At 40.7% G+C, this 66659-nt stretch overlaps 3 protein-coding genes across 11 annotated transcripts in view; 2 read left to right on the top strand and 1 right to left on the bottom strand.

Annotated features, from left to right (window-relative positions):
- The first annotated feature begins 6802 nt into the window (after positions 1 to 6802).
- Positions 6803 to 33517, top strand: LOC110164435 (NACHT, LRR and PYD domains-containing protein 12-like). 9 transcript variants are annotated; one of them, XM_055159990.1, is made up of 15 exons: positions 6803 to 6957; positions 11444 to 11523; positions 13712 to 13757; positions 15548 to 15643; positions 17039 to 17127; positions 17596 to 19336; positions 21150 to 21323; positions 23278 to 23454; positions 24710 to 24886; positions 25826 to 26005; positions 26673 to 26849; positions 30369 to 30524; positions 31619 to 32761; positions 32794 to 32815; positions 32850 to 33517. In XM_055159990.1, exons 2-13 carry the CDS (start codon positions 11463 to 11465, stop codon positions 31620 to 31622), a joined length of 3078 nt encoding a protein of 1025 aa, XP_055015965.1. In that variant the 5' UTR covers positions 6803 to 6957; positions 11444 to 11462; the 3' UTR covers positions 31623 to 32761; positions 32794 to 32815; positions 32850 to 33517. The 9 variants fall into 9 exon arrangements, with proteins under 9 accessions (XP_055015965.1, XP_055015960.1, XP_055015963.1 ...); XM_055159985.1 differs by having other exon boundaries at positions 31619 to 32727; positions 32805 to 33517; XM_055159988.1 differs by having other exon boundaries at positions 32794 to 33517.
- An 8556-nt stretch (positions 33518 to 42073) lies between these two features.
- Positions 42074 to 62557, bottom strand: LOC110164436 (uncharacterized). The gene is made up of 15 exons (XM_020929469.2): positions 62309 to 62557; positions 61738 to 61798; positions 59792 to 59946; positions 59649 to 59713; positions 56991 to 57084; positions 56644 to 56913; positions 55876 to 56244; positions 53965 to 54216; positions 51850 to 52179; positions 50258 to 50364; positions 46966 to 47188; positions 45822 to 45959; positions 44662 to 44852; positions 43141 to 43383; positions 42074 to 42246 (listed from the first exon to the last, which is right to left on the bottom strand). The coding sequence occupies exons 1-15, from the start codon at positions 62376 to 62378 to the stop codon at positions 42217 to 42219; spliced, it is 2598 nt and encodes an 865-aa protein (XP_020785128.2). The 5' UTR covers positions 62379 to 62557; the 3' UTR covers positions 42074 to 42216.
- Positions 62558 to 64500: 1943 nt separating this feature from the next.
- The window catches only part of LOC110164437 (crystal protein), a 17054-nt gene continuing 14895 nt past the window's right edge, over positions 64501 to 66659 (top strand). The window contains exon 1 of the mRNA XM_020929470.2: positions 64501 to 64950. Coding sequence (XP_020785129.2) covers positions 64501 to 64950 — 450 coding nt within the window. The remainder of the gene's footprint in view (positions 64951 to 66659) is intronic.

Genomic DNA, 66659 nt, shown 5'->3' with positions numbered 1-66659 from the left:
GAAAGTGCAATTTCAAAGACAGAGGTTTGATATTGAACATAAACCTTCCCACACACGCTGTGGACATTGTATTTTAAAACTGACCCTCTGTGATGAACGATCTACAAGATATTAAGAGTTAAAAATGGAAAAAAATTAAATTTGGTGCCATCTTCACCATGTTAAACCAAAAAAATGACAGCACCCACCAACATAAAATGGACCGTTTTAGAAAGACTAGATGTCGGGTTTGAACATATTAGTCCGGTTCCTTATTGTCATTTTTTGACCTTAGTGGGAAGTTTTTGGGGATTTGCTAACCTATATATTTTTGGAAAGGTTATAGTATATGGAGTCAGAAAATCAATGTTTGCATTTGCCCACATGTCTTTATGGCGGCCATATTGGATTTTTAAAAAATGGCCGCCAAAAAACCCTTTTTGGAATATCTCAGCCTATGAATAAGTTGAAATGTTGATTTTAACTGCTAAACCCACATTTTCAGGGTCAGGGAATCAAATGGTGCTAGTTACAAACCTGTAAGACCTACCCACATTAACCCTTAGATGAATAAGTGGGTCAAAAATGACCCGGTTTGGTTGTTTTCTTGCAATTTCACTGTAATATTCACATGTAATACTCCATGTTCCTCCAAAAACATGTTCTCTTTTTTTTTTTATTATTATCCTGCTGAAATACATAAACAATATGGGTAAAACAAATTATAAACATCACATGCAGCTGGTCAGATAACTCAAAGAGTTTAAAAGTAGCTAACATAAAATTTGGATATTGGATGTAAACACACACATTTAGACACAATATGATTGCACAACTTTTTTATGATACATTTTCTATACATCATCATCATCACTTTCATACAACCATAGACTGTAATATGTACATAGACTGTATATATGTATATAGACTGTATATATGTATATAGACTGTATATATGAGTGGACAGATCTAACACTGTAGCCGCCATGTGCCAAACAGGAAGTTCTCCAGGAGGCTCTTCCAGCTCCTTCTGACTCTGGCTCCAATGGACTTACATTAGGATCTTGTGGCTCCTCTCTCTATACCTGCTGCAGTGAGCCTCAACATTTTGGTCTTAAAATGTTTTTGACCCACTTATTCATCTAAGGGTTAATGTGGGTAGGTCTTACAGCTTTGTAACTAGCACCATTTGATTCCCTGACCCTGAAAATGTGGGTTTAGCAGTTAAAATCAACATTTCAACTTATTCAGAGGCTGAGATATTCCAAAAAGGGTTTTTTGGCGGCCATTTTTTTTTTTAAATCCAATATGGCCGCCATAAAGACATGTGGGCAAATGCAAACATTGATTTTCTGACTCCATATACTATAACCTTTCCAAAAATATATAGGTTAGCAAATCCCCAAAAAATTCCCACAAAAGTCTATAAGGAACCGGACTATATCCAAAATTTGTGAAGGTGTTCTGCCCTATTTGTGCAAAATGAATTTTGGTAAATGTGAATGACTCAATACATTTCATTGTTGTTACGGCTCGCGGTCTGGCTCCGCTTTGCCCGGCGCTCTCAGTTTGTATCCTCCTCTGTATTTTCATGTCCTGTCTGGTACCTGGCACATAATTGGTGGGGTGTGGCACTGTTATTGTTAGATTGGCTCTGATATTTGTCATGCTGTGTTTGGAGGATTAACATCCCTCTCCTCCTGTTCACTCCTGATCCGGCAACACCTCGTCCTGTGCTCCTCCTCGCGGCTGGATTTCAGTTTCAGCTCGCCGCACTCCTTGATAGACGAGTCTCTTGTTGCCTCCTGTTCCTAACTGTTTCAGACACTAGAAGTCGTTATTGACCTATCGTTTTGTTGTTTTTGTAACTGTCAGGTTGGCTCGGCCCTTGGGCATTTGTATTTTCTTTGATTTCTCTTCATCCCATTAGAGTTATTGTGTCGTTGTATTGGGAATTTTTGATTTATCAAATGTAAAACACCTTTTTTATGTCATTGTACTTACTTACATTTAGTCTATAAAAGCCACTTACTTTACATCACTTCTTGTTTGTGTTACTTTCCTTTGTCCCTGCACTGGTTTGTAACAGTTATTAAGTTAACTCGTCCTTGTCATGTGTTCTTTATCATTAAAACACCAAACTAACTAAAAGAGAGTGCTAATTTATAAAGATCTTATCACAAGCTATCAACAAAATTACTTAGAAATTGTGTACTGTGATACTTTCAGACTCTGGGAAAGGTATAAAGGAGGCTAGAGGGAAATTTACCCAGTATAAACTTATACATCGATGGTATTTTACCCCATCTAAACTCAAAAGAATGAGGCTCATGACGAATGACAATTGCTGGAAATGCCATTTGGCCTCTGGAACCTTTATGCTGCTATTTGGGAATGTGGGGAAGTTTATCCCTTTTGGGAGAGAGAACTAGAATGTATAGAAAGGTGGATTGGTAAAACCATGTTTACTTGGGGATAAATCAGTAATGCCAGGGGTAACAAAATGCAAGTATGTGGTTTTAAAGGTGGTGGTAATAACTGCAGCATGGGTAATTCTTGGTGTATGGAAGGATCCTTCTCCTCCAGACTTTAACAGATGGATGGACAATTTGATGAAAATAGTCTCATATGAGAAATTATTGGCTCAGTTGAATGATAACATGGACATTTTTGTAAAATCTTGGGCACCTGTTTTTGATTGAAATGCCTGTGACAGGTTTGATTGCTCAATTGACTAAAACACATTTCTTTGTTTTTTGCACTTTATAGATGTGGTATTGATTTGGCCTTTTTATTTAGAATTAAAACTAATTGTATTTGTAACAGGTTAAACTAAGTAGAAATTAGAGAGGAGTGGAGGCTTGTCACATGCACTTTGACATTTTTATTTTATTGTTTATTTTTGCTCTGGAGTGCACTTGCATTTGCATATGTACAGATAAATTTGTTGTTTTACTCCTTCAGCCCAAAGTAATGTGCTGCTGTCTGTTATGTTATATGTTAAAAATTGTAAAATAAAATAAAAACTTGAATAAAAAAATAAATTGTGTACTGTAATGGGGTGACAGTCATGTGAGATGTGTTTTTGGATCGCTCTGTGAGATTGTTAAATTTAAAACAAGGAACTTAATTTATCCATCTAATATGCTGTAGCTGGCATCGTTTACATAGTCACTTTAGTTTGACCAACCTGCGTTTTGGTTTTTGTACTTTTTTGCTATATCAGTGGTGACTACACGAGTAAGAATTGAAGCCGCTCAGGGAGGACGCACCAAAGCCTCAGCTTCTATAGGCGAGTTTCATTGTTGACAAAAGCGTGCGTTGCATGCTGGGAACTATTTTGTTCGGCGGCAATAAACACTAATTCAACATGACGGACGGAGCGAGAAAGCACGTAAAGGGTATTGATCCCGGTTATTTATCCACTCTAACGGCAGAGGACCCAAGACCATTTGACCAGAAATTGGTCATAAGCATCGATGGACGACAAATCACCCTTTTCAACCCCGACAAAAGGTGGAAACCAAAATTTCTGGTCTGAATCTCCAACTACCTGGACAAATATTCACTTGGGCGATATCCACAATGACTTGGTGGAAACTCCTGGGCCATTCACAGCAGAAAAGATGAAAACCTCCAAGAGTCTCGATGTGTTGTTGAACTTGTTGGAGTCCACGGTTTGTTAGGATCTTCTACGTTTGCTCTGCGAATGTTTGAAAGGCGTTTAATTCACCGTTAGTGGTTCTTTTCACTCAGAATACGAAAAACATTTTCCTTCTTCCGTGCTTCTATTTGTGCATCCGATAATGCAGCAGGAATTTACCATTATCGGGGAGAAATACACGAGGTTACGCACTGTGTTTGACGCTACTGTGTTTCTTCCCTCCGACCAAAATATTTCCCAGCAGCAACGCGGGCTTTTAATAACAATGACGTCAGCTGAAACTCGCCTATTGATGAACTTGTCTCAGATGCCGAGTGTTGAAGTGGATGCTGCACTGGAACTCGCACCACTGGAAGGTTTAACTGTGAAATCTGATTGGGAACAAATGGAGTCATTTCTCACTGTTATGCAGGGTGAGAATTGCAGGAAACTTGGCTGTATGGAGTTATTTTAGTGAAACAAGACATTCAGAAAGCCAAAGCACCGCTACAGGAATAAGTCGACTCTACTGAAGAGTTGTATCACTTAGGCTTAAGAACTGTATAGGTGTTACCTCGGAAAGTGATATTTGCCCTGGAGAGCTGGTCAGTACGGAAGCCGAGAGGGGTCACAACAAACGCAAACGCCGCAACAAATACAAATGCAACAACACAACAAAAAGCCACAACAAACCAAAAAAAGCCACAACGGAAATGACAGAGAGACTCTATTTTAATGCAAACGCCGCAACAAATACAAACGCCACAACACAAACACAAATACCACAACACATTAAAAAGCCACAACACATTAAAATGCCACAACACAACAAAAAGCCACGACACATTAAAATGCCACAACGGAAGTGACCGCGGGACTCTATTTTCCAAAGGACCGATCAAGCGGCAAGTAGAAGAACTACAACGTGAAACGAGTAATGATAAAACAATAAATTACTTTTACTTACGTTTCCAACTTCTCCGTTCCTTTACTTTTCACGTTGTAGAAAAAAAAGCCTTGTGAGTTAGGGCACTGAAAGCAGGTTTATTGTTTGTTGCGACATGAGTGGACATGGATATGGACTGCAGACAGTTTCACTATTTTGTTTGTTAAAGAAAATCCTATTCCTAATATAGAGCTGAACATTGGGTGACGTCACACTTCTTTATACAGTCTGGTTTGGCCTCAGGATTCACATGTGGAATTACAACTATTCAAGGTGTGGGCCATTTCAAGGGAGACAAACCTGAAACACTCTGCACAGTCTGACTGCATCTGTCTGTAAATAGTCTTGACACACATGAAGAGATGAACAAACGATATGAAACAACGTGGTGTTACATAAAACGCGGGCTCCTCCCACAGTTCTCTGGCCCTTAAGTTTCGTGTGTGTGGAAGTTTCATCCAGGAGAGATGGCGCAGAAAGAACTCAACCAAGAAGCCTTTTTCTGCTCCGTGTGTTTGGAACTACTGAAGGATCCTGTGACACAGCTACTGCAGCGACTGTGTCCAGCAGCACTGGGACCAAGAGGAACAGAAGAAGCTCTACAGCTGTCCTGAATATCACCAGAGCTTCAGCCCCAGGCCTGCCCTGGGTAAAACCATCATGTGAGCAGGTTTAGTAGAGCAGATGAAGGAGACAGTGCCCCCTGCTGCCTGCTGCTATGCCAGACCTCAGGATATGTCCTGTGATGTGTGCACTGAGAGGAAGCTGAGAGCTGTCCAGTCCTGTCTGCAGTGTGTGATGTCATTCTGTGAGTGCCACCTACAGCCTCATTATGAAGCTGCAGCATTACAGACACACCAGCTGGTGGCGCCCTCCCACAGGCTCCAGGAAAACATCTGCTCTCAACACAGCAAGCTGATGGATCTATTCTGCTGCAGTGACCAGCGCCTGCTCTGCTCCCTCCCTCCAGCACAAAGAGGCCGAGGACATCAGATGCTCTGCCCAGACAGCAGCGCAGCGTGGACAGCTTCTCCTGGAGATTTGATTTGGAGCAGCAGATCCGCTCCCAGGAGCAGACCCAACTGAGACGAGTCCAAGAGCTCCAGGACCAACTGCACCAGGACGTGACGGGGCTGAAGAGGAGCCTCTCTGAGCTGGACACACTGGCCCACACCCAGGATCATAACCAGTTTATACAGGTCTACGCTTCACTGTCCACAGACACACAGAGCAGAGCCAGACACCATTCACACAGAGGGCCAGGGATTCTGTGAAGAAGTGACCAAAGCTGTGTCCAAACTCAGGGACGCACTCCGGCTCACTCTGAGTCCAGAGCAGAGACCAGCCAGAGACCAGACCACAGACCAGACCACAGACCAGACCACAGACCAGACCACAGACCAGACCACAGACCAGCCCACAGACCAGACCACAGACCAGACCACAGACCAGACCACAGACCAGACCACAGACCAGACAGACCAGACCACAGACCAGACCACAGACCAGACCACAGACCAGCCACCAGACCAGACCACAGACCAGACCACAGACCACAGACCAGACCACAGACCACCACAGACCAGACCACAGACCAGACCACAGACCACCACGACCAGACCACAGACCAGACCAGACCACCCACATCCTTTTCTATCAATACATTTTTAATTTAGTAAAGTCTGGGCTTTTTATTTTCTTTTATCAGACAAAACGTCTTATGTTACGATTTCCTCGTCTTTGTTTCTCTACAGCAAATCAAGTAATCCAAAGTAATCAGATTACATTACTCACTTTAAATAATTTAATGGATTACGTTACAAACTACATTTTGTGGTATGTAATCTGTAATCTGTAGGGGATTACATTTTAAAAGTCACCTTCCCAACACTGTCTGTTACTCCCCAACACTGTCTGACACACAGGGAAAATGGAGGTTGGGGAGGGGGGCATCAGAGGCAGAAGAGGCACGGAGCTGCACACAAGACTCTTTTGGATCTTTTAATTTCAAAAATCCGTTCAAGACATTGGTTCTTTTATTCATTTATTTAAAGGTCCTATATCACACAAAACTAACTCTTGTGGGCTTTCAGTCATGTTAGGATGTGTGAATGGGCGCAGACACAACTCGAGGTCTGTTTGTGAGGAAATAACAGTGCAAAAAACCCACAAGAGTCAGTTTTGCGTAATATAGGACCTTTAAAACAAAACAGGGCTGAAGTTGCGACAGGACACCAGCAAAGGGCGCCCACACACCGGCTGCCAGGTCTGTGGTCTAGACTGGTCTGATGAGAGCACTAAGGGGGGAGCGGCTCTACTCGTCATCTGAAAACCGAAACTAGTTTTCTCATTTTGTTTTGCGTCTGAGCTGAGGAAAAGGTTTAGCGAGGTACGTATCCCGTCTTTGGCTTTTAAATAGGTAGATTACCTTGTTGAACAGTAATGTAGTCAGCACGTGTTCGGGATGTTTGTCGATGTTTTGCTTTATAAATAATAACGATACGCGTATTTCATTGTTTTTTGCCTCCATTGTCTGAGGAAGTTATCCTTCTAACATGTAGACAGAACCATGATGATACTGTTCTGTAAAACGTTTATGGAATCAGTTTTAATGTTTTCATTGGTCTCATGGTTTGGGAGCGTCTCTGCTAAAAACAAGAACTCCGTGAATCAGTCGGTTAAATGGATAATAAGTAAGGTGATTGTTTTGACATACCTCAGTAAGACCCAAAGATGCATTTTGGACTCTGTTATAAAAGATGTGCAACATCTACTAAACTCAGACTTTCAGCTGCTTCCCTCTGGTCTGAGGCTTTTAGTCCCAAGATCAAAAATGAATCGTTTTAAAAGGAGCTTCGTTCCAGCTGCTGTTGTACTAATGAATAAATTGCGATCTATTTATCGATTTTAGTACGTTTGTCTGATCGTGTCTTTATATGTATATATATTTATATATAAACACGACGAGACTGATAAGAAATAAATCTGCAAAACATACGGGTACAAATAAAGCAGCTAACCTTCTGTCCTTTGTAACATTTGTTTTGTCATGATGACAATTAGATGACAAAATATCATAAGACAAAATGTCATATGACACTTTGTCTTATGATATTTTGTCAAATGACCTTTTTTAATGTAATACTTTTATTACAGCTGACAGTCGTACAAAATCAACATGTATCATAAGTGTACAGAGTGAAAACATGTCAATCAGTATTATATAATAAGTATTGTTATGCAGGAAATAGAGAGAGAGAGAGAGAGATAAGAGAGTGGGAAAAAGGAGGAGGACAGGATAGATGGGAAGTAATAAACAGCATTCTGTTGTTGGGGTTATACAGATTATACATCAGTGGGTCACAGCTCATGTGAGGATATTTAATGCATTGCAAATCTTTATAGTTTTTGTGCATTTTTATTTTCAGACTCTCTAATTGAAAGAATTTACTGTTTTAAATGATTGTAAAAAGCAGTGAAGCGGTTTCTTGCCTGAAAATTTACTACTGTGAATGTGGAATTTAGACATCAAGATCAAAAGATTTATAACTGTGTTATAAATAAATGGACTGTAATAAATGGAATGACTGTTTTAGGAGAATCTGCACAAAAACTACAATCTCAGTATTTTTTGCTTTACTAAATCTATTTCTAATTACAATTTAATTCTTTAAAAAAAAATATATATATTTAACACTTCACTGGAGAGAATTTATGGATTATTTTAAACTTCTTTCACCTTATTAGTTATTAGATAATATCTCTTGGACCATGGTTTAACATCCACAAACATTTTACAACGTGAGATAACACTCGGTATTGTTGTTATATCATTTTGGCTCGTATAGCTTTGTTATTTTTTGTAGAATGACTTGAAAAGCAGACTCCCCCCACCCGCTGTGTCTTTGACAGCTTTAATATTAAGTTTGTCATTATCTAACTGAAGTAGAGCTTTAAACAACATGCAGATACCAGAGACGATAGCCCCAAATACTTTTGCAAAATCTCCAGGAGTAACAGGGATATTGTGTTTTTGAAGAAATTCTCCATAGGTAAACAATAACCCCTCCTCATTAAATAGTTAATCAACCCATTTAATGTTGTTTTGAAACCAGTATTCCATAAAAAGAGATTTGTGTTTGTATAAAATAGCTTTGTTATTCCAGATCATATAGTGGTGAGGAGTAAAGTTCTGTTTGTAGATGAGAGACCCTGAAAGAAAGACCTGCTGATGAAAAGCTGACATTTTCACAGGAATTTTATCCATGTGAAAATTGCAGATAAGAAAAAAAAATCTATACCACCCATTAGGACAAAGCGAAAGGGATAATGTTTCATACAAAAGTAGTGTCTTTTAACATCTGTTTTATCCAATTAATTTGAAAAGTATTGTTTAAGGTCTGAAAATCCCTAAAGTGAAGACTTCCTCTTTCATAAGGATTCACAACAACAGCTTTGCTCAAGTAGTGAGTCCTATTTTTAAAGCCAAAAAGCGTCTTGTCACTCTCTGTTAGAGTTTTATCATTAAGAAGTCGAAAGAACGTGAGATCCCTTCTGCCTTGGTGAGAAGGACTCTTCCTTTTATGGATAAATCTCATCAAAGCCACAGTTTTTTTGTAATATTGGATTGAAATTGGAGTTGCTTCTCATGCCCTGATGTCTTATTATCAAAATACCTAAATATTGTATTTCCATTTTGTTTGGGATATTTGGATTTTCAGATTTGGAACATTCTTTAATAGCCATAATTTCACATTTCTGATACTGAGACATAAACCACAGGCTTTGGTGAACTCTTGAATCACACTTTTGGCTACAGAAGTCAGTTTTGTTTCTTTTTTAGGAATAATGTAGTGCTGTCAGCTAACTGTGTGATCATTATTCTTTGCTGAGGAGAGAGATGCCTTTTACAGCCCTCGATTTAAAATGACACGCCAAAAGTTGTGCCACAATTAAGAAGAGATAAACAGAGGCAGGGCAGTTAACAGGTTAAATCTCGGGGCTGTGCCACCTGACAACTTGATGGGATTGTTACTATTGGTGTACAGTGTTCCATTAAATGATGTCATAAAATGGTAGTGAACAGCTCCTTTTACCTTTAGTTCAGTAGAGACAGACAATTCCACGTCTGAAATTATCTAAATGATTCTAGTGAAGGTGTGTGGAGTTTAAAAACACAGTGGAGCACTTCCTGTATGACCACATGACATGACAAGGCGCTATAGAGTTTGCAGTTATGGTTGTTAAACATGATCAGAGCAGAGGCCTGTCTCACATCTTCAGGAAGACCAGTCCAGATTTTAGCTGCATAAAACTGAAACACTGATTCCCCTGGTTTAGTCCTGGTTTAGTCCTGGTTTAGTCCTGGTTCAGTCCTGGTTTAGTCCTGGTTTAGTCCTGGTTTAGTCCTGGTTTAGTCCTGGTTTAGTCCTGGTTTAGTCCCTGGTTTAGTCCTGGTTTAGTCCTGGTTTAGTCCTGGTTTAGTCCTGGTTTAGTCCTGGTTTAGTCCTGGTTTAGTCCTGGTTTAGTCCTGGTTTAGTCCTGGTTTAGTCCTGGTTTAGTCCTGGTTTAGTCCTGGTTTAGTCCTGGTTTAGTCCTGGTTTAGTCCTGGTTAGTCCTGGTTTAGTCCTGTTTTAGTCCTGGTTTAGTCCTGGTTTAGTCCTGGTTTAGTCCTGTTTTTAGTCCTGGTTTAGTCCTGGTTTAGTCCTGGTTTAGTCCTGGTTTAGTCCTGGTTTAGTCCTGGTTTGGTTTAGTCCTGGTTTAGTCCTGGTTTAGTCCTGGTTAGTCCTGGTTAGTCCTGGTTTAGTCCTGGTTTAGTCCTGGTTTAGTCCTGGTTTAGTCCTGGTTTAGTCCTGGTTAGTCCTGGTTTAGTCCCTGGTTTAGTCCTGGTTTAGTCCTGGTTTAGTCCTGGTTTAGTCCTGGTTTAGTCCTGGTTTAGTCCTGGTTTAGTCCTGGTTTAGTCCTGGTTTAGTCCTGGTTTAGTCCTGGTTTAGTCCTGGTTTAGTCCTGGTTTAGTCCTGGTTTTAGTCCTGGTTTAGTCCTGGTTTAGTCCTGGTTTAGTCCTGGTTTAGTCCTGTTTTAGTCCTGGTTTTAAGTCCTGGTTTAGTCCTGGTTTAGTCCTGGTTTAGTCCTGGTTTAGTCCTGGTTTAGTAGTCCTGGTTTAGTCCTGGTTTAGTCCTGGTTTAGTCCTGGTTTAGTCCTGGTTTAGTCCTGGTTTTAGTCCTGGTTTAGTCCTGGTTTAGTCCTGGTTTAGTCCTGGTTTAGTCCTGGTTTAGTCCTGGTTTAGTCCTGTTTAGTCCTGGTTTTAGTCCTGGTTTAGTCCTGGTTTAGTCCTGGTTTAGTCCTGGTTTAGTCCTGGTTTAGTCCTGGTTCAGTCCTGGTTTAGTCCTGGTTTAGTCCTGGTTTATCCTGGTTTAGTCCTGGTTTAGTCCTGGTTTAGTCCTGGTTTAGTCCTGGTTTAGTCCTGGTTTTAGTCCTGGTTTAATCCTGGTTTAGTCCTGGTTTAGTCCTGGTTTAGTCCTGGTTTAGTCCTGGTTTAGTCCTGGTTTAGTCCTGGTTTAGTCCTGGTTTAGTCCTGGTTTAGACCTGGTTTAGTCCTGGTTTAGTCCTGGTTTAGTCCTGTTTAGTCCTGGTTTAGTCCTGGTTTAGTCCTGGTTTTATTCCTGGTTTAGTCCTGGTTTTAGTCCTGGTTTAGTCCTGGTTTAGTCCTGGTTTAGTCCTGGTTTAGTCCTGGTTTAGTCCTGGTTTAGTCCTGTTTTAGTCCTGGTTTAGTCCTGGTTTAGACCTGGTTTAGCCCTGGTTTAGTCCTGGTTTAGTCCTTGTTCAGTACTTGTTTCACTTCATGCACAGTAAAGGACTATTCTTATTTTTTGCAGCAGCTGTTTGAGACACAACATGAAGAGCAGCCGTGTGGAGGAAGAGGAGGCGCAGGTCAGGAGCTGGGACAGAAACAGAGGTGCGTTCACTTTAAAAAAAAAAAAAAACTTCTTAAAGCTGCACTGTGTAACTTTTTGGGGGTCCGTCTTCTGTTTGTTTCTATGGAGATGTCGCTGCTCTACCTGGAATGTTCGACAGTGTGACATTAAACAGCTCTATTTTTATTCGATTTTAACAGCTTGTTCAATTACAAGTGGTTTTATATCAAAAATACGTAGAAAAACATCTCCATGAAGAAAAGTGTTTGATGGATCCTCCACCGGAAAAGTTCCACAATGTACCTTTAAGTAATGGCATTTTGTTTTGACTTGTGAGTTTTGTGTGTTTGATATTAAGCGATTAGGACACCGCCGATCTAAAAATCTAGACTCTTGCTGGTGCTGTCCCTGATTTATTCCTTTTACTTTCTTAAAAAAAAAGAAGGAAAAACTTGTTCTTGAACTTCCTCATTTTAATTAAACCAAACATAAGACACTTGAAGAAGGATCCTGAAACTTTTTGCCAGCTCATTGGGCCTAACTGAGAGAAAAGAGGCTGTTTTTTTCCCTTGTTCTTTTTGAAGATTTGAAATTGGCCTTTTTTATATGTGAATATGTTTTTATTCACTGTTATGTTTTAATGCATTTATTTTTATTTTCATCTGAACTGTTAAGGTGCTGTTTTTTGTTTGTTTCTGAAAATCTGCAGTAATAATAATAATAATAATAATAAAAACAAAACAATGTTAGACCATCCATGGATCCCACTCGTAAAAAGGAGATTTATTCATCTCAGTGGGACTTTTCACATGTAGAATTCAGTTAATCATGAGGAGAATAAACATGAAAAAAAAAAAAGTTAATCTGACCAGAAAGTGAATTATTCTCAAACTAATTATTCATCACCCACGGCCTAATCTACAGGCTACAGGATGTGATTTGCCGAAAAAACGGATATTTTATAAGCTTTTAAGCGATATCAGTGGCTTTGCATTAATCACACTGAGGTCCATGTCGCACCAGATATTAAAATAATTTAGGAGAGGTGGGGATATCAAAACCAGAAGGGTCAACAAATTTCAGAACGTGAAAATATTTTATAAACTACATTACACACGGCCTTTTTCATTCTAGAGTGGAGCTCCACTTAAAAAAAAAATAAAAAATTGGAAGTGGAAGTGGAGCTCGACTCATCCGTACTGCAGCCAGACCCTTTTGGAGTTTTCTCGGTAAAACCAGCAACACTTGCACTTCATGATTCTCTGACAGTAAAACTCTTCGTAATTAGATGCAGACAGTACACACAGGACTCATTTTGACCTCAAGAGCCGCTTAAGCCATATATCTGCACTGGGACAAGATGCTTTTTGAGTAAATAGGACAAAATCAGGTACCAGACCTTTAAAGAACACATAAGGGTTCTGCTGAATAAGGACTGTATCAGACTGTGACTGTTGGAGGCTCTGAATACACATGTGTGTTCAGTGTTCTGTGTGTCAGATGCCCTCCCTCTGCACAGGTATCTTGTGTAACTTTTCTGGTGGAGGATCCGTCAAATACGTACACAGTATGGCATTTAAACCTTTTCATCTTCATGGAGACCAAACTAGACCAAGTTAAAGGTCAGATCAGTGGAGAGGCTGTTTTACTAGGTATTTTTGAGCTATAAAACCACCTGTGATTGAGAGCTGTTTAATGTCATACTGTGGAACATTCCAGGCAGAGCAATGACATCTGAGTAAAGCATTTGACGGACCCTCCCCATACACTGTCTCAAAGAAGTGGACTAGGCGAGAGCGACGTCACCCACAGCGTTCAGCGCCGCTCAAATGAGGCTCGCGATGTTCACGGTTACAGGAGCAAATCTGAAGTCAGGCTCTATGATATGAAAAGGATTTTATTGACAGACAAAACAGTGAAAAAAAAATCAGGAATACGAACATTTTAAGAACAAAATGATAAGGTTCACAGCAGCAGTTACAGAGAGAGGAGCCACAAGATCCTAATGTAAGTCTATTGGAGCCAGAGTCAGAAGGAGCCTGAAGAGCCTCCTGGAGAACTTCCTATTTGGCGCACAGCAGCTAGTGTGTTAGTTATGTCCACTCATATATATGGTTTATGGACCCTCCACAAGAAAAGTTACACAATGCACCTTTAAATACAATCAAATCCAGACTGAAATGTGAACGTTACACGGTCAAACTGTCATGATTCTCATTCTTCTGACAGAGCTCCTGAAGGCACCTCCTGTCTGCTCCCAGTGCACACCAACAAAGTGAGTAACAACTCCTGAATCAGATATCCTCCAGATCGAATCGTTCAATACTGGTGTCATGATTCGATACACGTGTTTTGGTTTAAAAGGAAAACAGTTCTCACAACATCCGCCTCAGATGCAGCAGAAAACAGCTTCATAGATAGAGACTTACAGCTGACATATGTAAACAGAGGAGGGTTTTATCTTTCACTCACTTTTTATTTTACATTGATAGACCCAATAATGACAAAGATATGACCTTTAAATAATTTACAATGGCCCTTTCCTTTGCATCGGCTTTAATCAAATGCGCTCGTATACGCACCAACAACGTGACTCTGATAAACATTTTTTTCTCTGACTCGGAAAACTGTCTGTTGAGACATTTCTTTGTAATATGTAAATAACCTATAGTATCATTTGTCTTGGCTAAAATCTCTTATGACATTTTTAATTATTATTTTATATTGCACTAACCATTAACTTTCGCGTTTATGTTTAGCGCTTTTATTTTGAAGGGTTTATTTTCATTTAATTACCTTGACAATGAGAATGGAAAAACGTTATACGGAGCAAATGTATACATATATATTTTTAGATATTTTCTATGTCTTTGTTAAGCTTCCCTTCTGAAGAGGCACAAAGCTCTTATGGCAGATTGGTGGATTTATTGCCATTAAATCTAAAATTCGCCAGTTCAAGTGTCAGTCTTCATTCAGAGGGGTACGCGAAAAAATGTAACATGGTATTAGTGTCCACAAAGAGCACAGGAGAGAGCACAGTGTGTCTGTAAGAGCACAGACTGTAGGGGGCAGTGTGGGAGGAGCTACGTACTGTGTCTGCTGGAGACGAGGCAGAGCAGCACCGACTCAGGCGTGTGAACCCAGTGAGACTCAGGAGGAAAATAAACCATCAAATCGTCATCAAAGAAGGAAAAGTGTGATACCACTCTATATTAAAAGTAGACTATATTATAACATATATAGCCTGAGAAATCTCTGTTCTTGTTTTCACTGAATAAAAATTCTGAGCTGTGAATAATTGTACCAAATGAACTAAAACACTTCACATATAAACTACAGCTGTACAGTGGTTCTACTGTGATGTATTGTGTGTAATGTATATAATGTTTCATTAACATCATGTTACTATATTATACTCAATAGATTTTTTTTTTTCATCTTAAAATGTATTGAAATCAAATCCATATCATGACCTGTGTATCGAGATATGTATCGAATTGTGGGAAAACCATATCGTTGCATCCATAGTGTCAGATGCTCCTCCCCTTGTGTCAGATGCTCTCCCCTTGTGTCAGATGCCCTCCCCTTGTGTCAGATGCCCTCCCCTTGTGTCAGATGCTCTCCCCTTGTGTCAGATGCTCTCCCCTTGTGTCAGATGCTCTCCCCTTGTGTCAGATGCTCTCCCCTTGTGTCAGATGCTCTCCCCTTGTGTCAGATGCTCTCCCCTTGTGTCAGATGCTCTCCCCTTGTGTCAGATGCTCTCCCCTTGTGTCAGATGCTCTCCCCTTGTGTCAGATGCTCTCCCCTTGTGTCAGATGCTCTCCCCTTGTGTCAGATGCCCTCCCCTTGTGTCAGATGCTCTCCCTGTGTCTCCATGTTTTATTTTTGTGTGTAAAAGATGCTAACCTTGTAGTTTAGAGCTCTACAAACATGTTCTGAAATGTGGAATTAGGTTAAAGTTCAGATATGAATGCTCCTGGACAGGGTTTTTAGTAGTTAGTATCTCATAACTAGGCACCAATATTCTTCCAAACAAAAACCCTCAAAACTGTCTTTTGTTTTCAGAGCAGAGGGTCCGAGGGGGAGAGCAGTGTTCAGTGACTGCTCCAAAGCTCTGCCTTTAGAGTTCAGCCTGGAACCTGCACCACATCCCAGTGAGCTGTAAGTCACTAATGTGATTCAAACTGACAAACAGTGACCAACTGTCCATCAGTGCACTTAAATGGAACCATATATGTAACTTTTTTAACATCATGTCTTGGTTTAGTCCTGCTTTAGTCCTGGTTATACCTTTTTCCTTGTTACCCTTCATGTACAGTAATGGACTATTACAGTATATATTGCAGAGGCTGTTTGTTGCTGGGGGTGTTCTACATGTATCTCTATGGTGGAATGCTCAGCATTTACCATGGAGACACAGTGCACACATTAGCAAACACTGACAAAAATGTTTTAAGATTGTCAGCACACAGCCTGAAACTGAATTTAATGTCCATCTATGTTGTACCCACGTAGCAATCCCCAAAGAAAGTGATCGAAACTGAACTAAACTGGGACTAAACCAAGTCCACGTGGAATCTACATGTAACCCAGGTCTTAAAATCATTCCTAACTGCCTCAAATAAAATATATATTTATTTATATTTTCTACCTGTACGTAACCGCATATAGTCACGTGCCGCTACGTACACACGGCATGCGATCCGCCAATCAAATCGCTCGCAGCGCCCAATACAAGCCTCCTGTGCCTGCTCTCCCTCATTCAGGAGTTGGGGAGAGGAGCCGCAGGACTGCTGCACAGAGGTCTCATTACCACCGCAGAGGACGTGTTTTAGCCGCGCAATCAATTCACAGTGGGATAGGCCAGGTGTGCCCCAGTGGGTGCAAAACCCCCCCTTCGATGGCGAGCTAGAACAGCCCACGAACCCACGTGAACCATATCATCGTTACCATCACTACCATCATCCCCTTCTGCTGGTCTGGTAGGAGGCTGTACAGCCAGTCGCTCCCCACCCTGTTTCCATTCACTACTCGCTACTCCTACTGTTTTGCGCTTGAGGACAATTCACATTCCCGGTCAAAAAAAATTCTGGACTTTACATATTCATTACTACCCCGTGGAAGGCGAGATAGTGACTCTGTGTACTGCTATTGCAGTTAAGGTGTTGGAGAAAATATCACTGGACTGTATTGGTTAAACTTTTTCTTTTCATATGGTTACACATTCATTCTAAAGAAATTGTAATTGTACCGCAATATTACTGGTATCAAGCTTGATTCCCGAATCTGCAAAATTGTAAATATTGTTTTTTTGTTATTCACTATTATCACTGTAAATACATGGCACCAGCCACTAAACCATAATTCCTGACTCCATATTATTCTGTCACGCACCTCCCAGAGCCGTTACCTTCATCTTCTGATCTAGCCTACAATAACCTAAATTTCTTTTGGCAAGCATCAGCATATATGCTACATACAGATAAGCAAAACCAGGGCTGGTTTTATCAGTCTGTGTTTTACTTCTAATAATCATTTGTCTTTTGTCGTTTGCAGAGACAGTCCTGCTCCTGCCCTGAGTGGCGTGAACGAGTCGTCGAGCTGGGCTCTCTCAGACACACAGACAGACTTCCAAACCGTGCAGAGTAAGTCACTGTAGGTCAGCTGAACTGTACATACTGATTTTTACATCATACTGTTGTTGTGTCATTAGGCAAGACATTTCACCCCTGTCTGTGTGTCTGTGGTGGGTGAGTGTCATTGAGCCTGTGGCCACAGATGGGCAGCCTTGTCCCTGTCATGGCATAGCGCCCTGTGGAGCACAGTAGTGACATAAATGAATGAAAGGAACGAATGGAGCCTAGACCCAAGTTTCATTTTTCAACCCCAGAACTTCAAACCAGACCATAAGCTCATGTCCCATCCAGCGGCAAACACACTACTTAACAGAACTGAAATTAAAAATGTATTTTCTGTTTGACTAAAACTATAAAAAGAATTATTAGAATTATTAGACATTTTCTAAAAGAATCCTGCTGTCTGTAGATAAATAAAGTCCACTGTAGTTTCTGTTTTCCCTATTTTCTCTGATCACTTGATTCTCCTGGTTTCAGATGACTTTAAGCGCTCCCTGCAGGAGAAATGTGAGCGTGTGCGTGAGGGAGGTGAGACTGGATGTATGACTCCTCTAATCAGTATCTACACTGACCTGTACATCACAGAAGGCCTTAGTGAGGAGGTGAGCACTCAGCACGAGGAGCGCCACCTGGAGGCGCTGTCCAAAAACACCGTCCATGAGGCTGCCATTCGCTGCCAAGACGTTTTTAAACAGCTTCCACTCGATAAGGGGCCTGTGAGAGTGGTGCTGAGCAGTGGTGTGGCGGGAGTGGGGAAGACCTTCTCTGTTCTGAAGTTCTGTCTGGACTGGGCCAAGGGATCAGAGAACCAGGAGCTGGACCTGGTGCTGCCGCTGTCATTCAGAGAGCTGAACCTAACCAGACGAGGTCGCTACAGTCTGCTCGAGCTCATGCACATATTTCATCCATTACTGTGCCCTGTCTCTGCACAGACTCTGGCCCTTAGTAAAGTTCTCTTCATCTTTGATGGCCTGGACGAGTTCCGTGTCCCCCTGGACTTCAACTGTGAAGTCATCTCCGAGGTCACACAGAGGTCAGAGGTCAGCATCCTTTTGGTGAACCTCATCAAAGGCTCATTGCTTTCATCTGCCCTTATATGGATCACCTCCCGCCCAGTAGCAGCCAGTCGGATCGCGGTGAGCTTTGTAGACAGGTTTACTGAGGTCAGGGGTTTTCTGGCAGATAAAAAAGCCGAGTACTTCAGCAAGAGGTTCCCAGATGAAGAGCAGTGTGCCATAGTCCTGTCCCACATCCGATCGTCCCGCAGCCTCCACACCATGTGTCAGATCCCAATCTTCTGTTGGATCACCACCACCGTCCTGGACCACATGTTAAGACGCGCTGAGAAAGGACCGCTGCCACAGACCCTCACAGACATGTACGCTCACTTCCTATTTGTGCAGATCCAGAGGAAGAAAAACTATGGAGCAAAGAGCAGTGGTCCAGAGCTGAGCACGGCCGACTGTGAGCTGCTGCTGAGGCTGGGCAGACTGGCCTTTGAGCATCTGCACAAAGGACACCTCATGTTCTACGAAGAGGATCTGAAAGACGTGGGTCTGGACTTGGCTGAGGGCTCTGTGTTTTCTGGACTTTGCACCAAGATATTCAAACAAGAGAGTATCATCTTCAACAAATCAGTCTACTGCTTCGTCCATTTGAGCGTCCAGGAATTTCTGGCTGCAGTTTACACGCACCATTGTTTCAGAAAGAAAAAAGATTATCTAAAGCAAATAGTGAAAAACTGGGACAAAACTGGCTCATCAATTGACGTTTTTCTCAAAGCAGCTCTAGAAACATCTCTCGTAAGTTCCAGTGGTCACCTGGATTTATTTGTGCGCTTCCTCCATGGTCTCACTCTGGATTCAAACCGGAGACTTCTAGGAGCTCTGCTGGGCCCAACACCGATCGACCCACAGGCGAGACAAAGAGTCGTCCACAACCTGAAGAAGATGAAAACTAAAACCTCCCCAGACCGAAGCATCAACATCTTTCACTGTCTAACGGAGCTCAACGATCACTCTGTTCGTCAGCAGATCCAAGAGTTTCTGAAGTCGGATGATAAATCAAAAAAGGTGTCAGAGATCCAGTGCTCGGCTCTGGCCCACATGCTGCAGATGTCAGAGGAGGTCTTGGAGGAGCTGGACCTAAGGAGGTACAACTCATCTCGTGCAGGAAGACTGAGACTGGTCCCAGCTGTGAGGAACTGCACCAAGGCTCTGTAAGTCCTGAAGATCGTTTAAAGGTCGAGTATTACGCAGAACTGACTCAGTGACTTGTGAGCTTTAAAGGCGCTCTGTCTGGAATGTTCCACAGTGTGACATTAAACAGCTCCACCTTACGTTTATTCAATTACAGGTGGTTTTATAGCTCAAAAAACAGGCCTTCTGACTGTGAGCGGGGTCGCCTCTCCACAGATCTGACCTGTAATTTGGTCTGGTTTGGTCTCTGTGAAGATAGAAAGGTTTAATGCCGTACTGTGAAACATTCCAGACAAATTAATAACATCTACATTAGGGCTGGGTATCATTAAGAGGTTGCTGATACGATACATACCTTGATACACAGGCTACGATACGATACATATCTCGATACAGTCAGCTTTTGATTTGATACGATATATTTCAAATTGATTCAATACAGTTCAATAAAAAATAATGGCTAAATCGTGGCTGTGATACTAAAAGTCTTTGTTAAACCACTTCTTGTGCAAAGTTCATATGAAACACAAATATTTTAATCATCAAAACAGTGCCAAAATGTCAAAATGACGTGCAATGACACTGAAGGACGGGTCAAATGCATGTTAATCCAGAGACACTGAAGGACAGGTCTCTGTCTGAGTGAGTGACAGGTGGATTCAACAAATCACAGTGAAGTGTGAACTCTCAGATGAAGAAACTGGCCTTAGTTAAGGATCTCTTAAAGCCACACTATGTAACTTTTCTGGTGAAGGATCTGCTACCTTCTTGTCTGCATTGAGATTTAAAATGTTCCACAATATGGCATTAAATCTAACTAACAGCATGTAGTCAAGCAGTAGAGGCCATCAGGCCAAGTTACTGGTCAGATCTGCGGAGTAGCAACCCCACTCACAATTGAGCAATTAAACCATCCATAATGAAATAAATGCAACACAGAAACATGAAATTCCAAACTGGCCAATCCAGGCTCATATCTGTATTTTTTATAAATCAGGCTGGTCCCACTCTCTCTCGGACAAATTTGATCGTCCAATCAGATTTGTTTATTTCAATGATGCATGTGAAATGAAGGAGCTCATTGGTCACCATCATTTACAATCAAAATCACATTTCCATACCAGTTTGTCAAAGCCTGATCCCGTCACATCTCAGAAGCTCAGAGGTCGGGCCTGGTCAGGACTTGGATGGAGACACTTGGATTTCCAGGAGCTCCTGTGGCTCCTGGAAATCCAAGTGTCCTTAGGCAAGACACTTCACCCACATTGCCTAGTATGGAAGTGGTGTGTGCGTTAGTGATGGTGGTGGTCGGAGGGGCCGATGGCGCAGATTGGCAGCCTCGCTTCCGTCAGTCTGCCCCATGGCAGCTGTGGCTACAAGAGTAGTTTACCACCACTGAGTGTCGAGTGAATGAATAAATAACTGTAAAGCGCTTTGGGGATCTTGAAAGGCACTATATAAATGCAATGATTAATTTCTCTCTCCTCAGATAGACTTGGACAAACTTTATTGATCCACAAGGGAAATTATTCGTACACAGTAGGTCACACATCACAATATAATAGAATAACAAAGAATAAAAAAATATAAATGGTAATAATAAATGTACAGAGTTTAGTGCTTTACTCAGTGATTCTGCAGAAAACCTCCATGTTCTTCAGTCCTCTGTGATATTTGTTTTCCTTAATTTTTTCTGTCTCTGATTGTCTAATCCACCTGTCAATCACAGCTTTTTAAAAACAAAAAGACCAGACTCACATCTTCAGAAAGTATTGAATTGTGTATTCTGGATCCCAGACGACTTCTACTCATCTATGTGTCTCTGTTTTTCAGTCTGGTTGGTTGTGGACTATCAAAGGTCCACATTGAGGTGGTGGCATCAGCGCTGTGGTGCAACCCTTCTCACCTGAGGCTCCTGGACCTGAGTGAAAACTTGGAAGTGAACTCCCAAATGAAGGTGTTGTGTGAAGGACTCCAGAGCTCCCACTGTCGCCTGCAGACTCTGAGGTCAGCCCACAGATCACCTGTTTTATAGGCTCTATTCGCTCTTACCTCACAAACAAGGAAGCGATAACAACTTCCGGCGGGCTTTGTTCGCTGGAGTAAGTCTGACAAAATCTAGGAAAAATGAGAAAATCTCCCAGTTTTTTTCTTTCATCTCCATGTCATTGTAGCGTTCCTGTAAAAAACAGGCTGGTGGTTTCAGATTTCACTGCAAAGTATCATTTCAGTACCATGTTAGGCTAGATTCATATTTTATACTTACACTTACATTATACACTTATATGAAACATCAAGCTAACATTTTATGAATAACAATAGGTGAGTTTCATTGTTGACAAAAGCGCGTGTTGCATGCTGGGAATTATTTTGGTCGGCGGCAAGAAACACTAATTCAATGACGGACGGAGCGAGAAAGCACGTAAAGGGTATTGATCCCGGTTATTTATCCACTCTAACGGCAGAGGACCCAAGACCATTTGACCAGAAATTGGTCATAAACATCGACGGACGACAAATCACCCTTTTCAACCCCGACAAAAGGTGAAACCAAACCAAACTTCTGGTCAGAATCGGCAACTACCTGGACAAATATTCACTTGGGCGATATCCACAATGACTTGGTGGAAACTCCTGGGCCATTCACAGCAGAAAAGATGAAAACCTCCAAGAGTCTCGATGTGTTGTTGAACTTGTTGGAGTCCACGGTTTGTTAGGATCTTCTACGTTTGCTCTGCGGATGTTTGAAAGTCGTTTAATTCACCGTTAGTGGTTCTTTTCACTCAGAATACGAAAAAGACATTTTCCTTCTTCCGTGCTTCTATTTGTGCATCCGATAATGCAGCAGGAATTTACCATTATCGGGATAAATACGCGAGGTTACGCACTGTGTTTGACGCTACCGTGTTTCTTGCCTCCGACCAAAATATTTCCCAGCAGCAACGCGGGCTTTTAATAACAATGACGTCAGCTGAAACTCGCCTATACTGTAGTGTGCATAAACTAAGGCTGTGTCCAAATGTCTCCCCCAGTCCCTAACCCCTCCCTCTCTCCACAACCCTGCACTCTTTATCACACTCCACAGAGCTTCATTCACAGATCTGTGTTCTAATGAAGTTTCCTCATCACAAACAGACCTAGAGTTGTGTTTTGTTTTGTTTTTTGTTTCATTCACACATGTTTAACACACAAACCCTGCACATTTAGGCTAAGTTCTTCTTTCAAACAGAAAACACTCTTGTTTCACCTGTGATGTCATGTGGTAATACAGGGCGTACTCTTCTGTGTTTTCAAACTCCATACACCTTCACTAGAACCATGTGATTCATTTGAGATCTGTATTTCCAATCTCCACTGAACTAAAGGTAAAAGATATCTTGAAAACTACCACTGCGTTACATCACAAGGGACATCACGAGGTGGAACAGAGCATTTTGAGCTTTGAAGTTGTAGACCACAGGTGTCAAACATAAGGCCCGGGGGCCAGATCCGGCCCTCCAAGACCTTTAATGTGGCCCTTGGGTGATTTTTTACTAAAATATTTAAAATGTTGAAATTGAATTTTTATTAAAGTTTCAGGTTGTTCATAATATTATAATATTAGAATAAGAAACAGTTCATCAATTAAAAAAAGATTTCTGTAATAGATTTGCGTTTCTCTGCACAAATATTTGAACTTATTGTTATTTTTGGGGTTTATATGCCTTGAGTTTTCTGATCCGGCCCCTTTGGGATTAAAGTAGGTTGGATACGGCCCCCGGACCAAAACAAGTTTGACACCCCTGATGTAGACAGACTAATAATAAAGAGTTACTCAGACATGTGTGAATGAAACAAAACACAACTCCAGGTCTGTTTTTGAGGAGGGAACAACATTAGAACATGACTTAAAGCTCACAAAAGTGAATTTAGCGCAATATAGGATCTTTTAAAGTTGACTATTTTTGGTACTTAATTCCAGATTAAATGACTGTGGTCTGTCCGAGTCGAGCTGTGCTTCTCTGGCGTCTGCTCTGAGCTCCAACCCCTCACACCTCGTGGATCTGGAGCTGGGGGATAATCCAGACCTGAAGGATTCTGGGGTAGAGCGTCTGTGCACGTTTCTGCAGAGTCCAGACTGTCGAATCCAGATCATCAGGTCAAAGAGTTTCTTTATTTTCTTCACTGGTGGCTTTAAAAAAACACATTATGCAAAATTACTACCACCTAAATTTGTATTTTGTTTCCTTAATCCATTAATCCAAAGTCTTCTCTGAGGATCAAATACGCTCTGTTTACATAATGGCAGTTTAGTTGCGGTCACAGACTGTATAAAGAACGGGAGTGTGATGTCACCCATACCGTTCGGCTTAAGGTAAATGAAGTTCATAGAGGTTAGAAGTGATAACAGTTGTAAGAGTGATAAGAGTGCATTTGGAGCCAAGTTTCATATTTGGAATTGCGATCACAAGGAGCCAGTTTGGAGCGAGGCTGTTGAAGATAACATTCAAACTGTGGCCCTATTAGCACAGCGTTTAAATTGGATAAGGACTTAAATTGTTTATCTTTTAAATGTTCATTCCTGGTGCTAACACCAGAGGGAGCTAATTGGTAGTTTTAAGTATAATTTCCAAATTCAGACATTTTAAGTTAGAAAATGTGAAATACTGATCCTAAAGTGACCAGATGTATGTTCAAACAAGAGTTAAAGCTACAAGAATGCATTATATGTGTAGCACCCTCAAGGAATTAGTATGAGGACGAGGTTTATAACAGGGTTTATTTTGCTCTTCACAGCCCATGAGAACTGGTAACAAAAGAAATACAATAAATAAACATTAAAATAAAATTTGTACCTTACAATACATGAAACTTAAATTGCACAAAAATAAAAGTACACAAGCCTTGTGGGCTGACATCCACAAGGGGGATAATTACTTATTTAGGGTCTGAGATTTCCTTCTTCACATACTAAATGAATAACATCGTTATTCGTATTTTTATCTAATTTATGCTGATCTTACCGGAGATCTTTAAAACGTGTCTGTGTCAGTGCGCTGAACTTTGTTCCACATGCGTTTCACCAAAAGGTGACACAAAAGTAAAATAAAAAAGACAAACACAAAATTAAACACATAAATATATATAATATATAAATATTATGTTCTTTAAAGCTGCTGCCTGTAAGTTTATTAGATTTTTTTCACCAACTGATAGTAGATATGAAACCCAGGCCATATATGCTGCTCATGTCCAACCACGAAGTAGAAAGGAAGAAAAAAAAAGCTACATAACATTTTTAATAAAATCTTGTTATTATATTTTTTAAACTATGTTTAATGAAATGAGTTGTCTAAAATGTCATATACACTTTAAATATGGTATTGGTTTAGAATAATGTATTCTTTTGTCAGACTGTGGGCCTGTGGTCTGTCCGAGTTGAGCTGTGCTTCTCTGGCCTCTGCGCTGAAGTCAAACCCCTCACACCTTGTGGATCTGGAGCTGGGAAATAACCCGGGGCTCCAGGACTCTGGAGTGACCCATCTGTGTGCGCTGCTGCAGAGTCCAGACTGTCGGCTGGAGATTCTGGGGTCAGATCACTGTCTACTTTCTCTATATCTCGTGTTCCGCAGGACCAGAGGCAGAGCTATTTAAAATAGATCAGACACCAGCAATCAAAACATTGGTCGATGTTGATTTTAATGTACAGTTTAATTGAGTCTCTCTCCTCACATGTCCTTGTGTTACACAAGTTTTGACTTAAATCTGCACATTTTGACTAAAAGTCCAGTGGGGGCTGAACAAAAAGAACAATCTAATCGTTTAATCAAATTTTAAGTTCAAATCAGTTTGTTTGGAATAAAACTTTTTTTATTTTCCCCAGTTTTTGCAGTGGGAGTGTAAAACAGGCTGCTCACTGCAGTCACAGCAGAGTTTGACGAGTGATGGTCTACCTTCATGTGTTTCACAGAGAAAAGCACAGAGCAGAGCTGATGATCTGAAACCACTGATGTCACATCAGATGTGGAAGTGCAGATCACGTCTTTGCCCCACATCAGCCTCATGTTCATGTTCAGCCCCAACACTGTGAGGATTAGTCTGTTTTATCTCATTCACAAAATGGAGAGAGAATTCCCCCAATTGCTACTGTGTTAAATATAAATATCACTCCTCAGTATAATGTGACTTCAGATGTTTAAGCTGGTGTTAGCATCTGTGCTGTGTTTCAGCCTTTTCTATTCACAGTCCACAAGAGAAATGAGCATTTTAACCAGAAGGAGCTTATGTACTATTCACTGCACTGCAACTTTAATTGAAACAGTTATAAAATGATCTTGTTTTGACAATTTTCTGTAGTTTGCAGAACATTTTTAGAGGAAAAATACAAAGCGGTAAAATTGATACCATGTCTGATTCCACTGCTAAACAAATCTACCTATGGGTGTAACTTCATTTACGCTGAACCTTGATGAAAAAGCAGAGGTTCTTTTTTTTTTTTTCCCTAAACCTGCATCTGTGTTTTTTTACAGACTGAACAACTGTGGTTTGACCCAGTTCAGCTGCTCTTCTGTGGTGTCAGCGCTGAAGTCAAACCCCTGCTCCCGTCTGAAAGTCCTGGAGCTGGGAGAGAACCGAGACCTGAGGGACCCTGGGGTGCAGAGCCTCTGTGTCCTGCTGAGGAGTCCAGACTGTGGGCTGGAGGCGCTGAGGTCGGTGCACGCTGTTCATTTTAGTTATTTAATTTGTCAGTTATTTTGTTATTATTTATTATTGCTTTTATTTTTGCTTATTTGTTTGAAAAGATCATTTAAAGTGTATATTATTTAAAGCTACTATCTGTACTTAGACTGGCCGATCCACTTGTTGTATTTTCACATAGCACCACTAGATGCCATCTACATTGGGTGAAGGGGCATCAAAAACAAAAGTGAAGCTTATTATTGCAAATATAGCATTTTCAAAACAATAAAAGATCTCACGGTGATCTAAATATATTATGTGTTACAGTTAATTCCCCGCAGAAGTAAAATACCCCCTGTTTAAAAGCAAAAAAAAATGTTCTTGCTGTAGTGACCGTAATAATGAGACATTATGGGCGACAGTTGCTCAGTTGGTGTTTGTCCACTGACTCACAGGTTGGCGGTGCGATTCCAGCTCCCACAGATTAATGCTGTTATCCTTGGGCGAGTATGAATGTGTGTGTGAATGGGTGATAGATGGATGGACAGATACTTCATTCATCCTGATGGAAATTCAAATGATATAAAGTGCTTTAGGCCCTGAAAATGGAAACGCGCTATATAAAATGTGATCACTATCATTTCCCATATCTTTGTTTTGTGTTTTATTTTCTGATATGCGTTTTTGTTTCTTGAGGCTGTGGAGCTGTGGTCTGTCCGAGTCCAGCTGTGCTTCTCTGGCCGCAGCTCTGCAGTGGAACCCGTCTCGTCTCAGAGAACTGGACCTCGGAGAGAACCCAAAGCTGAAGGACTCTGGAGTGGAGAGTCTGTGTGCTTTTCTGCTGAGTCCAGACTGTGGACTGGAGAAGCTCAGGTCAGTTACGCTCAGTGATGGAAGAAGTATTCAAGACTTGAGTAAAACCGGTGCAAAAAATAAATAAATAAGTAAATACTCATGTGAAAATAAAAGTATGTACCATATTTTCCGGGCTATTAGGCGCTCTGGATTATAAGGCGCACTGTCGAACTTTTTTTCACAAATAAACCGCGTGGGACTTTAAAGGAAACACAACAGTGTGATGGGTGAGTGGTTTTGTTTGTTTCTGGCGTTCACAGTGACTCTGGGCTTTGTTCAGTCGTGTCTAGAAGTGGCACATTGCACTCGCTTTTTCGGTTCGTTCCTCCGTTCCGTTCCTCGTCGGCGTGGAGTGATGAGTGTGTCTGTGGGTGTGTTTCGCTGTGCGGTCGCTGTCTGCTCCGTGTGTGTTTGTGTGTTCTGCGGGTGGTTGCAACTTTGTAGTTTACTGAAGTCGTGCTGGGACACCTGAGTGGATTCGTGTACAGGGCGCTCTGGATTGTGGTGCGCGGTTGTTTTTTGATGCGGTTAGAGGCTTAAGAGCGCGTCTAATAGCCTGGAAAATACAGTATATGAAAAAATATACTTAAATGCTCGGACCTGTGGGGAGGCGACTCCGCTCACAATGAGAATGTCTATTTTTCTATCTTATTTTTGAACTATAAACCACCTGTAATTTAATAAATGTAAAGTAGAGCTGTTTAATGTCACACTGTGGAACATTCCAGGCAGTGCAGTGACAAAAGAGATAAAAACTACAATGATAATCATAGATTATTGATGTGTTTCAGAAGACGTCACAACATTCTCTTAGCCAATAATATTAAACACAGATGGAGCAGATAAGATGAATATTGGTCAAATGCAGATTTTAGTTTTAACACAGTGAGTTTTTGGGTCTAGTCGCTGATAGAAATGATCAGGTCCAACATTTGTGAATTTCACCTTTGTAGATTTCATCACAAAGGGAGAATTGACTCCTGCTCCTCCTCCTCGTCCTCGTCTGGGGGTATGACATCATCACATTATAGAAGCTGAAAACCACCAATATTCATTGTGTGGACTAGGGATGGGCATGATTAATCGATTAATCGATAATTGATCATTAAGAATTTCATCGATTACGTTCATTTTAATCGACAAACCGAATGTAGGTTGCTGTGCGTAACGTGACCAGACAGGGGTCTGTACATGTAGCTCTTTGCACTCAGAAGGAGCGAGACACAAACAGTCGGTCAGTCTGCAACGCAAATGCGTATTTAACAATGATTTGTACAAGAAATTCCACACTTTCCGTTGCGTTCGGGACAAGTGTGAGTCCATGTGCACAGTGTATAAAGCAGCACATATGTTTCTGTGTCCAGTGGGAAAAAGTTTTACCAGGTGAGAGTCGCTCAATGTGGATGACGAGGCCCCGCCCCCTCCCCCCGTACGCTGTCCTGGTTTTGACAAACACAAATCTGGTCACACTAACCTGTATTCACCTGAGTCATGTCTTTTAATCCGAACAGAAATTGAACCACATCAGTGACACAAGAGCTGTAGTTTTATCTTCGCTTAGTTTATGCAAATTAGTGATGCGGATTTAAGTTTTGTTTCTGTGAGAGTTGAACAAAACTGAATTAAACACATTATAATGTCAAACGGGCTGATGTGGCTCTAGAGTCGTTACGGTTTATATGTCGTAAAGTTGAATTTATTTATGCAGATTAGTAGTGCAGATAGTAATAATAATGATGATCATTTTAATATAAACACGTTAATGATTAATCGATAATCGATCGTTAATTCTTCCGACGATCGATTAAGAAAATTTCATCGAATGCCCGTCCCTAGTGTGGACATTTTCTTTGTAATTGTTGTTTTTCTGTTCTACAATGAGATTTGAGCTGAAGAAGGTTAAATTATGAACTTCTATGACTCGTTAAGGACAAAAACTGACTACTTAATTGCTTCATTGCATTATTTATTTAATGCAGGGGTGTCAAACATACGGCCTGGGGGCCAGATCCGGCCCTCCAAGACCTTTAATCTGGCCCTCGGCTGATTTTCTACTGAAATATTTTGATTATATTTTCTATTAAAATGTTGGTAATTTTCTGCGTCACTTAGCACAGCAGCGTCTCCAGTGTCTCTGTACGTGGCCCCTCCCACCAGAGCAGCACAAATGAAGACTTGTCTCTTTCCAAACGCTCTTAAAGGACGATCGTTTTGACTGTTGACCGTGACACCCTCATCAGAAAAATGTCCAAAATGAAAAAACGTGGACGTGAGTGCAGGATTTTACAAGAAAAATTGACTTATTCCTGTTTGCGCAAGTTCATGTTAAAACATTGTGTTGAAATTGCATTTTTCTTAAAGTTTCAGGTTGTTTATAATATTATAATATTTTGTAAAAGAAAGTTCATCAATTAAAAAATATTTCTGTAATAGATTTGTGTTTCTCTGCACAAATATTTGAACTTATTGTTATTTTTGGGGTTTATATGCCATGAGTTTTTGATCCGGCCCCTTTGGGATCAAAGTAGGTTGGATACGGCCCCTGGACCAAAATGAGTTTGACACCTCTGGTTTAATGCATCTCATATTTTTAACAATATTATACATTCAGAATTGTTTTTTGGGGACAATTCTGCTTTATGGTTTGGTTTGGGTATGGTTTATTGTCACCTTATTCCAGCAGTGGGCGCCTCCATCATCATTGGGTTTGTATTATTTTGTATGAACTTCTATGACTCATTAAGGACACAAACTGACTACTTAATTACTGACTACCGTTCAATCGGGACTATACGTCTTTTTAAAGTCTCCAGAGAATCAGTGCAGAATCAGTGGTAACATGACCATTTTAGACAAATGAACTGACTTTATGTCATATTTTAGCTGCAAAACTTTTCCCAGATTCTCAGTTGACATGAATGGGATCCCCGTTTAACCGGAAGTGCCACCACAAGAAAGCACGGTTCAGGAGCGTTTAGAGACAAAAATGGGTGGAGTCCAATAAGGTGGAATAAATGTGTCACTATGACAGGCCTGTTGAAGAGGTTTTAGAGTCATCCATGCACATTTGAATAATCTAGTGAGCTCTCCCAGGCCCTAGGCAAACCCTCCTTACAGTTACCAGTACGAGCCTGTACGAGGCTCCGCCCACAAGCCTACGTCACCCACGCTTCCATACGACAATTATCCATAAATAGACAAAAACATGATACAAAACTGTACACAGCAACTTGACAAACCTGATGTGATGTGCAGTAGTTTCATTAGTGGGAAGAATACTGATTATGTTGTGATAGTGCTCTGAAGGGGGGAGTGAGTTAGTGTCGGGAGCAAAGGGAAGGACAAAAAAGTGAAACTCATAAAATATGTTAATATGTTGTTTTTGGTGAATATAGCATTTTTAAAACAATAAAAGAAAACATGGTGATCTAACTATGTGATGTGTTATAGTTAATACCCCACAGAAGTCAAAAGTCTTTAAATCCTTAAGATCTTTACTAACCATCTTGTAACTCTGGTGTATCTTTTTTATTTTAGTTTGTACAGCTGCAGTTTGTCCGCATCAGCCTGCTCTTCTCTGGCCTCTGCGCTCAGGTCTGGTTCTTCACGTCTGAAAAGGCTCGACCTGAAGGACAATGGTCTGACAGCAGCTGATGTTCAGGAGCTGCAAGAACTTCACCTGGAGATCTTGAGGTCAGTCCCTGAGTTTACACACAGAGTGTGTTCACATGCACATCAATAACCCGGTTATTAGCCATATCCCGGTTCTGTCAGTATTCGTGTTACTGTGTTTACATGCGCACTGAGAAACCGGGACACTCATATCCCTGTATACATGATCAAATGGAGTATCCCGGTTTCTTGACATAATCTTACAAATGCGCAGGCGCAAAAATGAACTTAAATCAATTTCATAAACCAGGAAAAATACAAACCGTGAGCTCCTTTAGCATAAGAAGCTAAGGAGCTACGAGATCTCCCACAATCCACTGTGCAGATTCTTCATTAAAATCTTCTGCATAAATAAACTCAACTTTACAACATATAAACCAGAACCACTGTAGAGCCACATCAGCCCGTTTGATCAGATCATTCAGCTCTGATCACATTTGTTTACGTTTTACAGAAACGAAACTTAAAACCACATCACTATTTAGCATAAACTGTTAGCGGTGATAAAAACAGCTGCTCCTTGTGCCGCTGATGTGGTTCAGCTTCTTTTGGACTAAATGACACGACTCTGTGGATTATGTGTGTTGTTTTTATGACAGAAGAGGTGCTGATGATGGTGAGTCTGTTCTGTGTGTGTGTTGTACAGGAGATAGTTCATGTTTTATCTTTTCAGTGATCATACGAGTGCAGATTGTACATGTGCAGCTCTTTATTTTACAGTCATTTCACTCGTTTGGTCACTTTATTTATGTTGGTCACTTTATTTATGTTGGTCAATTTATTTATGTGACTACTGTTGTGGTGAAAAGACTAGAAAGTGTCTTTTGGACGCATGCACACTCAACTTTATGTTGCAGTAACCAGGATACTGCGTTTACATGCCACAAGTATCCTGTTACTATCAGAATAAACCAGCTACAGTATCGCGGTTTCTAATAACAGGATACTGTCATAACCGGGATACTGCAACCGGGTTACTGCGTATACATGCACCATGAAGAAACCAGGATACTCAGAAAACCCGATCATAACCGGGTTATTGATGTGCATGTGTACACACTCACAGACAATCACTGTTGCCTTGAGCCGTGTTGACTCTGCTCTTTCCTCTACAGGTGATCGATGTCGTTGCACTCAGTGAAGAAGCATGAAGCTGCACCACCTGTCTGTTACAATTCAATTATTATTATTATTATTATTATTATTTTGCAAACAGGGCTCATATTAGGCTCATTTAGAAGGGAACACGTCATTAATTAGAACATGATACAGTCAACTTTTAATGGGCCCCTTTTACACTATTTTTTGATCTATTTTATACTGTTATTTCATCACAAACAGACCTGGAGTCGTGTTTTGTTTCATTCACGCTCGTTTAACACACAAACCCTGCAGATTTACGCTGAGTTCTTCTCTCAAACAAAAAAAAAATGCTCTGTGCCACCTTGTGATGTCATGTGGTAATACAGGGCGTGCTCCACTGTGTTTTTAAACTCCACATACCTTCACTAGACTCATTTGGATCATTTCAGCTCTGGAGTTGCAGATCTCTACTGAAATAATGGTGGATACCAGTCTCTTGCTATTTTTCAGTGCTACTTATTTAAAAGTTTATTACCATTTTTATATTTTTCTACTCTGTGTTATTATAAAATATTGTGATGTGTGAGCTGCCGTGTCCAAGTAATTCCCTCGTGTATCAATACATTCTGTCTAAAGTTTAAAAGGCTATTAAAATAAAAGTTACCACGACAAGGTTGAACAGAACAGTTTGAGCTTTGGAGATGTAAACAGGCTAATAATAAAGAGTTTCTCAAACGTCCGCAGTGTTGGGGAGTAACAGATTACATGTACCAGAGTTATGTAATCAGAGTACAAATTATGAGTAACTGTATTCAGTTACAGTTACTGTTTCAGTGAGTGGTAATTGGATTACAGTTACTTTGTTGAAATAAATGGATTACACAGAGGGATTTTACTGTTTTCACATTTTGGGCTATATCCCTTTTTTTTTGTTTTTTTTGTTTTTTGTTTGGTAATTCCACTCATTGCCGGACACTAAACCAGGTCTAAACCAGGTCTAAAACCAGGTCTAAATCCAGGTCCAAACCAGTTCTAAACCAGGACTAAACCAGGACTAAACCAGGACTAAACCAGGACTAAACCAGGACTAAAGCAGGACTAAAACCAGGTCTAAATCAGGTCCAAACCAGGTCTAAACCAGGTCTAAAGCAGGTCTAAAACCAGGTCTATAATAGGTCTAAACTAGGTCTAAACCAGGTCTAAATAGGTCTAAACCAGGTCTAAACCAGGTCTAAAGCAGGTCTAAAACCAGGTCTATAATAGGTCTAAACTAGGTCTAAACCAGGTCTAAATCAGATCCAAACCAGGACTAAACCAGGACTAAACCAGGTCTAAAACAGGATTTAATAGGACTGTGTCTCCTCGTCTTCTATCAATAATATTTTTAATTTGGTTCAATAAAGTCTGAGCTTTTTTATTTCTTTTATCAGACAAAACATCTTATGTGAAGATTTCCTCGTCTTTGTTTCTCTACAGCAAATCAAGTAATCCAAAGTATTCAGATTACATTACTCACCTCAAATAATTTAATGGATTACGTTACAAACTACATTTTGGTGTATGTAATCTGTAATCTGTAGGGGATTACATTTTAAAAGTCACCTTCACAACACTGAACGTCCGTGAATGAAAGAAAACACAACCATGTTTTGTAACATGGCTTAAAACTCACAAGAGTCAGTTTTGTGTAATATAGGACCTTTAAGTAAAGCCGTTTTTGAGCTTGTGACCAAGATCTCATATCTTAAAGTATTTGTGCTAAAATGGATGTATGTGTGTTTATGTTTGGTTTGTATCCTATTAGATAAACTGCAACAATGGTGATAAATATGCTAAAACATTAAATACATTCTTCTAAGCTACTAGGGCATTTTAGTATTGCACAATAATATATTTATTTAACTAATAAAATTCTATTTTTTCACACAGTACTCTCTCTTTTTTGTCTTTTTCCTCTGTTGAAACAGTTCCTTCTCTTTCCTTGCCTGGCGTTAGACACATTGCAAATATTTTAAGGAAACTACAATTAATTCATTTGAATTGTGACTTACCAGCTCTTTTGTTTTATTGTGTTCTTAAAGTGCATATGAAAATGTATTTAACATTTTTACTAACTGTTGCCTAGTTCTTTTTAGTTTTTACATTTTTGTGAAGTTTATTATTTGACTTCCTGATTGGATGGGGGCAGGGTTAGGGTTAGGGTATATGACATACATAGGGTACATAAGTACATTACCTCTGTTACCTAGCAACCGTAATGTAAACAAGAGCCCATAGAAAGCATAGAAGCAGCATAAAGGCTGGTCACATGAGACATGAGCAACTGACAGACGCAAAGCAAACTTTCTTTATTTGGTCATTTTAATTCTATAAACAAGGATCCTCTCACAAGTAAAGTTAAGTTACACTAATTTACTGCTCCAAATGTGAGGTTAGCAGCTAATAAATGTAACAGTTACAGCCCAGTTAAGAACCAAAGTAGAGAGATACTTTATTGATCCCAAGAGAAATTCAAGTTTTGCTGCAGCAAATTATTGCAGTTGGTGTTGCTGTAACATTTCCACTGCGTGTCTCAGTCAAAGGTCTCAGTGCAGTTCAACAGGAGGACTGGTCAGGGAGGGTCAGCAGATCCCAAGGAAGAGCCAAGTGTCCCTTCTGTGTCCTGCAGCATCACAGCAGCCTCCAGGGGGCACCAGGGGAACAAGAAAGGCCTCGTTCTCACTTCACTCTGGTGTTAAGGTTGGTGAAATGGTTTATTCCCTCTGTATTTCTTCTGGAACACTGAGGAAATAAACCATTTCACCAACCTAAGTGTTTCTTCTGGAAGATCTGCCACATATGGTGTAAAAAGCCTGTAGCATCTCAATGTCCGTAGTTAGCGCCTTAACTAGCCTCTTGCACAATCTCCATGGATACGAGAAAAACAAACTGTTCATTTCATACAATCCAACAGCCCCTTGTTCTTTCCCTCAAAGTGTTTCTCTGGAAGGTCTTCTGCCTCTCTTGCTGCCACATATGGTGTAAAAATGCATAAATAAATGTTTATATTGGTAATAATTGGATATTTAAACTAACAAAACACAACATAAGTGACAGAAAACTATTGTTACCATTGATTTCTGTCCTCATCATTCATAAATAATTTGGTAAAATACATTTTTATGAGTGAACTGTTAAGTGTAGTAAACATTAGTGGTCACTTGAGGGCGCACTACAGTGTATTTACTATGGTGAAACTTGTTGCTGGGCCCGGTCAAGTAGAAGTAAACATCAAGGCCAAAAATTCAAGTTAATGCATCTGATATAAAAATGTATTGAACAGATACATATGTACTCTAGTTTATGAAACTGTTGACCTTTTTTCTGTACCATTTTTGGTTCTAAAGTTCCATATGTTTTAAACAGACCATGTATGAAACATGGAACAAAAATTATTTCCCAAATTCCAAAGACCCAAAAATCATGTAAATAAATGGATGTATTTCATCATATCTTGTGTTATTCCATCTTTGAACTGTTGATGAAGGTACAGGATTTTTTTTTTTTTTTTTTTTTTTTATGTATTTAAAATGATAAAAATTTGCTTGGAAGGACTGACATATTTTATAGAAATAGTTTCCTTTCATTTTGAAGTAATATTAAAGTATTCAGAAGAAAAAAACTGAGCACACCTTCTACTTGTTTGCACAATTTTCCCTCCGTTACTTTTCCCTCCGTTACCATGAACCTTTCTTAATAAAAAATCTCATGAGTCAAAAAGTAAGAGGTTTTTCAACCTAATCTTGTACCATATGGTAGAAAACTATATGAAGCAAATATTCAAACCAGTTTGTTAAGGATATGTAAGTGAGAACCAAGAGTTTTCACTGTTTGGATTTATTGCCAAAAAGTGCTGCATATTTCATTCCCTCCGTTACCGACATGAGTTTTTAAATTTTTTGTCAACAACTTGAAAGAATATCACAGGTTTAACTTGACCCTGTTGGAGTGTAACTCTTTCCTACATTCTGATACTTTACTTATTTCAATAGTTCCTCTAGTTTCTGAATAAGAGACATTTGAATGTCAAAAATCTGTCCCTGTTTCCCTCCATTACCACTTGACCAGACCCTGCTATAAAAGTTCTGTATTATTTCTTAACATAAAAATCCAAACCAACTTTATTGAATAAAAGATACAAAATCTACATCTATGGAAAAGTGAAACATGACTTCTGATGGAGCATTTTCAGCTCTGGAGATGTAACAGACTAATAATAAAGAGTTACTCAACTCAAACACAACTCCAGGTCTGTTTTTGAGGAGGGAACAACATTAGGACATGTCTTAAAGCTCACAAGAGTCCTCACATTGGCTTCTGTCATGTCAATAAAAAGAGAAAGTGTCTTATGAACGGCTCTTGGACATGAACAGATCCACACAAGAGAGACGAGTGCCTCCGTTAATTTACAGTACACTTCCAAACTTCTGTGTTCTGTTCATTAACCACCATAGGACACTAAAAGTCAGTTTGAGAATTTGACCAAAACAGATGAAATAAACAAACCTGGAAGTGCTCGTGGCAGGTTTTAGATCGCATTTGTTGGAAGAGAGTCAAGAAAAATGAGATAAGAGAAGCATTTATCGTTTTTTGCAGCTGGTTCTAGTCATGTTTAAAAGTTTATCTTTAAGATAAGAAAAACGTGGAAGATAAACCAGGTGGCGCCAGTGTGTTTGGCCTGCTGTCTGTCTCTACCAGCATTATTTTCCAATCCAATCCAATCCACTTTCTTTGTTTGTGAAATGTGCTATAGAAATAGTTTCCAAAGTGCTGCATGAATACATAATAACAACAACAATAAGATGATAAAATAAACTACTAAAATAATACTAGTCTTAAAATAATAAAACAAATACAATAAAACCAGTAAAATAAAAATCATAAAATAGAAATAAACCAATAAATAAATCAATAAAACCAATAAAAACACATAAAAATAAATAAAAAAACCGAAGAGCACACAACTCATGCGGTGTTAAAAGCCAGAGAATAAAAGTGGTCCGAGTCGTACTGTGGGACCAGTCCATTCAAAGCTTTAAAAACAAACAATAAAATCTTAAAATCAATTCTAAAATTAACAGGAAGCCAGTGTAAAGACTGAAGGATTTGGGGTGATGTGCTGTCTCCTTTCGTCGTCGGTAAAGGGCGTTTTGCGAAATGCCGGAATAAAGTGAGTCACAGTGGTCCAGGCGTGATGAAATAAAAGCGTGCATGACTTGTTCAAAAAGTTTAAAAGATAAAAAAAAAAGGTTTTAACTTTAGATAAAAGCCGCAAATGGTAAAAACTTCATTTTAAAACATTGTTGATCGGTTTGTCAAATTTAAAATCAGTGTCTAAGGCGACGCTGAGGTTGGTGACTGTGGGACGAACATAATTTTTGAGGTGTCCCACATCAGTGAGGGAACTGCTGGCCCCAAACAGCATCACCTCAGTCTTATCTTCATTCAGTTTATTAAAAAATTTTGGGCCAACGAAGCCTTAAAGTCAGATATACAGTCGAGCATTTTGTATTTGTTGTTCTTGTCCAGTGTCACCAGATGTGTTTATTCTGTGTTGGTGTATGACCATCAAACGCTTCTGGATTTGAGGTCGGCTGCCCACAATGTTACAAACTTTGAGCAGGATGGCAGGAAGAAAAGTATTTTCTTAATAATATTGGTCATTCATATAAATATACCCTTTGCGTACTTATGCCAACATTCATACTAGACAATGTGGCTGAAGTGTCTTGCTTAAGGACAGTTTCCCTGTGGTCTCCATCTAAGTCCTAACCAGGCACAGCTCTGCTTAACTTCAGAGATCAGATGAGATCAGATATTGAAAAGCATTTTTTTTTTTTTTTTTTGGTTCACGAAAAAAATCCAGTCACAGATCAGTGTGATTGACGCTTTATTTGAGTCTAAGTTTTTCATAATAATTCATAACAGCTTTAACCGCAGAAACAAAAAGAAGAATTACAGCCAAAAGTCCAGTGGATCCAGCCACGATGTAGATCACAGTCATGTGCTCTGACCCTGCAAACACACACAAAGGGTTAAATTTAAAGCCCTACTGTGAAATATTCCAGGGAGAGCAAAAACAGCCAGAGCCCCGATCAGAAAAAAACTGACAAAGAGCACATTTAAATATCAATACTGAAAATGTTGCATGTAACACAGGAAGCTGAAACCCACATATACAGGAAATAAAAACACATGAAACTCACAGTCAGATGTTTTGTCCCCGGGACGCTCTTCTCTTGCTCACCACTAGAGGTCCCACTGACACCACAGCAGCTCCAGAGTCTTGAGTTTGTGAAGGAGACACAGATCTCCTCCTCCTCTGGTCTGGGCAGGTCTGAAAAAAAGAGTTACACATTCATTCTGACTACCGATTATTACTGAGTGAGTTTTGTGGTCCTATTTTATTTATACAGTTTTTTTATTGACATTTTAAGATTTTATGGTTTTGCTTTTATTTGATTCGATTCTGGTTTTGTTGCTTTACGACTTAATTATCAAATATCCTTATCGCTTTTCCAAGTTTAAGGCTCAAAGCGCTTTACGTCAAGATCCTACTCACCCAGTCACACACACATTCATGCACCAGTGTACGCAGACAGGGGGGAGGGGGTTTAAGTGTCTTGCCGGAGGACACAACAACAGCCACCGACCTTCAGATCGGTGGACACACGATCTACCAACTGAGCTACTGTCGCCCATTTGTGCGTTTCTGAACAGGGAAGGAACCGGGAAAGTAAATCGTGACAAATTTAAGGCTGTAACACACTACAGGATTTTAACCCTCTCCAGGCAGGAGTTGCAGATTTACAACAGCTAAATGTCAATTACCTACTTACTCCAAATCCTTTTTTTTTTTTTTTACTCAGGAGCCTTTTTTCCCATCCATGCTGATAAACGTGGACGATGCAGACTGTCCAAGAACGACTCCACACAAACGACCAGAAGTGCAAAGTACTTTTGTTGTTTACAAAGGATAAAAATTGTTTCTTGGAGAACCACACGAAAAAGTGATGTTGTTTTGCCACTGTAAAGCTGTTACCAGTGTTGGGAGTAACAGATTACATGTACCAGAGTTACATAATCAGAGTACAAATTATGAGTAACTGTATTCAGTTACAGTTACTGTTTCAGTGAGTGGTATTGGGATTACAGTTACTTGGTTGAAATACATGAATTACACAGAGGTATTTTCATGTTTTCACATTTTGGGCTATTCCTTTTTTTTTGGTAATTCCACTCATTGCCAGAAACTAAACCAGGTCTAAAACCAGGTCTAAACTAGGTCTAAACCAGGACTAAAGCAGAACTAACAGCTTTACGTCAAGATCCTACTCACCCAGTCACACACACATTCATGCACCAGTGTACGCAGACAGGGGGGAGGGGGTTTAAGTGTCTTGCCGGAGGACACAACAACAGCCACCGACCTTCAGATCGGTGGACACATTATCTACCAACTGAGCTACTGTCACCAATTTGTGCATTTGTGAGCAGGAAAGGAAAGGACAAACTTAAGGCCGCCACACACTACAGGATTTTAAGGTCAAACGATTTTTAAGCTCACACCACGGACACGAGAAGAATCTTATGAGATTTTAACTCTCCGATCTGAAAGACTACAGCGGGATCTGCTTACGGACCACAGGATATAAAACTGAGTGTGATTGTGTCAACTGTTTCCTGTCTACAGTAAAACCACTCACCTTGAGACTCTTAGTCTACGTTCAGACTGCAGGGTTTAACGCTCAATTTCGATTTTTTTGTGAAATCCAATGTTTTTGCGAGGTCGTTCACATTTACAATTAAATGTGTCTTGTATGTGACTCCAGTATGAACGGTAAAAGGCCTGAAAGTGTCCCGCATGTGACACTGGAGACACGACGACGTCAACCGCAGCGAGCGTCTCTGTGTTTACAGAAGTTGTCCAAACATGGACGCAGCATCGAGCACCTGGAGATTTTAAAGTTCCTCTCGTACCGGAGCCAGAACATGAACAACTTACTTGTTTTAAGGAGGAGATTGAGAAGGAGAAGGACGAGGTTTTTGGTCGTGGTGTTTTGTGGGACAGCGGCAGCGACGTCCGTTGAAAGGAACGTGTGGATGTGGAGACGGAGCCAAGAGTGGTGAGTGGTGATGTGCTTCACTTCAGTCACACGGAGTTCATTAACAATTTTCTCTACTTCAGCGCAGAATAGTGACGTTTGTGTCTTGTTGATAACGTGTAGGTGGATGAATGCACTTTGGCCGTTCAGACTGAAGTCACATGTCAAAAGATCAGATATGTATCAGTTTCAGGAGCACATATCCAAGTGTCCTGGGTCACATTTGAAAAAAATCGAATCTGTGTCGTTCAGACTCATTAAAAGATCAGATACAGGAACATAGAGAAAAAAAAAAAATCAGATTTGGGTCACTTCAGGCTGCAGTCTGAACACAGCCTAAGGCTCAAAGTGCTTTACATCAAGGACCTACTCACCCAGTCACACACACATTCATACACCAGTGTACGCAAACAGGTGAGGGGGGTTAAGTGTCTTGCCCAATGACACAATGACAGCTGCCAACCTTCAGATAAGAACGCTTCAAACTGGATTCATATTGTAGTTTTGTGGACTGGGTGTCATTATTTGCAGAGGACGAATTCTATAAATAATGCGGATAAATGCTGCAGTTTAAATTTAAAACTTCACGAGAGGCGAGGAATAAAGTCTTCTCATTATTATCGCTATTTCCTGAGTTTGTATCTTGTGTGTCTCTGTGTCAGTCGCTCCTCTGCCCCTGACGCTCTGTTTTATCGTCTGTTATCGGATCGTTGCCGAGGTTTGGTGGTTCTGATTTGACAGAGCAGCTCAGAGTGACACTGACACCACCACACACACACACACACACGAGGAGCAGCGGCTTCAAAATCGCCCGCAAAGACACAAAGTCGGGTCACGCCTCCTCGATCTCGGAGAAGAAATCACATCCAAAATCAAGCAAATTCTCCTGTAATTCCTGTTCAACATGTTTTTAAACTTTTCCTCACAAACTGCTCGATCCCTGGCAACACCACAGTCGAAGGTGCGGTGGGCCCGGGTTGAGAACGTCAACTTGAGCTGTTTTTACCTTGTAGCAGTTTTCCTGAGGTGCACAGACGGCAGCTCTGCAGTGGAAGTACAGGGGGCGCCCTAGAGGCAGCTGGAACATCTGGATGGAGAATCTAGAGCGCCAGTCCGCTCCGTTCTTAGAGAGCCAGGAGAACGTTTCATCCATCGGACAACTGAGGAAAAGAGAGGGAGAGTTTGAAGGAAAAGACCGTCAAATGCTTTTATCTATGAAGATGTTGAAAAAAAAAAAAAAAAACTCAGCAGATAATTTTGTTGCTATAGAAACTGACCCGTCCTGTAGAAACACGCCCTGCACCTGGTCCTCAGGGTCTGGACTTTCTGTGGCCCAACATGAGTCCACCTGAACGAGCAAACATCACAAACACATTATTTTTATTTTTATTATTATTATTTTATTATTATTTTATTATTATTTATTTTATTTTATTATTATTATTATTATTATTATTTTTTTATTATTATTATTATTATTATTATTATTATTATTATTATTTTTTATTATTTTTATTTTTATTATTTTTATTATTATTATTATTATTATTATTTATTTTTTAAAGGACACAGATTATAACCTAGATCAGAACATGGTGTAAAGTTTCCTCATCACAGACAGACCTGGAGTTGCGTTTTGTTTCATTCACACACGTTTGACACACAAACCCGGCACATTTAGGCTGGTTTCTTCTCTCAAACTGAAAACGCATGTAACGTGGTAATACAGGAAGTGTTTCACTGTGTTTTTAAACTCCACACACACACTCCTCCACACTAGAATCATTTCCATCATTTCAGACCTGGAATTGCAGATCTCTTGTTCACTTGAAAACTAACATTTCAATCAATCATAAAGTGGAACAGAGCATTTTGAGCTTTGGAGCTGTAGACAGACTAAAAAAAACAGGATTATTAAAATGTGTGAATGTGTGAATGAAACAAAACAACTCTGGATATGTTTTTGAGAGAGTAAAAGATAAGGGGAAACAACCGTACCATGTTTACAAGCTCTGAAAAGTAGATTTTACAGAATAGGTCTGCTTAAACACTCTGCAAGCTCTACGAAGAATGTTAATGTACAGTTTTATCTGCAGACTGAACAAATCAGACAATGAAATAATAATGTCACTCACAAATATGAGACTCAGTCCAATATGTGGAAACACTGGTATCACTGCCTTTTACAACCATAAATGTTTACAGTTTTGTATTGTCACTGTCCTTGTCCATGACTCCAGAATAAAGATGAATTGAATTTAAAGACCAATTGCAATACAAATAACGGCTAATATTTGTTCGTTAAATAAATGTAAGTGAACGGTCATACCTGTATTCTCAGATCGCGGAGGATGGGGTCTGAAGTCTGCAGTGAAACCTGGAAGTGCAGAGTGTCGTCTGGAGTGACCGTCACTGCGTCAGAGTAAACGGAGACGAAAGACTGGTCCTTGAACAGACTCATGGAGAGAGGCAGCTCCAGAGAGGAGTTATACACCACCACAGGGAAGGACAAGGGGCTACGGAGAGACAGAGGAGACAAATATGTTATTAAATTAATATTTAAAATGTGGGTCTCAAACTTTTCACCACCAAATAATATGGTATAAAACAAAAGATATGGCTTTTAATGTAGCAAGTTTTTACATAGTCTGAACACTCAACAAAAAAACAAAATGGATTTAAACAGCACATTTTCAGGAGCCTGCGATAAATACGAGCATTCATGGTCTTGTTTAGGTGTTTGATTTTCAACTGCAGAACGCACGGCTCCAAGTTGTTTAAAGCTCTACTACCAAGGCTACAAACTGAAATGTCTCTCCTGTGAATCTGAAAAGCCTGTTCACTGTCTGTAAATGTCTCTGTTATGGCCACAGGCCTCCAGCTCCTCCTGTAGCCATTTATGTAGAAGTCTCTAAAAAGGCCAAGTCTGACGAAGATCACTTTTAAGCTCTTTGAGAATTTGAAAAGTTCATGTTGTGAAAATAGAAAAGAATCCCTACAAAATCTGACCTTTGTGAAAGCTGGATGAGTTTGAATTCCCAAAAAACACATTGTGCTTCCCACAAGCCCCCAGGAGCTGCAGTACCTGGAGCAGCCACTAGTCTGTCTGGAGCCGGGAAAGAGGAGGAGAGGCTTATCCAGTTTTTATTCTAGAGCCATAATATTAACATTACAGTCCTGATGTCTAACTGCTGTACGTTATTTGAGAGAGACCTGTTTAACAGCAAAGATCAGCTCATCTGTTGAAGTTCCAACTAAATCAGCTCTTTCTGGTCGGATCGTGTTAAAACAAAGCTCAGATGAAAGACTAACTTGACCGACAGACCTTGAGACACAGCAGGGCCTCCGGTTAGCGTCACACTCTCATGGAATGTTGGTGATGTGAGTAAGAAATGTGTTCAGCTCCTCACCTGTCCCGGTCCACTCCGATCTGAGCCGTGCGCAGATAATGCCGTGGATACAGACACTTCCACACCAGTCGGACCTTTGCCCCTCCTCCTTCTCCTCCTCCTTCCTCCTCCTCCTCCTCTTCCCTCTTTTCCCTCTTTTCCTTCTTTTCCTACTCCTCTTCCTCTTCCTCCTCCTCTTCCTCTCCCTCTCCCTCCTCCGCTCACCGTCAGCAGGTTCTGGAGCTCGATGTGAGTCTCATTCACCTGCACAAACAAGGAGGGATTTATATTTCCACAAGTCAGAATAAAGTGGAATAAAGTTGAACCTTTCCATGTTATAACAATGTTCCCTCATCAAAAAATCCATATTTGAAGTGGTTTTAGAGACATCCGTGCATGTTTGAGCAATCTAGCGATCTCTCTTGGGCCCTATTCAAACTCTTCTTACACAAGCCTACACCACCCACGCTCCCACACACAGTTCTCCATAAATATACAAAAACTCTACACTACAACTTCACAAACCTGCTGCGATGTGCAGTAGTTTCATAAGCAGGATGAATGCTGATTTGTGTTATGACAGCGCTCTGAAGGGGGGCTGACTTAGTGCAGGGAGCAAAGGAAGGGGAAACCCAAACCCAAACTAAACTGAAACTAACAAAATATTCTAATTCATTGTTTTCAGCTGCTCTAACTTTCAGATTTGTTTTACGTTGAATATTGTAGCTTTGAATGACATAACGATGTCGATTCCCATTTAAATGTTCAACTGACGTCAATGAACCGTAATTATAATTTTTAGCTGCACCACAAGGAAAGGATTAAACTATAAACAAATCAAAACTGTTTCAGGACTAAACCAGGTCTAAGCCCGGGAACTAACCCAGTCTGAACAAAACCAGACCTAAAACAGGTCCAGGACTGTCCATGTTGGATATTTGTACAAGTAAAGTAGTAGTAGTAAGAGTAGTAGTAGTAGTAGTAGTAAGAGTAGTGATAACAGTAGCAGTAACAGTAACAGCAGTAGTAGCAGCAGTAATAGTAGTAGTAGTAGCAGCAGTAGAGGTAGTAGCAGTAAGTAGTAGTAACAGTAGCAGTAGTAATAGTAGCAATAGTAGTGGCAGTAGTAGTAGTATTAGTAGTAGTAGTAGTTGTAGCAGTAAGTAGTAGTAGCAGCAGTAGTAGCAGTAGTAACAGTAGTACTAGTAGCAGCAGCTATAACAGTAGGAGCAGTAGTAGTAATAGCAGTAGTACTAGTAGTAATGGTAATAGTAGTAGCAGTAGTACTAGTAGCAGCAGTAACAGCACTAACAGTAGTAAAAGTACTAGCAGCAGTAGTAGTAGTAGTAGTAGCAGCAGCAGCAGTGACTGACCCGTCTCCTGGTCTCACACTTCCTCTGGTCTCTCGGGGTTTTAAAGTAGTCAAAGTCTTGTGTAGTAATAGTAGCAGTAGTAGTAGTAGTAGTAGTAGTAGTAGTAGTAGTAGTAGTAGTAGTAGTAGTAGTAGTAGTAGTAGTAGTAGTAGTAGTAGTAGTGACTGACCCGTCTCCTGGTCCCACACTGGCTCTGTTCTCTCGGTGTTTTAAAATAATAAAAGTCTTGAGTCTGGTTCACTTCACACTGGCCCTGGTTCAGAGAGACCTGCAGCGCCCCCTGCAGCTGAGAGCGGAGGTACAGCTTGGAGATTCCTCCCATCAGCTGTTTGTCCAGACAGCGACTGAACATGCCTTTATCTGACAACAGAACAAAAACACAACTCTGTAAAACCACTGAAGACATTGTTTTTGAAATCTTAAACTTGTCTGTATTTCTCACAAACCCAAACAAATGTATTCATATTTTACATTCAATTTCAGATCAAATTTTTAAGCCCATAAACCATTTCCAGACTTTATCAAAAACTAAATGCTTCAGAGTAAAGTATATTCTCCAAATGTAGACTTTATTTAAAAGGTGCACTGCGTAACATTTCTAGTGAAGTGTCCGACACCTGCTTGTCTCCATGGAAATGCTTTGTCTAGAATGTTCCACAGTACAGATTGAAATTCATGAGGGAGGAGTAGCAGTAGTATTAACAGTAGTAGTAGTAGTAGTAGTAGTATTAACAGTAGTAGTAGTAGTAGTAGTAGTAAGTAGTATTAACAGTAGTAGTAGTAGTAGTAGTAGTAGTATTAACAGTAGTAGTAGTAGTAGTAGTAGTAGTATTAACAGTAGTAGTAGTAGTAGTAGTAGTAGTATTTAACAGTAGTAGTAGTAGTAGTAGTAGTATTAACAGTAGTAGTAGTAGTAGTAACAGTAGTAGTAGTAGTAGTAGTAACAGTAGTAGTAGTAGTAGTAACAGTAGTAGTAGTAGTAGTAACAGTAGTAGTAGTAGCAGTAACAGTAGTAGTAGTAGTAGTAGTAACAGCAGTAGTATTAACAGTAGTAGTAGCAGTAACAGTATTAACAGTAGTAGTAACAGTACTGACAGTAATAACAGTAGTTAGTAGTAGTAGTAGTAGTAGTAGTAGTAGTAGTAGTAGTAGTAGTAGTAGTAACAGAACTGACAGAAGTAACAGTAGTAAGCACATTACAGGTCAGATCTGTGGTGAGTCGTCCCTCTTCATGAAAAGTAATTCATGTATTTTTGTGCAACAGAAACTCCTGCAGTGAATAAATGCCAGATGGAAATGTTTAAAATGTTGAATATAAACCCCGTGTACCGTGGCAGACGGGGGAAGGTCTCCTCAGGAAGGTGCTGACGTCGTAGTGTCCGTCTGTGCACAGACACCTGAAGGAGCCCAGAGTGTTCAGACAGATGGAGCTGTGGGGACAGGGGCTGTACAGGCACTCGTCTGCACCTGACAAAAACACACACACAACACATGATCACAACATGATCACGACATCTTCTACATAACTGTGATATACTGTATTTATCTGGGGTGTAATGATACACAGAAATCATGGATCAGTACTTCGGTTTTGAGGTCACGATTCTGTCCATTTTTGGTATGAAAAGTATGGAAACAAAATGCAGAACCATTTGCTTGTTGTTTATTTGGGTCTTTATGAAACCAACAATTTGTTTTAACGTTATACAAACAGGAAAATAAAATAAATGCTAAGTGCTGCTTGGTAAAACTAATAAGTGAAATAACATTCTCAAATAAGCAACAAATGTTTGAAATATTATAAAAAATAAATTCCTTGTAAACAGTAAATAAAACTTTTCAAAAAGCACAGCACTAACAATTCCAGCATGAAGTTTTACTCAACCTTCATATTTTTGGGGAGAAAAAACAACTCGTCCACATCGTCTGCAGTAAGTGCAGATCTGCTGCAGTTACAACGTCCCCAGTGGGTGAAAATACACTTTCATTAGGGACAGAGGTTCTGGAGATTCTGTGCTGGCAAAAGGCAAAAGTGAGGAAAGGGGCGCGATGGGCATAGTTTTGCGAGGATTCACGTGGTTCGGAGGGACAAGGCGGCTGCCTTAACTATAAAGCGCTGCGGGAAACACTGCCACTCCAATCACGGACAAGTTTCCTTGTGAATATTAAAGAGCCGAGCTGCCACTGGTGAAACGTAAACACACAAATTACGCAAACTCACTCGTGCACAGACCTGCACCAAACCAAACGTCCCGTACTGAAACAGTTCAGCACAAATACATGTACCATTACACCTCTAGTATTTACAGTATATTACAATTTTTCTGTATTTAACTTTACTTGTACACATACATTTATATAATTATGCCTTATTTAACACCAGTCTCTTGCTGTTTTTGCTACTTATTTAGAATGTATTAGTACCATTTATATTTTTTCTATTTGTTATTATATTGACTCATGGCGCCTGTACCTGTCCAGTGTATGGCCCCGTCCTGGACGCTGATGTTGTATGAGAGCGACTGGAGGAAGGGCAGAGTGTCCTGAAGCCACAGCGGCTCTGGGAGGCCTTTGTCTCCGAGGGGCTTCTTCAGGGTCAGAAACAGGAACTCTGTGCTCTCCGGCGCCTTCGCTGGGTCAACGCTGAGCAGCTCCACCTGAGCGGCAGGATTCAAGCTTCTGAACAGATCCTCCATCTACAAACACACACACACACACACACACACACACACACACACACACACACACACACAGACACACAGACACACAGACACACAGACACACAGGCATAAGGGCAAAAGGGAAGCTTATCTGAGAAGGAGCTTGGAAAATTACCCCAAACTGAAGAAGGCTTGTCTACCTTATAGATCCTATATTATGCAACATTGACTCTTGTGCTTTTAGTCATGTTATAATGTTGTTAACTCCTCAAAAACAGACCTGGAGTCGTGTTTTCTTTATTATTAGTCTGTCTACATGTTCCACCTTGTCATGAAGCAGTAGTTTAGTTAACGGCTCCTTTTACCTTTTGTTTAATAGAGACTGGATATTCCGAGGCTGAAAATTTCCAGATGATTCTAGTGAAGGTGTGTGGAAAATACAGTGGAAGACTTCCTGTATCACCATATGACATCACAAGGTGGGACAGAGTGTTTTCTGTTAAGCATGTGTGAATGAAACAAAACAACTCCAAGTATGTTTTCATGACTAAACAGCATTTTAATTTAGAATCAGAAACCGTAATATTGGACCTTTAATACAGGGGTTATTAAACTAAGGCCCGACTCCGCCCCCTCCACGCCCCTTTGACCAGCCCCCCCCAGGTGAGTGTGAAGCGGCTGGGATGAGGATCAGCTCTTCCAAGTCCGAGGTCGTGGTTCTTGACTGGAATAAGAAGTCCCTGCCTCATGCGGAGGAGTTCAAATACCTCGGGGTCTTGTTTAAAAGTTGTCATAGAATTTTTTTTTTTTATTACTTTTTGGCAAAAAATAACACATCTGCATCTTGTATTTTGTTGATTTTATTTTTCAATTAAAAATGTATATAAAGTATTTATATTTAAAATTATTACCGTATTTTCCAGGCTATTAGTCGCTCTGGATTATAAAACGCACTGTCATTAAATGGTCTATTTTCTAACTTTTCCACAAATAAACTGCGTGGGACTTTAAATGAAACACAACAGTGTGATGGGTGAGTGGTTTTGTTTGTTTGTTCGTTCACGGTGACTCTGGGCTTTGTTCAGTTGTGGCGTGTAGGGAGGGTGCTGTCTGGGACCAACGGATTGTCGGCGTGTTCGCAGTGACTCAGTTGTTCAGTCGTGTCTAGAAGCGGCACATTGCGCTCGCTTTTTCGGTTCGTTCCTCCGTTCCGTTCCTCGTCGGCGTGGAGTGATGAGTGTGTCTGTGGGTGTGTTTCGCTGTGCGGTCGCTGTCTGCTCCGTGTGTGTTTGCGTGTTCTGCGGGTGGTGCGGCTTTGTAGTTTACTAAAGTCGTACTGGGACACCCGAGTAGATTCGTGTATGGGGAGCTCTGGATTACGGGGCGCACGTTAGTTTTTTGATGCGGTTAGAGGCTTAAGAGCGCGTCTAATAGCCTGAAAATTACGGTATATAATGTATTTCTGCCACTGAATTTTTCATCACCTGACAAGCTGGAGATAGAACAGTGACAGTCGACGCACGCACAGAGTTCTCTAGTACGAAAAGCTGACAGAGTGCACAGAGTTTTCAAAGAACAGTGGACGACCGATTATTTTTTTAAGCCAATGATGTTCATTTTGTCTTCTTATATACTTAAACTTCTTAGGTTCTGAAGATGGCTTGCAGCTAGCAGCAGAAACATGTAACAAGGTAAATACACTTTACTGCATTGTCTTTAAAAGAACCTAAGAAGTTTACGATTATTTTTTTGTTCAGCGTAAGGACCGTGCAGTTTATCTGATGTGTAAAGAAAGTGTGGCACTTTTCAAAGAATATAATCTGTGTTGTCAGGGTCAAACAATTCTGTTATACAGCCCCAACCTGACCCCGACCCCCATCATAGTCAGGAGCCAAAATGTGCCAGAGAAAAAAGTTTGGTGACCCCTGATCTAATACGTTAGTTGCAAAATGTGAAAATGGGCTCTAGAAATCGCCATGTCGGGGTACAGAATAGATGAACTGTAACCATAAAAGCCTACCCAGTTAACCAAAGCGATTTATTGTTGGCTTTGCAGTCACAAATCTCCACTCTGGTCTCTGAAAATTGTGAAAAGCTTTTATAAACTCATCTCTATGAATAATTAGGAAGCTCTGAATGCAGAAGGTCAGTGAAGAGTAACTTTGGACCACTGCAAACTGTTTACAATGAAATTTTGATTTTCATGTTTTTAAATAATCAATGTCAAAGTATAAATTATGTATTTTTGATCATTAACTTACAAAAAAAAAATAATAATAATCAGGGAATAGAGCCCACTGCAATTTCATGTTCATTAAATGTGCATTGAGTAACTTTTCTGGTGGAGAGTTTGTCAAATGTTTTTCTACATGGAGATGTTATTGCTTCATCTGGAATGTTTCACAGTATGGCATTAACATTTTTTATCATTTCTAGCTTCACGGAGACCAAACCAGACCAAGTTACAGGTCAGATCTGTGGAGAGGCGACCCCGCTCAGTCAGAATGTCTGTTTTTATAATTAAATCTGCACATAGGCTAAGGGAATGTGCAATAATTATAACTAAACTGACATAGGCTTGGGGAATGTGCAATCAAAACTGCACATAGGCTTAGGAATGTGCAATAATTATAACTAAAACTGCACATAGGCTTAGGGAATGTGCAATCATTAATAGAACAGAAGAATGCAGGACTTGCCTGTTAAGGATAATTTAAGGGTCGTGTTGGTGCATCACTCGTGGTCACACTTGGTCTCATATTTACTTTGTTTTATGGTGTTTGTTTATGTGCTGCTTTGTGTTGTGTTGTCCTGTTTTTGATAAAACATGTTACCCCTGTCCCAAGACAATTTCTCCCATGGGAGACAATAAAGGATTATCTTATCTTATCTTATCTTTTTCTAGGGATTTTTGAGCTGTAAAACCACCTGTAATTGAGTAAAAGTAAAGTAGACCTGTTTAATGTCACACTGTGGAACATTCTAAGCAGAGCAATGACGTCTCCACAGAAACAAGCAGGTGACGGGACCCCCAGCCGAAATGTTAAGAATGTAGTAGAAGCTAAAGCGGTAGTATTTGTCTTGTATTTTGTTGTATTTGATCACCCTGTGTTGGAGGATTGAGGCCATCTGAGTCCAAGATTCTGAGGTGTCGTCCTGCAGATCTTCAGGGAGAGTCCAGGGCACCACCAGACTCACCATGTTTTTAGGCTCTACAACAAAAAGAAACCAAAGAGGGGCAGGTTTAGGAAGAGCGGCTGCCAATCTGAGCCTCTGGACTCATCACATTTAAGTAAATATTTCAGTACTTTCATTTTGTTGGAAAAAAGAACACAAATTTTAGTTTCCAAAATGAAAGGAATAAATTGCAGTGCTTGACGGTAGGGAATAGTGAGAAAAAGAGAAAATACATCTCTTGTGGTGTGTTCAGGTGTGAGATTTTTTTTCAGTGATAAATAAATGCACAACAAAAAGCTGTTTTAATTATGTCACTACACAATTTTTTAACACTATAATATAATGCAACTTAAAGGATTTGTACACTGTAAGATTTTAATTTTAATTTCATAAACATTGCCCATCTGTGTCCCCAGATACGAGATAAGCTTTTACTGATAATTGCTTTGCTGATATTCTGTTTCCACTAATGTTTAGGAACTAGTTTTGCAGAGAGCGAAGAGTTTCTCCAGTAAACACTTATGAAGCTTTTTGCTGTTTTGGGCATTTACTGAAGAGATGATTGTAAAACTGTTACATACAAAAAATAAATGCATATTACAATAATGTTTTCACATTTAAACAGACCTAGAATAAGTAGAGCTACATAAAACAATGTAGAACAACTTAATAATTCAATATATGTATAACAATAACATAAGCTGAACTTCATAAAAATTACTATTCAATAATCGATTAGCATCATGCTAACATGAATGGAAATTTCCATAGACATGCTAACGTTATTAGCATCTTATATGTTATCTGGAATTTCAAACTGTGAAAACTAATTTAAAGTGCCCCACAGAGTGAGTTAACATGTTAGAACATTACAATACTTACAGACAGATATTTTAATGGGACCAAAAGACAGTTTACAAAAATTAAACACTGGCAAGAACATCTGAAAAGTCTAGAACAATATGGCGGCTAAAATAGACAAAACAGATCAATTCAAAAGAGAAATATTTTTTATCCACTGGGGCAGAACAGCTGATTTATTCTTAATTACAAAAATATTGGACGTGATGGTCATGTTGTTGTAAATGTCAAGATTCTCCAGTCAGAAAGCAGAATGAGCCTCACACGACTCATTGGGTTTGCCACTTTAAATGGTGAAATTCAGTGTGTTTAAACCTAAAATGGTCCTGAACAGTCTTTACCAAAACCCCAGCACCTGGACTGATCCTGAGTCAGTGCTAGTGCAGCCTCTGCAGCTCAGGGAGGGAATTCTGGAGGTTCGGAGCTTCACATGAGGCCTGAACATAAACAGACTGAGACAAACTCTGATGTGTCTCTGTTTGCAGGAGGAGGATCTGGAGACACAGAGTCTGATGTGATTGTACGTTTTTAAAACTAAGATGCAGGGAAAGTTTTCAGAGTATTCAGCACTTTGATTGGATCACAGGATATGATTTTAATACAGAAATTCAGTATTTTGTGACTAAATACATTTTACTTTTCCATCTCTTGTGACTCACCTTGTGGTTTCTTGGCGTGGGGTCTCCCTCCTCGTGCCCTGGGCTGCAGCTCTGAGGATATTTCAGGTTGAAACTCCAGAGTCGTTCTGTCAGAGGAGCCCAGACCCTCACAGTGCTCCCACACAGACAGGCGGTACGTGAGCCCCGCCTGCAGAGCGAGCAGGAGCACGTGCGGCTCCCACGCCCTGCCGGACCACAGCACCTGTCCTCCATCGGCCCGGGACAGTTCAAACATGAAGAACATGCCCGGGTCTGGTCCCTCTGAGCCTGGGTTCCAAGTAACGATGGACTCGTCAGGCAGAAACTGGAGCCCGGAGACGCCGCGAGGGACTGCAGGACACAGGACACAGGTGAGGAGGTTAAGGGGGGCGACATCTTTTCATGGTCTGTTTGCCTTAACTTCAGAAATATTATGATGAAAATACAGAGTTTAGTTTGTGACAATTACCGTATTTTCCAGGCTATTAGACGCGCTCTTAAGCCTCCAACCCCATCAAAAAACGACACAATCCAGAGCGCCCTATACACGAACCCACTCGGGTGTCCCAGCATGACTTCAGTAAACTACAAAGCCGCACCACCCACAGAACACACAAACACACACGGAGCAGACAGCGACCGCACAGCGAAACACACCCACAGACACACTCATCACTCCACGCCGACGAGGAACGGAACGGAGGAACGAACCGAAAACGCGAGCGCAATGTGCCGCTTCTAGACACGACTGAACAACTGAGTCACTGCGAACACGCCGACAATCCGTTGGTCCCAGACACACCCTCCCTACACGCCACAACTGAACAAAGCCCAGAGTCACCGTGAACGAACAAACAAACAAAACCACTGGCCCATGCGGTTTATTTGTGAAAAAAGTTTGAAAATAGACCATTTAATGACAGTGCGCCTTATAATCCAGAGTGACTAATAGCCCGGTAAAATACGGTAGGTCCTGTCTGAGGTCAGAGTTACAGTAAAATTATATTTGGTTATTTAAAGTCACCATCTGTAATTCAAGTGGCCGACCCGCTCCCGTTGTATTCTCACATATCACCACTAGAGGCGTCTACATTACAGCTGTCTGACAGTGTGACAGCTTTGACCAGAGAACACTCAACAAAGACGAGGTGAGGGGAACTAGGCTTCACAATACGGCGTCTTGAAAATAAGCGATTATAGATTACACAAACATGCACCAATGATTCCAGTTACAGCTACAGGTGAGTAAATGGTGAAACAACTATAATAGATCAGGAGTGCACTCCTCAGGATGTTTTTTTGCTACCCTTTTTTCACTATTATTTCCTGTTATTATATATCCTGGGCCATCACAAGTTGATAGGGACCACTCCCAACTCGGCCCGTTTGGTCTCAGGGCCTAAAACACACTATTTAGGAAAGGTTATTGGCAAAATAAATTATGTAACTGTAAATATTAAGGTACTATATGTAATAAAATGCTTGAAAATGATCACTTTCGATGACAATTTGTCAGGCGGACAGACATTTTTGTGTCTTTTGGGGGATGTTGAAGTTGATATTTGACAGTAGAAAGGCAACAAGCCCCAGAATATTTATCTGCTAGTTTCCCCCATGTGTCAGGATACGGCATGCAAAATTTTAGCGTTATTTTGACTATTTATGCAGTTGTCGTACCTTAATATTTACAGTTGCATAATCACCAATAACGTTTTTTAGGCCCTGAGACCAAACAGGGCCGAGTTGGGGTTGGTTCTTATCAACTTGTGATGGCCCAAGATATAAAATAACAGAAGAAAAAAAAAAAAAAAACACGAGAGAAAAAAATGTTGCTAGTGCAAAATGAAAAAAATAAAAAAAATAAAATAAGTCTTTATCATCCACGTCAATGTGAAAAAAGAGAAAAAAAATGTTGCTAGTGCAAAATGAAAGAGTAGGCTCAAGGCCTATAACACGTGTTAAAATATTTTACAGCATAGGTGCCTGTAATGCAGGTGAACAGAATTCTTTAATGTATTACATTTCATCCACCACTGTTGATCACATGGCATTTTCAAAAGAATAACCCTTCCACAAAAAGCTGTTTATCGACCAGTCATTTAACCTTTTCCACCTTTAGAATATCGTGACGCGTACCTGTGTGCACCTGTACCGTCTGAGTGTCCATGACCATCCCCTCTCCACACAGCGCCTCCACAGTCAGGGAGTAGGTATGACAGGGCTGCAGACCCCTCACAGTGAAGTTGGTTTTTAAGGTGTTCCCCTGCTTCACTCCGTCAAGCGACACTCTGAACCGTGACACCGACGAGAGCCGCCCCACCTCCCACTGCACGGAGACCCAGTCCGGACCAGAGGAGGACTGAGCCAGGTTCAAGATGTCCGACTGATCTGCACAAGAGAAGGAAACAGAGGAAGAAAGTGTTCAAAATGTTAAAGTCTCTGCAACCAATTTCTACCATGTATTTGCACTAAATGGGTCTTGAGGTCAAAATAATTCTGTTGTGAATAGGGGTGCGCACAAATATCGATATATCGTATCGTTTAATGTGATGATATAGTATCGATATCGTGGGCTGCTGTTTTGATACATCGCCAAGAGTATTTTTTGGTATACTTTATTAAATAATTTTGTTACAGAGTTACAGTTTTGTTGCTTGTTTAGAGGAAAGAAACTCGTTTATGCGACACATTTGACATTTTCACTGTTTTGATGATTAAACTTTTTGTGTTTCATATGAACTTTGCACAAGAAGTGGTTTAACAAAGACTTTTAGTGTCACAGCCATGATTTAGCCTTTATTTTTTATTGAACCATATGGAATCGAATTGAAATATATCGTATCAAATCAAAACCTCACTGTATCTATATGTGTATCGTATCGTGGCCTGTATATCGAGGTATGTATTGTATCGGCAACATCTTAATGATACCAGCCCTAGTGAGGACACAGCGGCTTTAGTGAAAACTGTTGTGTGAATGTTGGATGGATCTAGATTGGCAGCCTCACTTCTCCCGGTCTGTCCCAGGGCAGCTGTGGCTACAGTAACAGCTCACCACCATTAAGTGTGAAGTGAATGAATAATGCACCAAATTTAAACAGTGATTTGAGTGTCTGAAAAAGCACTGTTAAGCCCTTTTCACACGGGATTAGTTTGACCTGTGGGCCTTTCGTGATTTGTAATAATTGTGGAGGATTTCTGAGATCTTAATCCCATGTGAATGCGACAAAGTAAAAATTCTGACACAAATGACCTACTATATTTCGGCAAACAGACGTCCGGTGATAATACTAGACCCGTGCGAATCTGCATCTCAGTGTTTGTTATAATTGTGCCTTTTCTATCCCTCTCTTTTCTTTCCGTGTTCTTTTCTCTTTCAGTCTCAGTCAGTGTCAGTAAAATAGAGTTGTTTAAGGACTTTGTTACTGTGTGTGCCGCGCATTCACACAGGACAAGCAGAGAGGTGGGGTGGTAATTTGCAAGGGCGTAGTTTTGCATAGGGACGGTGGGGACGTGTCACAACCAATATTTGGGGAAGACAAAATAGTCCCTACCAATATTTGCCATTTTATTTTAATAAACAAAAATATAAATTTATTTCGATATTTTCCAAACTCTATAGTATTAATTTAACAGGTTTTAGTTCACATTTTGTTTAGTTCACATTTGTCTAAACTGGGGAAGCGGCAGGACAGGGCCACACCTGAAGATGTCGGCTTGAGCGGCATGAGTGAAGACGCTGCAACAAACTCTGAGAAACTTTTCAAAAGGAACTTACTCGGCTTCATCTTCAGTTAAACTTGTTTTATAATGAGTCACCGTGTAAAAAGAACTCTAAAATGTACGCACATGACCTCACAAATATCTCATCATCTGCTACAAACTTCTACATCACTGTTATCTGCTAAAGAATCATCTTAGAAGGACAATGGACACAGTAGAAAATACTACTTCGTTAGTTTAAAAGCTCTTATTATTATTTACAAGAGAAGAGTCAGGAACACCAGCATTAAATCCTGCAGGTAAATTGTTCTCTTGGTTCCTCACCGGAGTTGCCCTTGTGGCTGATCTCGGGGCTGTACCGCGTCTCGGCTCCGCTCACGCACACCGTCTGCACCCCGAAACTGAGGCGCGAGCAGGGGGGCAGGTCCGCGAAGGTCCACTCCAGAGGATCCGTGACCAAGAGTGTCTCCCGCTCCACAGGGGGGAGGGTGGAGAGGGTGGGGAGGGTGGAGAGGGTGGAGAGGGTGGAGAGGGGAAGGGCCGGGGACGGGGCGATGGTGGCGAGGGTGGGGCGGTGGCGGTACACGGTGAGGAGGAAGGCGGAGTACTTCCTGTTCGGGGGACAGTCCCAGGACACATACAGACTGCTGCTGTTCACCGAGGACACCTGCAGGTCTCTGGGCTCGTCCGGGTCTGGAGGAGACAAAAGCTGTTAAGTTAAAGCTACACTGTTTAACTTTTCTAGTGAACAGTCGACTACCTGCTTGATGTTATTGACTCTACTCACGCTTACGTCACAAACCGGGAAGACGTTTGGAAACACGCGATGACAACTTCTGGTGTAGTTTCCGACAATGGGCTCGCCAACTGACTGTGATTAAGGTTTTGTGTCTATGTCAGTAGACCTAAGTGACCGCCTACTTTTGCCTAAAGGAAGCACCGCTTCTGACTCTACCAACTGAGCTACTGCCGCCCGTGTACACCGGTGTATGAACGAGTGAGTGGTTCCTGGATATAAAGTGCTTTGAGCAAAAACACTGTATAAAAATGTGACTGTTTGTATTTTGTCTTGAGTTTTGTCACTGCAGTTACCTGTGATAGTGGACAGACAGGTGAGCGAGTGGGTTCCTGAGATCTCCACACAGGGCACATACACTGAGCAGGAGTCCAGTGCTGTGAACCGGTGGTGGGGGTCTCTGGTGGTCTCCCGGCGCTGGAGGATGAAGGAGGCCAGCTCAGACCTGTACAGCCCCACAGCGTGAGCCTTGGCCGGGGCAGGAGGCGGCAGAGGGGTCTTCCAGGACAGACGCAGCATGGAGCTACTCCTGGACTCCAGCTTCACCGGCAGACGGGTGGTGTAACCTGGTCAGGAGAGAACGATAATGTTAACACAGTAATCATGATCTGATCTGATCATGGTACAACTGAAAGTTTCTCACCAGTGGCCAGAAAGAAGCCACCCCCCTGGTGGAAGAACAGAGTACTGTTTTCACAGGCGAACACCTCAGACCGACTGAGCCTCTGCAGCAAACCCTGAAAAGAAATAAGCACATTTATTATCCTGCTTTTGTTTGCCTGACCAGATCTTTATGTATTTTTACACAGAGGGACATTAGTCTGGTCCTCACTCCTTCTGCCAGAAATTAACATGAACCTGATTGGCTAATCCACCTGTCAATCTCGCTTATTCATAAGATTCTTCAGTGACCAGACCCACATCTTCACACAGGAAATCTATTATTACACCAGACTGTCGATGTAAATCTATGTGTTAGAATAATTTAAAAAGTAAAACCAACCTTGCATTTGAAGGATTTATGTCTGAACAGTTAGTCTATTTCATCAGTCAGTTTCACTCTGTGGAAACCATCTGACCTCGCAGCATTAGGATTCGTTCGCTCGACGGTGGGCAGGTACATTTTAAATTTAACCAATCACTGCTATTTGGTCATGACTAACTTGTATATTAAGCTTTTCCCAAATCCGTAGGAAGAAGGACAATAACGTCTTTCCCCTTGATAAAATTCACCAAACATTCTCTTTGTTCCGGCTTTAAATCCTCGATCTCGGGAATCGTTGCCATCACAGAATGTCTTCATCTACATCCATCTCGACGCTTTGTTTACTGTTGTGCTGTTCAACAAAAGGGACACAAACAGACGTCTTGAGTTTGATGTCAGGGCTTCACAGCTCTTCGCTGACCGGTGGCCGATGCACGGTCTACAACTTCCGGGGTTCTTGCAAACCGTCTAGTGTATTCTGATTATTGACCTAGTCGCTGGAGAGAAATTAAATTAAGCGGAGGCACTAGGTGGCGCCAGTCTGGCTACTGAGCAGCAGCAGCGAGTTGTACTTCCTGGTAGAAAGCTCGACAGTTCCGCTGCTGGTGAGAAAATAGTCCCTCAACACGTGACGATTCATGCGATGCAAGATTAGTTTCATTTCAAACATTATTCTATTGTCATGACATTCACATGGACAGTCTGGTGTAATAATAGATTTTCTTCGGGTGTTTTGTGGAGTGGGTAAGACTGTTTTTAGTGGCAGGATAATTATGACCATTGACCTGCACTAGTCTAACACCAGTGACCTCTGCAAATACAAGGACTGGATGGAATATTTTTAAAAAGTGTCTCCACACGTCTCCAACACTCTGGATCACGAGGAAATGAGGTCCTATGTCCAAAATTCCAGGCTATCCCTTTAACCGCTTATTGTTTTGGCATATTTTTCCTAAAATGCTTGACCAAGATGACTCAATTCAAACTGTTTCTGTTTCTGAACTCTTTGGAACACAGACAAATGGTTGGACTCGTTGTGAAGCTGAGGCTCTGGTGTTTTGACCTCTGCATCTGATCCACTCCCATTTTAAGAGTGAACAAGCTCTACACAGAGGAAAGTCAGATTTCAAATTCTCCTTACATTTTTGGGGGGTAAATATAAGAACTGGTAAAACTGAAGTCCCTGGGGTTGGCCTTAGACATGGACAATTCCCCATGTCAAAGCTAAAGCAGATTTCACTAAACATAAGATTTAGGAACTTGTAAATGAGGCAAAAAAAAGTCCAGGTGAAATTCATACAAAATTCCTATTACTTTTTTTTTTTTTTTTTAATTTGTGGGTTATTTTTTTTTATTTGATTGTTGATTTGACTAAAAATAAGTGGGTTACAGATTTCCATGAGATCGAGAGTTCAGTTCAGTTTATCAGAATCTGGACAAACACAAAAAAGTGTTTGTCCAGCCCCATTGGAACATGAACAGATTTTAATATCTTTGCTAGGGATGAAATTCGATGAAATTTTCTTAATCGATCGTAGGAGGAATTAACGATCGATTATCGATTAATCATTAACGTTTTTATATTAAAATGATCATCATTTTTACTATCTACACTAATAATCTGCATAAATAAATTCTACTTTACGACATATAAACCATAACGACTCTAGAGCCACATCAGCCCGTTTGACATTATAATGTGTTTAATTCAGTTTTGTTCAACTCTCACAGAAACAAAACTTAAAAACGCATGGATAATTTGCATAAACTAAGCGAAGATAAAACTCCAGCTCTTGTGTCGCTGATGTGATTCAATTTCTGTCAGATTAAAAGACATGACTCAGGTGAATACAGGTTAGTGTGACCATATTTGCGTTTGTCAAAACCAGGACAGCGTACGGGGGGAGGGGGGCGGGGCCTCGTCATCCACATTGCGCGACTCTCACCTGGAAAAACTTTTTCCCACCGAACATCGAAACATATGTGCTGCTTTATCCACTGTGCACATGGACTCACACTTGTCCCAACCGGAACGGAAAGAGTGGAATTTCTTGTACAAATCATCGTTAAATACACATTTGTGCTTCGGTTCGTTACAGACTGACCCACTGTTTGTGTCTCGCTCCTTCTGATGCATAGACACATGTACACACCTGTTTGGTCACGATACACACATCAACCTGCATTCAGTTTGTCGATTAAAATGAATGTAATTGATGAAATTCTTAATGATCAATTATCGATTAATCGACTAATCATGCCCATCCCTAATCTTTGCACATCATCTCTTCACATTAAAACTAAACTAAACATTACCAGAGTCGCGTTGGTCGGCTGATCTGTCGGCTTCACCGTGCCTTTGACTTTGGTGCGTCTTGTGCCTATAACAAAAAGAAAAGTCTGTGTGAATCATTAGACTAGAATCATGCAGAATATCGTCGTTTTCCTGCATTACTCACGCTGGTTGAGAGTGAAGACCCAGGTGACGGTGGAGCGTTCATACTGAAGGGTGAGTTTGTTTTCTATGTCCGCGTACACCGTGAGCGAGGTCACTTTCTCTGCTCTCTGTATGGAGCCCACCGCCGTCCCGTTCAGCCAGATATTATAACGCTGACTGCAACACAAGACGTCACGAGTCAACGAATGAACAACGTCAAAATACAGAAACATATCGTGAACAAAGTGAAATCTATGAACGAAACCATTTTGCAACTAGAAAAGCACTCAGAGAGCGCAGACCTCCGCCAAGGACTACAGTCCCCCTCATATTAATTGTGTTTTCCATAAATATTTGTCTTGTATCTTTCAATTTGCAATATGAAAGAGGATCCGATTGTCCATCCCTGAGTCAAATTTCATGGGGTTTGGTCAATAATTAACCGAGATATTGAGAAACAAAATTTTTGGCCCCATTTACCACAATGTTAACTAAAATTTCAAAGTGATCCAGAATCCACAATTTCTTCCGGATCACCCCCAAAATGAAATCAGTTCTTCCTTTTCACATTTCCAACAAATCCTGAAAATTTCATCAAAAATCGGTCCATAACTTTTTGAGCTATGTTGCTAACAGACAAACAAACAAACAAACAAACAGACGCCGGCAAAAACATAACCTCCTTGGCGGAGGTAATAAAAGGGTTTACTTTTTTTTAAAGCATCCAGTGATGCCAGATTGGGTTTCTTTTGACTACGTTGGGCGAGGAGGGGAAACCTTAGGCGGGCAGATACCATATTTTATGCACCATTAGGTGCTCTGGATTATAAGGCGCACGGTCATAGAATGGTCTACTTTCAAACTTTTTTCACAGATAAACTGCACCGGACTTTAAAGGAAACAACAGTTGGGTGGGTCAGTGGGACTTTGTTTGTCGCGTTCACAGTGACTCTGGGCTTTGTGTGAAGAATCCCTCAGTCGTCCAGGTAGAATCCACGGCGAGGAGAAAATTAAGTTTGTCGACTGGACAAAAGTTGGTTTGGTTGAAGATGTTTCGCAGCTCATCCAAGCTGCTTCTTCAGTACAGTGAAGACTGCAGTGAACGCTACATTGGAGAAACTAAACAGCTACTTCACAAGAGGATGAACCAACACCGACGAGAGAACATCCACTCACTGACGTCAAGTTCACGTGCTGTTTTCCTTCTTCCAGAATCACATCAATTGACTTTAACTTAAAAGCTGTCACACAACACAATCAAACGAGCATCTTCCTCAGCGCATCATCATCCCCGTCTCTCCCCGCGCTCTACTGCTCATGTCTCCTGCAGAAAGAGTCTCTGTTCTGTCTTTATCATGTCAGTGTTTTGGAGGATTTCAGCAGATTTCAGAGTCTCTCGGGGGCGGGGACAGGTGTATGGATCAGGTGTGAGTGGATGTGCAGCTACTGAAGTTTGAGACGTTTCTTCTCGTCATTTACACACACGGGTAAGACGTATCCCCCTCACTAATGTTCATTTAGCATCATAACTTATTTTATCCACACTCCGATAAACTATTTTGAGTGCGCTGACAATATCGCGAGCTCGTGTGGCACCTTTAAACCTAGATCCATGTGTAAATCGCACAGACAGCGCCGTTTTCTGCTCTCAGGCTGCATGTATCCGTTGTGTTACCAAACCATAGACCGTTTATATGAATGGACAATGTGCCAAACAAAGAATCGGTCGATATATTCACCGCAGGGTTCAAAGTGTGAGAAAAAAGTAGCGGCTTATAGTCCGGAATTTACGGTAATGTAGTTTCCTCATCACAAACAGAGCTGGAGTTGTGTTTTGTTTCATTCACACATGTTTAACACACAAACCCTGCAGATTTAGGCTGAGTTCTGACTTCTCTCAAACACCGAGAAGAGAGTGACTTTTGAAACGAAACAAGAAATTATTTTTAAGATTTATTTTGAACATACCTTTCCAAACCATGATTCTTGTTAAACCAACACAGAGAGAAGGAAATGTCACTGCAGCGCCCTGAAACACAGATATAAATAGAGTGACCAGACGTCCCCGTTTACCCAGAGCACTGTGTCCCCTGTCCCAGCAGATTTACACAAAACCACTGATTTGTCCCCGTTTTATACACAAAAATGTCCCATGTGATGCTATTTTTGACCAGTTTGATCCCTGCCAACAGTAAATAGAGGCATAAATTGTCACTTTTTTCAATAAAATACAGAAAAGCTGCTTAAAAATGAGTCCGTATAGTCACATTTTCTTTGCGTTTTGGTCGTTTTTGAGCAGCTTTTCTGTATTTTACCGAAACACGTGACAATTTTATGCCTCTATTTAAAGCATTAGAGCTGAGTGCAGAACAGTTTTCCTTAATTTCGCGCTCGTTTCACAGTTTTATTATTACAAACCACCACAAAAAAGGCATGTTCCAGTTTTATATTTTGAAAAATCTGGTCAGCCTAGATTGAAAAGAATGTCTACACTTTTTTACACAGGTTCACACTAAGAATTAAACATCACGCTACTCACCGAGAGAGATTCCAAGAAGAAGCAACACCAGGAAGCTGCACAGAACAGGAACGGTGCTGCTGAAGGACATTTCTGCTCAGGTTTGGCGTTAAATTGACAGTAAATTGATTGTTTGGTCAATACTGAATAAGGATTGTCTTAAATGTTTCAGTGTTTTCTTGTTATTCCCATTCAAACATGCCTCTGTGTGTGTGTGCGCGCGCTTGTGTGTTTGGGGCCTGGCTGCAGTCACATGGTCCTAATGTGTGACAGGTGTGCGCCGCCTTCACTGCACCTGGGACGTTCTAACTCTGGACTTTATGGGTTTGTCAGGTAGGTGGATTTTTATAGGTTGTGTTCAGAATTTGTGGGCTAATATAGAGTGACCACATTTTCAAAATTCCATACTGGGACAGACTCGGGTTGGGATGTTTGGTATAAATAAAATTGTGAAAAGAGTGAGTAATATTGTGCATTCTCGTGTCAGTCATGATCTGAGGGACTTCTGAAGCTGCATTTTTTTGCTATATGGTCATTTGCAAACATGATTTTTTTGTATTTTGGCAAAACAAATGACAATTTATGCTCTTGACGGGAATCTGATTAGTCAAAAATTGTGATAGTCCTGGTTTTGACCTGATGTAGTCCTGGTTTAGTCTTAGTTTAGTCCTGGTGTAGATCAGATTGGTCAAAAATAGGGACGCCTGGGACATGTCTTGTATAAAACTGGGACAAATCATTGGTTTTGTATAAATGTGCAGGGACAGGGGACACAGGCTCAAAACTGGGACTGTCCCGGGTCAATAGTGACGTCTGATCACTGAAAGGCTAATATTACAGAAGCAACACGTGAAGAAGGTTATTCTAAAGGAAATCTTTAACCTAATCTAGTATTTGTGTGTAGTTGTAGTGGCATTTAATGCTCTATACCAGAGGTGTTAAACTCATTTTGTTCTGGGGGTCGTATCCAATCTACTTTGATCCCAAAAGGCCGGATCAGAAAACTCATGTCAAATAAACCCCAAAAATAACAATAAGTTCAAATATTTGTGCAGAGAAACACAAATCTATTACAGAAATCTTTTTTAATTAATGAACTCTTTCTTTTACAAAATATTATAATATTATGAACAACCTGAAACTTTAAGAAAAATGCAATTTCAACACAAAGTTTTAACATTAACTTGTTTGCAAATAGGAATAAGTCAGTTTTTGTTGTAAAATCCTGCACTCGGCTCCACTTTTCTCATGTTGGACATTTTTCTGATGAGGGTGTCACGGTCAACAGTCAAAACGATCGTCCTTTAAGAGCGTTTGGAAAGAGACAAGTCTTCATTTGTGCTGCTCTGGTGGGAGGGGCCACGTACAGAGACGCTGGAGACACACTCAATCAATTTTGTGATTGAACAGATATTAACCTTCTAACAGTTTTATTCTGTTGGTTGTTGGGAGACTTTACCAAAACTTCATTTTGAGTCCGTGGGAACTTTTTTCAAAAATACAACCAACTGAAGGTCAATTCCTTTCATTACTCGCAAAAGTTCATCACAATATGATACAGGGTATAGAGGCTGTAAAGAAGTTATAACACTAATGGACGTCTGGGACATTTTTTGTATAAATCTGGGACAATAATTGATTTGTATAAATCTGTTGGGACAGGGGACACAGGCTCAAAACTGGGACTGTCCCGAGTAAATAGGAACGTCTGGTCACCCTAAGAAAAATGCTTTCCTTGTGCATTTTAGATGGAATTTTTCATTTTGATGACTCTTATAGAATTCAGTGCTACTTCCTGTATTTTTTGTAGTTTTGATTTCAACTTTTTTCCCACCACAAACTGACTGATTTAACTGTTTTAAAACTACAATAAATATTGACCACATTATCCCACCAACCAAGTCATACCATCTCCATCTGTACTATTTTACTGTATTGAGCTTCGTTTCTATAATTTGAACAGGCGTCTCTCTCTTCTGACCTCTTTCAGTTTCAGTCTGTGGCATTTCTTTTTCGTGTGACTCAGTGATTGAATTAACCCAAACCAAAGACGACGTGTCCTGCGTTACCGTCCTCCCCTGTTCCTCTTCCACACACAACTTCTGCTTTGTCTCGTAACTCTCACAAAATCACAAGACCTCTCCTGTCCTCCCTGCGCTCTCCCGTCTCTGCACGACTCCTGCCATGTTTTAAGGTCATTTCGTGGATCCAAAATGCAAAGCTGCCAGGTTTTGTCGCTGCTGTTCGCTTCCCTGCTCGCTCCGGGATTTACGTGGACAGACGATGGAGATATTATTGATTTCGCTGGATTTTTAAAAAGCTTCTTTCCAGGATTTTTGGTGCGGGATGAGCCTCCAGTTGGAAACCAGGAGCTGAATTTAGATGTTCCAGAAAATGTCCAAACTCCAGACGAGGAGAAGGTGGATTTTAACGGGGTTTCTGGGCCGGTGGTGTGGACCAAAAATGGGCAGATCCGAGGTTTGACCCTGGACAAAGCTCATGTGTTTTATGGGGTCCCGTACGCCGGTCCTCCCACAGGGGCGTACCGCTGGAAGCCCCCCAGGCCCGCGAGCCCCTGGTCGGGAGTGTACGACGCCACGTACCCCCGAGCGGCGTGTATGCAGGCCTGCACCGGGCCCATCACCGAGGAGTGCCCCAGACACGTGAGGAACACTTTACTCAATACAAGACGCATTTAAGAGAATATAGGTCCAATTTGAACACAATATATGTCTAATCTGAACCGAATATACGTCTAATTTGAACACAAAGTAGGTCCAATTTGAAATGAATATAGGTCTGATAACTTGGTGTAACTTGGCTCAAAACTGGTAGCCTGATTCATCAGCCGGTTTCACTTCATTTAACCAATCGCTGCTATTTGGTCATGACATATATAATGCGCCGCTAACGGGGTTAACTGGTATATTAAGCTTTTCCCAAATCCTGTAGGAAGAAGGGCAATAACGTCTTTCCCCTTTATAAAATTCACCAAACCTTCTCTTTGTTCCGGCTTTAAATCCTCGATCTTGGGAATTGACAACACAGAATATATGACTCTTCGCTGATTGGCTGGTGCCCGAACTCACACATCCGGGGTTTTTGTGAACTGTCTGTTGTATTATGATTCCTGACCTAGTTGCTGGAGAAAAATTAAATTGAGCAGAGGCACTAGGTGGCACCAGCCTGACTACAAAACTGGGACTGTCCCAGGTAAATTGATTAAGATCATGACCAGATTTCCCAGGTGTCCCTATTTTTGACAAATCTGATCTAAACCAAGACTAAACTAAGATTAAACCAGGACTACATCAACGCTAAACCAGGACTAAAACAGGACTATCACAATTTCTGACTAATCTGATTCCTGCCAACAGAAAAAACAAGCATAATTTGTCATTTGTTTTGCCAAAAGACAGAAAAGCGTGTTTGCGAATGACCATAAAGCAAAAAAACGCAGGGACAGAAGTCCCTCAGATTATGACTGACACGACAGTGCACAATGTTCCACGCTCTTTTCATTATTTTATTTATACCAAACATTCCAACCCGGGTCTGTCCCAGTTTAGAATTTTGAAAATCTAGTCACCAACAGGAACGGTGCTCCTGAAGGACATTTCTGCTCAGGTTTGGTGGTAGTTTTACAGTGTTTGGTCAAAACTGAATAAGGCTTATCTTAAATGTTTAAGTGTTTTCTTGTTATTCTCATTCAAACATATACAGTAGGTCTAATTTGAACTGAATATACGTCTAATAACTTGGTGTAACTTTTCTGTCGTTTGTCCGCCACTTGAACATGTCTTGCATTTCATTAATCACAGGCTTGTTTTGCACGCACAAAAAAAAACAAAAAACAGATCTGACCTGTAGCTTGGCCTGGTGGTTCCACCTGCTGGTAGGGGTGTGCAAAAATATCAAAGTATCGATATATCGTATAATTTAATGTGATGATACAGTATCAATATCGTGGGCTGCTGTATCGATATATCACCAAGAGTATTTTTTGGTATATTTTACTAAATTATTTTGTTACAGCAAAAGTAAAGTGCGTTCTGAGAGATGCACGTGTAAAATGCGTTTGAAGACATGCCTGTGTAAAGTGCATTTCATGCATTTTGAGAGACACTTATGTAAAGTGCGTTTTGAGAGACGCCCGTATAAAGTATGTTTGGAGAGACGATCATATAAATTGCGTTTTGAGAGACGTTCGTGTAAAGTGTGTTTTGTGTAAAGTGCGTTTTGAGAGACGCTCGTGTAAAGTGCGTTTTGAGAGACGCCCGTATAAAGTATGTTTGGAGAGACGATCACATAAATTGTTTTGAGAGACGTTTTAAAGTGTATTTTGTGTAAAGTGCGTTTTGAGAGACGCTCG

Source organism: Boleophthalmus pectinirostris, unplaced genomic scaffold, assembly GCF_026225935.1.
Source record: "Boleophthalmus pectinirostris isolate CB_2022bp ecotype Guang Dong unplaced genomic scaffold, ASM2622593v1 HiC_scaffold_2826, whole genome shotgun sequence".
In the NCBI taxonomy this organism is placed as follows: Eukaryota; Metazoa; Chordata; class Actinopteri; order Gobiiformes; family Gobiidae; genus Boleophthalmus; species Boleophthalmus pectinirostris.
The sequence above is the reverse complement of the archived record's forward strand: the minus strand, read 5'-3'. Positions and strand labels throughout refer to the sequence as shown.

Coding starts and splice junctions, on each gene's coding strand:
- LOC110164436 (XM_020929469.2), bottom strand. CDS start 62,378: ATGTCCTTCAGCAGCACCGTTCCTGTTCTGTGCAGCTTCCTGGTGTTG. Junction 57,085..59,648: donor AGCCGACCAACGCGACTCTG/GTAATGTTTAGT, acceptor ATTTCTTTTCAG/GGTTTGCTGCAGAGGCTCAG. Junction 42,247..43,140: donor ATCGGAGTGGACCGGGACAG/GTGAGGAGCTGA, acceptor GTCTCTCCGTAG/CCCCTTGTCCTTCCCTGTGG.
- LOC110164435 (XM_055159985.1), top strand. CDS start 11,463: ATGAAGAGCAGCCGTGTGGAGGAAGAGGAGGCGCAGGTCAGGAGCTGG. Junction 11,524..13,711: donor GAGCTGGGACAGAAACAGAG/GTGCGTTCACTT, acceptor TTCTTCTGACAG/AGCTCCTGAAGGCACCTCCT. Junction 24,887..25,825: donor TGTCGGCTGGAGATTCTGGG/GTCAGATCACTG, acceptor GTTTTTTTACAG/ACTGAACAACTGTGGTTTGA.